Source organism: Plecotus auritus (genome assembly GCF_963455305.1).
Source record: "Plecotus auritus genome assembly, chromosome: 5".
NCBI lineage: Eukaryota > Metazoa > Chordata > Mammalia > Chiroptera > Vespertilionidae > Plecotus > Plecotus auritus.
Genome location: NC_137776.1, coordinates 109975801 through 110047889, shown reverse-complemented (window position 1 = coordinate 110047889; position 72089 = coordinate 109975801). Strand labels below are relative to the sequence as shown.

General features: G+C 44.2%; 1 protein-coding gene, 1 long non-coding RNA gene and 1 pseudogene across 3 annotated transcripts in view; 2 read left to right on the top strand and 1 right to left on the bottom strand.

Annotated features, from left to right (window-relative positions):
• Nucleotides 1-21124: 21124 nt before the first annotated feature.
• LOC308248169 lies at nt 21125-62231 on the top strand. Its single transcript, XR_013960608.1, has 3 exons — nt 21125-21721; nt 25017-25155; nt 61133-62231. It is a non-coding gene; the product is annotated as an uncharacterized lncRNA (long non-coding RNA).
• Nucleotides 46094-46566, bottom strand: LOC308248990 (transmembrane protein 88-like; annotated as a pseudogene). Its single transcript has one exon. The product of its transcript is annotated as a transmembrane protein 88-like (transcript).
• A 7319-nt stretch (nt 62232-69550) lies between the features above and the next one.
• Nucleotides 69551-72089, top strand: part of LOC308248290 (NUT family member 2G-like) — a gene marked incomplete at both ends in the record, with an annotated part of 4590 nt that continues 2051 nt past the window's right edge. The window contains 2 exons of the mRNA XM_080668282.1: nt 69551-69566; nt 71546-72089. The exon at nt 71546-72089 is cut by the window's right edge and continues 174 nt beyond it. Of these exons, the coding sequence (XP_080524408.1) occupies nt 69551-69566; nt 71546-72089 (560 nt within the window). The remainder of the gene's footprint in view (nt 69567-71545) is intronic.

Here is a 72089-nt window from a genome sequence, read left to right as displayed (position 1 = left end):
ATACGAGTCCTTCCTGAGGAATCTTCTAGACTTGGGGTCAGGCCAAATCCAGCCCATCACTTTTTTTTTCTTTTACAATGCATTAGTGATACAAAAAATGCAAAACATCCATGAGTCCATCCTATATAATAAAAGGGTAATATGCAAATTGACCCTAATGGTGGAACAACCGGTCACTATGATGCACACTGACCACCAGGGGGCAGACGCTTAATGCAGGAGCTGCCCCCTGGTGGTCAGTGCGCTCCCACAGAGTGAGCTCCACTCAGCCACAAGCAGGGCTGAAGGCTGCAAGTACAGTGGCGGTGGCGGGAGCGTCTCCCACCTCCTCAGCAGTGCTAAGGATGTCCGACTGACAGCTTAAGCCCAATCCCCCAGGGAGCAGGCCTAAGCCAGTAGATGGACATCCCCCAAGAGGTCCCAGGCTACAAGAGGGCACAGGCCAGGCTGAGGGACCCCCCTGAGTGCACGAATTTTCATGCACCGGGCCTCTAGTATTACTATAAGTGGGGAATATGCGACAAATTTCTTATACAGAAGAATTCCAGATTAATTTAGGCAGATAGTCCTGTCTTTCCCCCTTAAGTGTGGGATACATTTAGTAATTGGCTTCTAGAAAGTAGAGAATGAAAGGGGATGGGGAGATGAGTAAGTTTAAAGTGGGGAAACCTGGCATACACACCCTTAGCCAGGTGATCAAGGTCAACATCATCAGTGATGTAATGTGCAGAGCATGAATCATGATAAGATGTGAGAAGGGCATTTCACCTCCATGGTCTTTCTCCCAAGACCCATAATACCAAGTTCAAACATGTTTATATGGGGCAAAAATGAACTTGGATTCATAGCTTGCATTATCTACAAAATAAACTCAAAATATATCATAGATCTAAATGTAAAATCTGAACTATAAAATTTCTAAGAGAAAATATGTGTGGCCTTGGGCTAGTCAGAGATTTGTTAGATGTGACACCAAAAGTACCTCCATAAAAGAACAAGCTGATAAGTAGGACAACATCAAAAGTAAAAACATAGGCTCTTCAAAAGACACTGTTAAAATTAAGGCAGCCACAGAGTAGGAGGGAATCTTTGCAAAGCATGTGTCTGATAAAGGACTTGTATGCAGACTATAGAAAGTCTCTCAAATATACATGTAACAATAAAAAAGAAAAATAGCCCACACTTTTAAACATGCAAAATATTTTATACACCACCAGAGATACAGAGTTGACCAGTAAGCACATGAAAAGATGCTAAGCATTATTAGTCAATAATGCAATGAAAAGTACAATAAGGTGTCACTGGACACCCTTTAAAATGGTAAAATGAAAAAGACTGTACCAAAAGTTGCTGAGGATGCAAAGAAACAGGAGTGCTCATACTCTGCTGGTGGAGATGTTAAGTGGAACAGCTGGAAAACAGTTTGGCAATACCTTAAAAAGTTAAACAGACAGCTACCACCTGATCCGGCCATTCCACCTGTAGGCATTTAAGATGAAAAAGGTAGATGGCCCTACAGAGATTTATACACAAGTGTTCATAGCAGCTCTATTTGGAATAGCCCAAAATTGGAAACCCAAATGCCCAGGGACAGGTAAATGGATAACTAAATAGTAGTATGTGCAAACGTAGAATGCTGTGCAGCCATAAAATGATGATCTATTGATACAGTTAGCAACAACAGGAATGAATCTCAGCCTAAGGGTGCTGAGTGGAAAAGCCAGGCCAAAAAATAAGTACAGACTGTATGATTCCATTTATGAAAAACTGTACAAAATGCAAAGTAATCGGTAGTGACAGAAAGCAGGTGTGTGGTTGTCTGGCCGTGGAGGAATCCCAAAGGGCCTGGAGGAGACGTCGGGAGATGGATACTGTCACTGTTTAATTGCGGTATTGGTTTCATGGGTGTCTACACATCAGAACTTACCGAAGTGTACACTGTAAGTATTGTATGTTAGCCCAGGCCAGGTAGCTCAGTTGGATAGAGTGTTATCCCAATAGCCAAGGTTGCAGGTTCAGTCACAAAACAGGGCACATACAAGAATCAACCAATAAGTACATAAATAAGTGGGACAACAAATCAATGTTTCTCTCTCAGGCTGAGGGCCCCCCCTGAGTGCACGAATTTCTCTCTCTCAAATCAAGCAATAAAAATAAATAAGTATTGTATGTTCATTTTACTCAATAACACTGTTAAAGAAAGTAAACTATATTTGCAAATGAAGAAAAAATGTTTTGGAAGAAGGAATGTTAAAAATGGTCACAGTGGTTTTCTCTGGGGAGGGGACTGAAATGGGCCCTTAAGTTCAAGGGGGACTAGAGTTGTAACTTATTACTTGGATTTTTATAACACAATGTGCCCACATATTAACTGTGCTATTTTTAAGTTAAAATAAATGGCTAGCTCATAACTGGGCTCTGGTGTTTGTTGACTCTGCATCTTCAGAGAACCTCTGAGCTTTGTTTTTATAATCTAATATATCTTTCAATGAATTGCTATTTATTTCTTATTTAAAAGGCTTTCCTGGAAAACAACAAGAAAGCCCACTGCATGGGAGAACATATTTGCCAATGATATCAACGATAAGGGTTTAATCTCCAACATTTACAGGGAACTCATGCAGCTTAACAAAAAGAAGATAAAAAACCCAATCAAAAAATGGGCAACTGATCTAAATAGACACTTTTTGAAAGAAGACAGAAGGAAGGCAAAGAGACATATGAAAACCTGCTCAAAGTCACTAATCATCAGAGAGATGCAAATCAAAACAACAATGCGGTACCATCCAACACCTGTCAGAATGGCTATCATCAGCAAATCAACAAACGACAAGTGCTGGCGAGGATGCGGAGAAAAGGGAACCCTCGTGCACTGCTGGTGGGAATGCAGACTGGTGCAGCCACTGTGGAGAACAGTATGGAGTTTCCTCAAAAAACTAAAAATGGAACTCCCATTTGACCCAGTGATCCCACTTCTAGGAATATATCCCAAGAAACTAGAAACACGAATCAGAAAGGATATATGCACCCCTATGTTCATAGCAGCACAATTCACCATAGCTAAGATTTGGAAACAGCCTAAGTGCCCATCAGCAGATGAGTGGATTAAAAAACTGTGGTACATCTACACAATGGAATACTACGCTGCGGTAAAAAAGAAGGAGTTCTTACCATTTGCAACAACATGGATGGAGATGGAGAGCATTATGCTAAGTGAAATAAGCCAGACAGAGAAAGATAAATATCACATGATCTCACTCATTTGTGGAATATAATGAACAACATAAACTGATGAACAAAAATAGATCCAGAGACAGAGAAACATCAATCAGAACATCAAACCTCAGGGAAGGTAGGGGAGGGTGGGGGTAAGGGGGAGAGATCAACCAAAGGACTTATATGCATGCATGTAAGCCTAATCAATGGACACAGACAACAGGGGGCTGGGGGCATGAATGGGAGGTGGGGGGTAATGGGGGAATAAGGACACATATGTAATACCTTAATAAAGAAATTTTAAAAATAAAAGGCTTTCCTGGAGAATTTCTGAAGGACTGAGTTTGGAAAAACCTGCTTTTTAACAGCTCTCTTACATTTCTTCTCCAGTTCTGTTAAAAGTAAAATACTATTTTTCTAGACTCTGACTAACACATGAACTTTTGGGCCACTGCCCATTCAGAGCACCACCTCTATTACCAGATGTTTGTCTTGCTGCTTTCCATATTTAAAGGTTTCAGAGGAGATTTAGCCATTATAGCTGCATTATTATTTTTTCAGCAATTAAAAATGTTGACAACCAGCGTTCACAAACTAATTTGAAGGCACAGAAATCTCAATTTAATTAAAGGGCTTCAGAAAGGTCTCTGCCTGTCACCTCCCCACACAGCACCACTGGTGTCCCTGAAGTCATCACCAGGGGTATTCTAACAGACAGCACCTCCTGGCCACCACCCAGGACTGTGAGTCGTGAAGAGACCCTGTTTGTAACATCAACCTCAGGCAAATGAGAAATGGTACTTCAGAAAGCACTGTGTCCGAACCACAGAGCAGAACGTTGAATTAAATAGAGGACCATCTAAATTCGTTTCCTCTGGCGCCATTTATTCAGCCCTCACTCAGGCACCTTTGGAGTCCCCTGGCCTTAGAGACACATGACATGCGGCTTGCTAACCAATAAAGAGCAGGTGAGGTGGCACTGGGAGCACACAGCAGCCCCAGGCAGGACAGCCCCATTTCCCCCCTCCCCCCTCCAGGGAGCAGGCTTTCAGAGCCACATTCCTTTGGGAAGCTGGGGAAGGCTCCACAGTAGGGGCTTGGCCTACAGATTCCTGGTAGAAAATACAGGGATGGGAATTCTGCATAAAGAAACAATGTCTGGAGGGGCTTCTGGCCTTTTGTTCTGGGGAGACCAAGTCATTCTTTGTCCCTGGACTGTAGGAGGGGAGAGAGTTGGGGGAGAAATAAAACCAAGAGGCAGTCTAATGCCAGATTTCAAAGAGCCCTCCCCCCAGGACAAATAGTGGGTGCTGTGTGCACTGTTTGCACCCACAAATATGCTGATGGACAGGGCTGCGGGACTCAGAGACCTGCCTTCTAATTTGGGGTCTTCTCTTGACCCTGGGGAAATCACTCGTCCCTGTACCTTGGTCCTGGCCTGGCTAGGGACCTTGCTCATGTAGGAGCTCTCCAAGCCCTCGGAGTTGGCGGTGAAGGAACCGGCTCGGCTCAGCGCGCCCCGGAGCAGGAGATGCACATCTTGGCTGAGGCTGTCTCTCAGTGACCAAGAAGAAATGGGGACCTCCGGTATCTGTCCCTCTCAGCTCCAGGGACCAGGCTTGTCTGGTGTAGCAAGGTCCCTGCCCGCCCCCGCCCCCCAAAACCCCCCATCCCAGCCCTTTCTCAGCCCTGACAGCAGCATTAGCCAGGAGGGCTCAGCCACACCCTCAGGAAGGCGGCACCCCAGTGGCCTTATCTAAAAGTCAGGCATATTGGATACACTGCACCTGTAGTCAAATTCTCCGCTTTCGTGTCCTGGGTATTAAACACACACAGTCATGTGACCACCACCACAGTGGATATTCAGAACCTCAGCCCCCAGCCCCGCCCGGCCCCACCCGTCTGTCTTCTTCCCTCTGGCTGAGCATGTCCCCGAATGTCCCGCTCACGCAGCCCTGGAGGTCTGGCTGCGCATCCAGGCTGTCCGCCCGTCATCCGCTCCGTTCTGTGGTTAAGGACATTGCCATTGCAGGCAGGCCACAGCGTTCACCCGACGACACTCGGGCTCCTCCGGTTCTGGCGGTTGTGAAACAGGCACGACTCCCAGGCTCGGCAGGTTTTGCTGGGGACTCGGTGCTGATCCTCCCGGTCACAAGCCTGGGAGAGGGCCGGCTGCGCGACCGAAGCGGGTCCCCGAGAAGCGGCTGCAATGTTGTTCTTCCCTCTTCCTCAGTCTCCACAGAGCAGCCTGGGCCGCGGTCCCCTCTCACCGCCTCGGCCCCTCCCAGCGCCCACCATTCGTTCTGTCCGCAATGGATGGCACGTGTAACAAAAGCGATCCTGCTTAAGCCAGCTCCTCTGTCTCCGTTCTATACCCCACCTTTCCCGGCTCCGCGCACGGGCTGCCGAGGGGTCCTCTTCCGTCACTGCGTGTCTCCTTTCTGTGTCTGCACGTCCACAGGCGGCCCCGGCACCCCGTCCTCCAGGCACCCCGTCCTCCAGGCACCCCGTCCTCCAGAACCCGGTCCTCCAGGCACCCGCGCGTCAGCCAAGGAGCGCAGCACCTCCCGGCCCCGATGGGGTGAGTGATGCGCCGCTGCACCTGGAGTCCGAGCTCACGGGGGACAGCGGCTCTGCTGGTCCCCAGGACTTTCCTTCTTGGTCGCAAGACTGCTGCTGCGGCTCCAAGACCGTGTCTTCACACCACCTCACTCCAGGCGGGAAGGAAGGGAGCGGGGACTTCCTTTTTATCAAATTTCCCCAGGAACCTTCCAGCAAAGTCCCCCTGACGCCTCGTGGGAGAGAACTGGGTCAGGCAGTCACGCTAGCCTTGGATGCTGGGGTGGTATCCGGTCGGGGAATGGCTCCGCTGTTATGGTCTTGTCCCCGCGGGGGGCCCCTCTCGGGAGGGGACACAGAACCCTGAGCACAGCCAGGCTGCTACCAAGCTCTAGGAGCAGGGGTGGGCAAACTTTTTGACTCGAGGGCCACAATGGGTTCTTAAACTGGACCGGAGGGCCGGAACAAAAGCATGGATGGAGTGTTTGTGTGAACTAATATAAATTCAAAGTAAAGGAGCGGAGGGGAGAGCAAGAGAACCGGATAGAACAGCCGGATCCGGCCCGGGGGCCATAGTTTGCCCACAGCTGCTAGGAGTCAGCAGCAAGCAGCTGCCACCCTCCCACAGTCCTGTCTGCTCCCCGTTGAGAGTAATCGTGTCATCTCTAAATGTTTCCCGCTTCCGTCTCTCCTGGTTTATAACCCCCTGGCTTGTTCGATCCATTACACTGCAAACCCAGGCCCCGATGGCTTTGCTTGCTCACAGTGAGCTGGAGGGAGGTGAGTACAGTTCGCTGACACCGGGGGATCATCATGGCTGCAAAGTGGCTCCCCAACCCCAAGTTTTGAGTCTTCCCTCAAGGCAAAAGGTGAAGGAAGTGTGGGGGAAATGCATTCATCTCTTTCATCAAGATAGCAAGTAAGTTTCCTGAAACTTCTCAGCACACTTCAATGCAACAGTCATTGGCCAACATCACGAGACAAGACCACCCCCAATGTCAGATAATCTGACTAGGAAAGTTGGGGTTCCTGGCTCCATCACGTAAGACAGCCAGGAAAGGAAGGGCCGGTGGGCCCACTGGACATTCGCACCCCTCTTTCTGACTTTCTTCTCCTTGGGACTGACAGCTGTCTGCGAGCAGGCACTTGCCTTTTCTGTATGCACAAAGTGTTGCCTGTCCCTCCGGAGCCTCGTGGTGAGTGAATGTGATGCTGTGGGAGGTCAAGGGCCGCAGAGTGGCTGTCGCTGTCAGGAATAACCAGCACCTCTTCAGCCCTCACGTGTCACAGCCCATCATGTGTCTCAGCTGACTGCTCAATCTGTGTTTGTGAATGGAGGCTGAGAGCACGTGGTTTTGTACTAATTTCTTCCTGTTATTAGCACATCAAGGAGCGTAAGGAAACTGTCCCTTTTTCCAGCAATAGGGCCCTCATCTACGAGGCAGCACAGCCTGTTAGGAGCTAAGGGGGAGTTGGATGGGATGTGCCATGTTTTCATGACCTGCAGCCATGGACACGTCATTTCACCCTGCCATGCCTCAGTTTCCCTGGCTCAGGCAAAAGCTAATTACTTGAGCCTCTTAGGGATGTGGAGATTAAATGAGAGAGAATGTGACAAGTGCTGGGCCTAGGTTCTCAATCGGTACTCCTCATTGAGACTAGGCGACCTGCCGAGGAACCCCAGGGCCAGGCCAGCTGCTGCAGTCACCCCCTTTATGAAAGGGGCTCCAAGACTAGAGGTGCTCAGAAGCACTGATTTCAACATATTTCGGCTGGCGAACAGGAGAGAGGCGGCAGTGCTCTGGGCTGTGGGCTGGAGGCTGGAGCCTCCGCTCCTCACTCGGTCCCCACCGGCTCTGAGAGCTGAAAGGAGTGGAGTGGGCATGGAGGTGGGCTGGACTCAGCTGTGTTTATCTGCTAAGAAGACAGCAAACTCTTGAAGAGCTGAAAAGAAAGTATTTTAGGCTTTGCAAGGCCATGTATGGTCTCTGTTACATATCTCCCTTGTGTTGTTATTTGTTTTTCTTTTCTTACAGTCCCTTCAAAACAAATAAAAAGCCATGTGTGGCTTGCAAGCTGTACCAACAGCAGCTGCGGGCTGGGTGTGGCTGGCTGGCCATAGTTGCCACCTTCCCCAGCATGTCTGGTGCCTTGGGCATCAGTGGGGCTTCCGTGTTTCTTCTATCCTCTGGGCAAAACCCTGCTGTGTCCCTTGGGGCCTGTGTCACATAGCCACATCCCGTCCTATACACATCCTGTGGCCGCCATGGATGCACTGAGTACTGCACTGTCCTGCTGTGTGTGTGTGTGTGTGTGTGTGTGTGTTAGTTGTTCACACCCCTGTGCTGTTCCTCTCCTGTTTTGCAAACAGTGCTTGGAGCTAATCTTGGGGTGCCAGCACTGCACCCATGTCAATGGGCAGTTGTGCTGTCCCGTGTATAGAAAGTTTGGGCCCTTCTACTACTGAGCCTGCAGACTTCTCACATTTTCCAGGCCACTTTGAGGCACTTTTGAGGCCCATGCTATTATGATCCTTTCCAGGTTAAACTTTTCTTCTGCTCCCTGTTGCTTCTAGGACAAAATGCAAAGCATTTTGTATGCCATGTAACACCTCCTTCAATATGTCTTACCCCAAACCCTGGTGCCCTACATGCCCTGGCCCCTCCCATGCCCCTACCCTGACCACACCTAAGTGTCTTCCCTCTGACATTCCTCAGTCTATTCCATACTTCCATGCCTCTGATTCTGTTTTATTCACTAATTTTTTCATTAGATTGCTTGTTCATTTATTTTGATTTTTAGATTCGATTGTTGATAGATATGTATTTGTTACCATTTTATTGTTCATATTTTTATTTCTTCTTCTTCTTCTTCTCCTCCTCTTCTCCTCCTTCTTCTTCTCCTTCTTCTTCTTCTTCTTCTTCTTCTTCTTCTTCTTCTTCTTCTTCTTCTTCTTCTTCTTCTTCTTCGTCATCAATAATACCCTTCAGCATTTCATATAATACTGATTTGGTGGTAATGAACTCCTTTAGCTTTTTATTGTCTGTGAAGCTCTTTATCTGACCCTCAATTCTAAAATGAGATAGAGTAACCTTGGTTGTAGGTCCTTACTATTCATCACTTTGAATATTTCTTGCCACTCGCTTCTGGCCTGCATAGTTTCTGTTGAGAAATCAGCTGACAGTCATATGGGTGCTCCCTTGTAGATAACTAACTGCTTTTCTCTTGCTGCTTTTAAGATTCTCTCTTTGTCTTTTGCCCTTGGCATTTTAATTATGATGTGTCCTGGTGTGGGCCTCTTTGGGTTCCTCTTGTTTGGGACTCTCTGTGCTTCTTGGACTTGTAAGTACATTTCTTTCACCAGGTAGGGGAAGTTTTCTGTCATTATTTCTTCAAATAGGTTTTCAATTTCTTTCTCTCATCTCCTTCTGGCACCTTCATAATGTGTATATTGGTACACTTGAAGTTGTCCTAGGAACTCCTTACACTTTCTTCATATTTTTGGATTCTTTTTTCTTTTTGCTCTTCTGATTGGGTGTTTTTTGTTTTCTCATATTCCAAATCGTTGACTTGATTCTCAGAATCCTTTTCTCTACTGTTGAATCCCTGCAAATTGTTCTTTATTTCAATTAATGTATGCTTAATTTCTGACTGGTTTTTTCTTGAAAGTCTCACTAAGTCCCTTGAAGCTCTCATGAAGATCTTTGAGTAACCTTACAACCATGGTTTTGAACTCTCTACCCAGTAGAGAGTTCCATTTTTTTCATTTGTGACATGTTTCTTTGTCTTTGCAGTTTGGCTGCTTCCCTGTTTTTGTTTCTATGTATTAGGTAGAGCTACTATGTCTCCTGGAATTGGTAAAGTAGCCTTGTGTAGTAGGTGTCCTGTAGGGCCCAGTGGCTCAACTTCCCTAGTCACCTGAGCTGGGCACTCTATATGCTCCCCTGTGTGAGCTGTGCACAGTCTTATAGTTGAACCTTGATTGCTGTTGGTGTCTCTGGGAGGAGTTGACCTCCAGGCCAATTGGCTGTGAGGACCAGCTGCAACTACAGTGGGAGAGCTACTGTGCAGGAGGCAAAGCCCAGCTGTGAAGCAAAGTAGGCTGGTGCTAGTGCTGAGTCTTGGGCCTTTTATTGATAGGTTTGGGGCATGCTATCACCAGCTGCAGCTTGTTTGAGAGGTTTTAGCAAAGTCTGAAGCCTGAGCCAGGACAGGCCATTCATATGGAAAAGCTGCTGCAAACACCTTGGGTGGGCTGCAAATTGGATGGGGCGGGATCTCAGGGAATCCCCAGGGTGAAGCGAACAGTGTGCTCCAGGCTGCTTGAGACTCAGCTATGGCTGCCAGTCAGACCTGTGACAGAGGTGGTCCCAGCACAGGAACAATGCACCTGTCTGGGAGGAAGCAGCCCCTGGGTTCTTGCCCTGTCAGACAGTCCAGTTCCTCCCTGTATGTGTCTGGGTCCCCCAGAGCTACCTGGTGCTGGAGCTCAAGGGTATTGAGTCCAAGTGCGCTGGCCCTTTAAAAGGAACACCTAGATCTCCAGCAGCCTCCATGTCACTCAACTACAATCCCTGTTAGTTTTTATAGCCCATAGTTGGGGGACTTCTCTTCCCAGCTTTGGGACCCTGGGCTGGGGGTCTGGTGTGGGGCTGGTACCCCTTGCTCCTCACGGGCATCCTCCACAGATAATCTCCCTCCCAATTAAAAAAAAACGCACCTGTGGATGTCGGACCAGCCGGTTCTGCACCTCCACCCCTCCTACCAGTCTCTATGTGCTTTCTCCTTTACTTTTCTAGTTGTAGGACTTCCATTAAGCCAGGTTTCAGGAAGTTCTGAATGATGGTTGTTCTGTATTTTAGTTGTAATTTTTATGTGGTTGTGGGAGGTGGCAAGTACAGGCGTTTACCTACGCTGCCACCTTCGTTCTGAGGAATACGAATTTTTTAAAAAAACAGAAGTGGCAAGCTGTGAAACAACTTCAAGTATCTCCCTGCTATGTGGGTAACTGGAGTCCCTGAAGGAAATGATAGGGTTTGGGGGGAAGGCAGAAAAAGTACAGTGGCACCTCGTTTCTCGAACTTAATTCATTCCAGAATGCTGTTCCAGAAGCAATTTGTTTAAAAACCGAATCATTTTTTCCCATTAGAAATAATGTAAGTTGAATTAATTCATTCCAGACTCCATAACCTTTCTTATTATATACAGTACATGTCTAATGTACTGTTTAATTTATAAATAAACACTTATTTTCTTAAATTTATCAAATCACCCTAGCCTTAAACAAATTTTTCATATATTACTGCCTGGGAAATGCTGTCACCAGCTAACTGCTTTTCATTTATCCAATCAACAATTTTTCTACCAATTTAATTGCCTGTGACTATTGTTTTGTGAGCATTTTCACACCCTTAGCAACATTAGCACTCTTGATGGCCTCTTTATGATTAAAATTGTGCTAATCATTGATTTTGCCAGCAACAAAAGCATTCTCTCCTTTGCTTGTTGCCTCAGAGACGCTTTTGGTCAGGCTGAGGCATCAGCATGAAAGGGTTGTCAGGTCGAAAGCTGAAATTTTGGTTGAATTTTTTTCTGTGAACAACTTGGTTGAGAACCAAATTGTTCGAGATGGGAGATGTTCAAGAACGAAGGCTTGACTGTATTTGAAGAAACAATGTCCAAAAAGTTTTCCAAACTTGATGAAAACTATATAAACTTACATCTAGCACCTCCAAACATAACCTAGACAGAAAGGAATTCTAGTATTCCACCCCCACCTGGTCCTCCTAGTCTCAGTACCAGGCATGATGATTGCTCAGGCATGGCAGTGCCCTCTTCCCTTCCCAGATGCATCCCCTCTGCGTACCTCCCAGGTCCCTAGTCCCCCACCCCATCTCTCCTGGCCATGCTCATCACCTCTGCCTGGACACTCCAGTGGCTTTCACATGGACTCCTCCTGCCCATTCTGCCCCACTAATAGCCAGAGTGTTTGTTCAATGTTTAAGTCATGCCATTCCCTTGCTCAAAATCCCCAGTTGGTGGGAAGTCCATTATTCTTCAAATAAATCCACCTCCTGGCCCCACCTGCCTTTTTGCCCTCCTTGCCCCCCACTCTCAGCTGGGCTCAATCTCTAGGCCTCATCACCCTCAGAAATGACATTTGCTTGACCATTACTCAGTGTTCTCCTCAGAGGTCAGATTCTCTGAGATGCTTTCCCAGACCACCTGAAACAAAGAGCTGCCTCCTCCTCAGCCCTCAGCCCTCAGCCACCACCAGGACCCTGGCTCTCTCTTCCTTTGTCTTTCTTTAAAGCACTTGCCAGTACCTGAGATTCTGTTTATGTTGATCATGTCTGTTTTTTTTGTTTGTTTATTTGTTTTTTGTTGTTTTATCCTCAAGAAGATTAGTCTAGTGCAGCCGTGGGCAATCTACGGCCCTTGGGCCGGGTCCGGCCCGTTCGGCTGTTCTATCCGGCCCACAGAGCCGAAAGAGCGGAGGGTTCTCTTGCTCTCCCCTCCGCTCCTTTACTTTGAATTTATATTAGTTCACACAAACACTCCATGCTTTTGTTCCGGCCCTCCGGTCCAGTTTAAGAACCCATTGTGGCCCTCGAGTCAAAAAGTTTGCCCACCCCTGGTCTAGTGGGTCAAACAAACCACCCTTGCATATACTGGGCAGGCAACTCATGGTGACAAATGCTAGAATGTTTTTGTGTATTGTGGACAATCGTGACATATCTGAGACCAGTGGAAGCCTGTGGAATGGAAGAGTCTCTCATTGCCTGAGGGGGAAGAGTTGTCAACAAAGGCAAGATCAGTTTGTCCAATGTCCCCTGTGTGCCTGGTCCAGTGCTGGCCACTGCATAGTCATCATCTCCATAGTTCTCTTCAGAACTCACCGCCCTTCCTTTCACAGACAGGAATATGAGATGCAAGACCTAGATGATGCCCAAGGTCTACCTGACCTCACTATCCAGGTGAAGACCTGATCACAGAGGTGATGCTGGAGTTGAGATTTAAGGATGAGCTGAGACCAACAAGTCGACCCATCAGGGAAGGGCGCTGAGGACTGTGGCCAGTCGAGAGAACAAGACCTCCTAGAAATACCACAATGGGTGTGTTGAGATTTCATTCCCCTCAAAATTATTCAGGTAATTCCTTCTAATTGGCTACTTTTTTCAAAAAAGATTTAGATTTGATTGTGATAGATTATGTCTGATTATGTTGATTGAAAACATGAGGGCTCTCCCTTTAGGGCCTTTCCCGTCCCCTCCTCTTCCCCAGAGGGGCAATGCTTTTGCCTTTCTCTCTCCTAAGCTCCAAAGTGCTTTCTTTTGCTTCTAACACTTGTTTCCTGAGCCTATGCAGCCCTACCAACTCATTTCTACCTCTGTTAACTTTCTAAATAAGCTTTCTTTTATAATTTGAAAAAAAAAATTCGGGGCTCTGCTTTTTTTTTTTTTTTAAGCCGTGCTTTTATTTTTTTAATATATTTTTATGGATTTCAGAGAGGAAGGGAGAGGGAAGAGAGACAGAAACATCAATGATGAGAGAGCATTATTGATGGGCTGCCTCCTGCATGCCCCACACTGGGATGGAGCCCACAGCCCGGACAAGTGCCTTTGACTGGAATGAACCCGGGACCCTTCAGTCCGCAGGCAACACGATGCTCTATCCATTGAGCCAAATTGGCTAGGTTAGGGGTTCCATTTTTGTACTTAATGAAATGTCCAGAGGTAGGGAGGCAGGGCTACTGGCTTGGTGGCTCTGGATGCTCTGCCCTCTTCTTCCAGCGGTGCTTATGTGCTGGGCAGCACATGGTCACGAGGAGGCTGCTCCACACGGGCATCCCCAGGTCCTGAAGGAAGGAAGGGGGCAGACAGAGGGCAAGGCCCAGAGGCATCTGCCTCTTTTTAAGCAGCTTCCCCAGAAGCCCCACCCAAGAGCTCCCACTTCTGTTTCTGTGGCACACCCACCACCCACCCCTAACTGCATGGGAAGCAGAAAACAGTGTTCTTAGCTGCCCACCATTGCTGGCCTGAGGAGTCAGGGTTCTTTGGGTAGGAAAGAGGTGAAAAGTGGGTAGTGGGCAGGCAACCAGTAGTGCCAGCCACACCTAAGGTGCCCCTGGTTCAGTGGAGCTGAGGAGGCTGAGGCAACACCATGAACCAGGTGCCTGGACCTGCCCTCTGCAGATCTTTCCTAAGGAGATGTTCACGCTGCCTCCACAGGACACAGACAAGCTCATGGGACCTCGCCACCAGCCCAGACACGTGGGCCATGATCGAGGCTATTGGAGACAGCCTCCTCAGTGGCATCAAACGCCGGTTGCCACTCTGAAAAGGCAGCTGGAGTGCGAGCAGGCCTCCAGGCTTGAGAAGTTATAGCCGGTGGCCCAGCAACTGGAAGCCCCCACAGCTCTCCCAGCAGAGGAGGGCGCTCCTGCAGCGTACCCGATGCATTCCTCCCTGAGCGAAGAGGCTCCAAGAGGGCAGCGTGTGCCTCAGGTCCCCCCAAAACACTTTCCATCAGGCACTGCTTGCTTTTTTAAAAAATTTAATTTTTTAATTAGAGTTGAGGTACAGTATAGTTTCAGGTGATCGATCAGGCACTACTTTCAAGAGCTCATTAAAAGAATGGGCATCACTGCCTTCCCCTGCTCTGCCCCATGCTGACCAAGTGCTGACCTGCTCTGCAGGGCTCCACGAGCAGCAGCCGAGCTGTGCCACGCAGGGCCATCTGTCCCAACAGGCACTGGAGGATATTGTGCAAGGCAGCACCGGGTTCTGTGCCAAAGTCAAATAAAGAGGCCAAGCTTCTCCAGAACCCATCTCATTCCTCCTCTCCTTCCTCCACCAGTGAGACCTCTGCACAGGGAAGTGAGATCGGGTCTAGGAAGCAGTCTATAACTTTTATCGTTTTGGCTGCAACGTTCAAGTTGCTAGATTTCATCTTTTAAAAAAGATTTTTCCACATTGTGGTATCTCTCTTGATAAGTGGTCTTATGTTGGTAATTGATCATCCAAAGCTTTTAAAAAACAAACAAAAAACAAACAGGAATCTGTTTAAGAATCACTTGTTTCTTGAGGCTCACATAGGCAGCCTTGAATGGTGGGGTACACCGGCTTGGCCGCTGGTGTGGGTGTGCAAGAGGTGAGTCCTTGGCACAACTAAGCAGAAAAGCTTTGTGCTCTGAAGACTTACAGTGCACTGTTAGCTCGATTGAGCTTCAGATGCTAGAAATCACAATAGTAATGGTTTCCCAGAAATGAAGCCCATGGCCATTCTCACTGGGGCTTTTCTTTTTCCCTCACAATAACAACAATGATTTGTTGTTTGCTTAGGGAAAGGGTTAACTGGGGAACACAGGCTTGAGCCTGACAAAATCAAACAAATGCAAAGGGAAAGCTCATTCTGTGAGCCTAAGCCTTGCACAACATGCTCCCCTTGAGTGGTTATTTTAGAGAAATCCCATGAGACCATCACCCCTGCACAGCTCTCTCCCTCCCTCCCCCCGCCCAGAAAGGATGTCTGGCGCCAGCAGGACAAAGGACAAGGCCATAAAACTATGACAGGGGCACCACGGTCCTGATAGCTGGGTCAAGCCGAAGCAGCTCTCCCTGGGCGCATAAAAAGCCTGCTCCCTCCCCAATTCACCGCTGACTCTTCTGGAGTCAGACCACTGGCACCCAGGTACCTGGAATAAATTATTACTTTGATTACACTGGGCCTTGAGTTTGTTCTGTGTGACCCTAGCCCAACCCCAAACCTTTCACTTAGTATACACTGTTTATGTTAATGAGTTAATTCCATTCTAAAATAATTGAGGGAGGTAAGAATTATTATCTCCACTTGATAGAAGGGAACTCCTGGTCTGAGAATTTAAATGTAACCTTGTGTAGCCCAAAATTACACAGACATTGAAAGAGTAGACTTAATGCAAATCCAAGTCCATCTGGCTGGAGGCCTGGCTTCTCCAGCCTCTACCCCAAAATACTGACCTGCAAATATTACCTTAAAGGACCCTGCTGTTCTTCAGGAAGGAGCTCGCTCTTCTTAATTCCAGCCACCAGTTTTTAGTAAACATTGACCATAAAGTTCAGTCCAGGCTATGGAATCCAATTGGTATGCAATTAGTAGAATTGCATGCGATGCTTCACATAAATGACATTATGGGAATTTCAGTCCCCTTTGGAGGGAAACAATGGGGTCCTCACTGCACAGATGAAAGAACTGAGAAGATTAGTGGTTTGTCTAAAATCACAGCAGCATGGATTCTGAATGTCATTCTCAAGTCCCTCCTCCCAGCTACCTTGTTTTCAGTGGTGACTGGTTGCAGTTGACACAAGCTCTGCCCTGCTCAGCTGGGAAAGAAGGAAAGGGACTGTTGAAAAGCACCGGGGAGAGGATAGGGTGGCCTTGGAGGTGACAGGGTCCAAACTTAGTTACTGTCAGAAGCACCCTTCTCTCTTTTGTCTATTTCTCTGTGATTGTTTTGCTTTTTCCCTGAAGAATGCCCTCTTCTCTACTGTCATTACAGCTTCTAGTCTGAAGCTAAGGGGTCCTTTTCTCCTAGTTTCTGAAAGGACTCTGCTTAGCCTACGTCAGAACCACTGCCCAAGCCCGCAACGAGGAGGCCGCGAGGACACAAACTCAGATGACCATGGGAGTCAGGCTCTTAACAAAAATGAAGCCGGCTGGAGGATAGGGAGGCTGTGACAATCAGCAGATGCCATGCTGTGCATAAAGAAAACATTGTCCTGTTGGAACATAGGCTGAGTGTAGCCAGAGATTCCAGGATTTTTTTTTTTTTTTTAAGAAAAGCAAGAAACCCAGATTATTAAAATATTAAATGTCTTAATTCTTTTGAAAGTTGTCAGCTAATTAAAAATAGACTTACAGCATCGCAAGGACATAACAAAGCACTTCTGTGAGCCAGATGGGAACTCCAGGCCATCACCAGTTTGCAGCCTCGGTGGTGTGTAGGGATGTGTGCTTTTTCTGGGACCTCCCTCAGAGTGAGACCTCAGGAGCCCCTGCCCAGACACCATCATCCTGACTTACCCATCCATGCTCTGCTCTAAGGCGTGGTGGGCACCCAGGATTATGGGCAGGGAGTCTGAGCTGTGAAGAACGGGGAGCCTGTGGGCAAACTGCTCACCTGGGGCAAAGTGCTGACTGCAGGGAGCAGCCTTGCAAAGAGCTCCAATCTCACCTGGTAGGTAGGGGGTTGTCAGGAGTGTGTTTGCTTTATTTGATTTATTTGGGCTTCAGGAAAACAAAGGTGGAGGGAGGGTTTTGTCCTGAGGATACCTGCAGAGAGGTGTGGACAGAAAGTGTGGTCTGAGATGGCACGGCCTCAGGGACACTGGGTCTCTGGGGTCCTTTGGAGCTTGGCTACTCTTGGAACCTCAGCAGAGCAGTTTGGCGTCTTCTCAGGGTTCAGCATCTCCTTCCCTTCCTGGCCTAGCTAGCTGGTATTCCCTCTGCTTTTTCACTTTCTGCTGGTCACCACCTTCAAGAGTGGACGCCTGCTTGCTGTCCTCTTCACCTGTTTGTATCCTTGGAGCTCGGCCTCTCTACAAACTGCCCTAGTCTCTTGGCTTTTAATTCCACACTTCTTTCAAAATATGTTTATTGAATATCAGAGCCCTGTTCTAGGAGATGGAGACATGGCTGTGAAAACGCAGACAAGGTTCTTGCTTTCTTGGTGGGCAAACAATAAAACAAGCAAGATGGATTCAGAGAGTGTTAAAATGCTGAGGGTGTTATAAAAATAGAGTGGTGAGATAGGAATGGGGGTTGGTTGGCTGGATGGTCAGGAAAGGTCTTCCTGAGCCGGCTAAGTTTAAATGCCATCTGAATGAACAGGACCAGCCAGCCAAGATGGGGACTAACATTCCAGGAGGCTTGAGCAGTGAGTGTTTGGAGCTGTGCCCCCACAAGCATGGGGAGTGGAGGGGAAGATTGAGGGCAGGTTTCTGGATAGGCTTGGACTTGAATCTAAGGATTACCATGGGCTGGCTTGCCTGGGCAGCAGTTTGCCCCCTCAGTCAGGAGCAGGGATTCAAATTCATGCTCTTCCTGCCTCTTGCTATCACTATAAATAATGATCAGTAATGACACCAGGTCTGCACATCACTCAGCAGTTCCAAATCACTTCCCTACTATGATCTCATTGAACACAGGGTCTGCCCCAGAGTGCATCTGGGAAACAGGAGCTGGGATTTTCAGCTCTATTCCATGTTTGCTCTATTACAAAAGCAGTGTGCTCTTTCCACAGAATGCTCTCTTCATCTCCTAAGAACCCACATGCAGAAGGAGAGCACACTGTGTGGGCATGCCTGACTGATCAGGCTAGCTTCCTGTGGAAGTATTCCTAAATTTTGGGGCTTAAATTGTATCTGGACAAACAATGGGTCTGTGCTGCCTGTCACTATCTGAGCCAATGAAGCAGAGACTGAGTTGAATCATATATGAGCGTTTATTCCAATACTGACCTGCCGGCAGTATTAGAGAGCAGCAGGTCAGCCACAGGAATCTGCTCTGCACCCCATCATAAGCCAGTTGCTTAAATAGTAAAAGCACAAAGGAAAAGTAGGCAAAAGGGCAGTTTATAGATATGCAAAAGGACTCAGGATCTTCAAAGGGCTTAGTGATATGCAAGGGCTGGGATTACAGGGGAAATAGCCAAAGGGAGTGCCAGGTGGGCAGTTAACAGGTGAGCAGGCTGGAGGTCTGCAAAGGCCTGCAGGTGTACAAAAAGGGCTGGGGATCTTCAAAGGGCTGTCGATTCTGGTTTCTGCAGCAAAGTTGTTAATCTTTCCATGATAACAGGCAGCTCCAAATGGGAAGGAAGGGCTGCATCTCCAGGTCAGCTCCAGTCAGGGTAGAATGTGCCTTCTTTAATCAGACTAAAACAATCATGGTACACAGAGCATGATTCATATTTCTCACAATACTAGCTGGTTCCCCAAATTCTATTGCTGCCCCCTTTCAAAATGAGATTAAGTCATGTCTATCTCACTTAAAGTACAAGCATCAGTGGATGACAGCAGGGGACTGGGATTCCCGTCCATGTGTCTTTCTACCACACCCCATCCCACCCAGGCAGCTGGAAATCAGAAAGGGGGAGAGAAAGGGCAAACCCTCCCCTTGGAGGGCAGAACCCAGAAACCCAATCCATTCTCCTGCTCACATCTCAGCAGCCAGAACTTAGCCACATAGCTACATCGGAGGGCACTCCAGTTCTGCTGTCACCTAAAAACTGGGTTTCTATTTACTACAGAAAAGGAAGGCAATGGATATTGGGGAATGTGAACCCTGAGGGGAAAAATAAAGGACACCTGCTAAAAAGGGCTCCTGGGGGCTAACTGGGCTCAAATTAAAAACAAACAAACCAGAGCCTAGCAGCCATTTCTGCACAAGGGTCTCTTACACAAACCATACTTTACGGAGAGCCTCTGTGCTAAACTGCCTGCTTGCACTGTGTTTCTGCTAGCAGAGCCAGTCCTTATAAAGGGTTCCTGGAATCCCATTTCAACCAATAGTATTGAGGCTTTCCCCGTCCAATGGGAGCTGTGCAGCTCTGACCAATCAGAGCAACTCTATTCTGACCAATCAGAAAAGCTCTATTCTGACCAATCAAGACAGTGCCTTTTGGACCAATGAAACTGTGAGGATTTGATGTCCTCATTTGCATGAGGATAGACCAATCAGGAATCAGGGGTGGGGGCTTCTGTCCATATAAGACAGTTCCCCTGCAGCTGGAGGAGCGCACTTTCCACCAGAGCTTGGAAACAGAGTTTAGCTGGTAGAGCTGAGCCACCCAAAACTGCTTGCTAGAGCGGTTCCACAGCCATGCAATTTTACTGTAGCACTTCTGTGCTGTTCCATAGCAGTGCTGTATTCACAGCCATACTGTATCACTTTTGAGCTGTTTGCACCAGATCAAGTTTTCCTGTCTCCCAAATTTCTTCTTCCTGTTGACATTGAATTGGTGGCAACAATTGGTTGACAGGAACAACTATCTCTGGCATAGCTTTTGTATTTATAAATTTTTTTTATTATGAAAGCAATACATACTTGCTAAGAACCCAGAAATGTGTAAAGGCAAATATCGTAATTCTATAGCTAACTATTGTTTAAGATTTATGGGGTCATGTCATACACATTACTTTGTAACCTTATTTCTCAAATAACAATATAACCCTGATAATCTTCCCATATTGACAACTATAGGTTTACAACACCATCATAGTTTTTCAGGGTATGTTTGATGATTTGTCATAAACTGGAAGATAGCTGTGATTTGCATTTACTTGCTTACGAGGATCAACATCTTTTCGTATTTATTGGCCATTTTTATTTTATGAATTGCCAGTTTATATCCTTTGTCTATACCCTTTTCCTACTCATTTGAAAAAAATGTATATATTTAAGTATTAGCAAATACTCATGTAGTGCTTATACGCACTAAGCACTATTCTAAGTACTTACAATATTTAATCCTTACAACAATTCTATAAGGTGTTTGGTATAATCCATTATTATGAGAACCCGAGGCACAGGAAGAATAAGCAATTTGCCAAATCCTATATAATAAAAACCTAATAGGCTAAGTGTCCAGTCGTCCATTCAACCAATCAAAGTGTAATATGCTAATGATATGCTTAGGCCGCTCAACTGCTGGCTATGATGTGCACCAGGCTTCTAGTGTTGTATAGTTGTGTAGTGCGGAAAAGGCAGAACTGGGGTTCAAACTCAGCAGTCTGGTTTCAGATCTTTGCTCTTAACTACTAGACGTTTTCATTCATATTTTGTCTGTAATAGACTTTACAAAGTTGTTTTTCCCATTTGTCTGTCTTTTAAAGTTAAAAGCCCTCCTTATATCTCCCCCACCTTTCAGGCTAGGCTCCTTTTCTTTTAGTTTCTTGTTCACGTCAGCCCACAAAGTAACTCTGCACCCTAACTCCTCTGGCATTTATTGCAAGTAGTAATACAAGTGAGATCATAAATGTAAATGCAACGGGTACACTCTAAGTGCCGTCAAAAACGTGTTACCCATGAGGATGCTAATGCTTTTACTCTTAAAAATCTTGTGCACAAAGTTATAGTGAGTTAGTGAAAACAGGGAGCCCAAGTGGGGGCGGGGGTCCCCAGACACAGACCTACCCAGCGCTCTCCGCTCTCTGGGGCTCTAGTTTGGGAAACTCCTAATGGGCACACAGGAACTATGCTTTAGGTTAATTGAAAATTTATGTATTTCTTAATTCCAGAGAGAAAAAGAGAGAGGAGGAAAGAGGAGGGAGAATCATCCATTTGTTCTTCCACTCGATTGATTCTGAAAATAGGAAAAAGATTGCCTTTAAAAGAAGCACCAAAACCTGAGGCAGTCGGCTAAAACGCCAAGCTCACCTACAGCTGGGTAAACTGTGGGGCGGCCCTCGTGGGGAGCCCCAGCGCTGCCGCCCAGCGCGCTCTCGGCCGCCACGTGACGGCATCGGCCACCACGTGACGGCACCGTCCGTCACGCTCGGGGGTGGGGAGAGAAACATTGCCCACCACTCACCCGGCAGTTCAATAGGAAACCGGTAGCGGACAGGGTGGGCGGGCTCGCGCGCCCTACCCGCGGTGACCGCCCAGCACAGGGCGGGCCCAGCCACCGCCCTCCAGTGGGGTCCGGGCGCCCGTTTCCGCCCAGGCGAAAGGGCGAGGCGAACGTCAATCAGCCAGTCCAGCCAATGGGCTCGCGCGCTGCGCTCGGGTCCGCGCCCGCCTCGGCCTCCCGGCGCCCGCGCTGCTTTCCCTCAGGCCGCCGAGGCCCTCCGCCCGCGCTTCCATTCGTGTCCTCGCGTACTGCTCCCGGTGGATGGCGGCGGGAACGAAGGCCGGGCCGACTCCGCGAAGGGAAGCTGCAGGCGGTGGCCTTTTCTGCGAGCCCGAGGTCAGCAGGGTAAACGGACGGCGCGCGTGGGCCCGTCGCCATTTTTCTACGCTCGACTCCCTGGGGCGGTGGGAGAAAGGGAGCGTTGGGGCCGACCGGAAGAGGCCTGGGGGCTGGGGCGGGCGGGCGGGCTGGCCGGCCTCGAGGGAGACCGCGGGTGGCTGTGGTGCCAGCGGGGGATGGGCGCCGCGTGGCGCGGCCGGCTGGCCACAGCCCCCTCCGCTTCCCGCCCAGCGCCTCACGGACGGGGGGAGGGGTCATTCTTCACATTCTTCAATCCTCCCTTCCCCCCCGCTGCAATCTAGCTTGGGGGGAAGTCCGGCCCCCGGTCGTCGCCCATTGGCCGGCGCCTCCTCCCGCTGTAGCGTGACTGGCTACTGGAGTCGCCAGGTCCCCCAACGTCATTTCCGCCATCAAGTTTGTGGGCCGGGGAGACCTTGGCCTTGGGGGCTGGGATGCGGGAGGGAAGGTAGGAAGTGTGGGGGCCCGGATGCGAGCATGCGGGCCGGCTGTCCCTGCCCTGGCTCCCTTCTCCTATTCCACTCGGGCGAGCGCAGCCTCAGTCCCGAAGCAGCTGTGCAGCCGGGGCCGCCGTCCTTGGCGGGGGAGAGGGTCGGGCGGGAGTAAATGGGATCACGGGGGAGGTTTGTGCCTGGCTACCTGGGCCACCGCCAGCGGCCCAGCCCTGAGTCGTGGCTGCACTCCTGGAAGCAGGCTGGCTGGTACACGTCCCCGGCGGCTCCGATGCGAGGAATATGTAACCTTTATGTCCTTGGCCAGCAATGGTCTTCTGTCCAACTTTTACAGTAGGGCCTGGACCCATGCCTTCTGTGTCAGAGATGAGGGTGTGTTTTAATAAACTTATTTACGAGAGGGTTGGCAAACGAGAAGGAAGCATTGGGCACAGTGAGTGTTAAATTCTTGAAGTAATTAGGAGACTGGATGAGTTTACTTTTTTAAATTTTACTGATAAGTACTGTGTTCTTGGCACTGAATTCCTAAGTTAAAACCTCATTTAGCAGTCCCCTGCATTTATTTATATTGACCTGGAAATCTTGGAATAGTAAATTATGTATTTTAGGGCACGATTGTTTATATCCAGGTTTTTTGCTGTATGGCTGTCAGGTTCAGGGAATATGTATAATTAAGGAAGTAAATAACAGTACTTGTAAACTTGTAAGTTATTTTGAGTGGTTTTGTCAGCGTATTTATACACAATTGCTTAAAGTACTATTTTTAAACTTTTGAGCTTTTTGATTGTAGACAAGTGTCTTGACCCCTTTTAAATTCAGTTACGATTAAATAGCATTTTAAAACGTGTCACTAGTGTACAGACAATTATAGTTTATGTGGGAAATGAACCCTTTTTGGATAGTTATTTTGCAGTCACAGCTAGAGGGTATTTTCCTCTTCACAAAATTGAAACTCTGTTGAATTTGGAAGATTCGGCAATTTTGCAAGTGTAGTAAAGAGAAAGTTTGTAAATCACTTAGTTCAGACTTAATAGAAAGAAATAAAGACCAATGTTTCAAACTGTAGATCCCAATTCATTGAATCATTAAATCAAATTAGTGCGTGGTGATCAGAATTTTTAAAAAATATAAAATATTTGTTGATTCAGCTGTAGACGTGTATTTCTGCAAAATATCTTTTTCTGACAGCGTCAAAAAAGTCTGAGAAACAGTTGTTCTAAAGGGTGTTTTTCTCCATAGAACTGGTCTTCAAGGAGTTCTGTTTATATTTATATTTGGTGGAGTATGTTTATATTTCCCTCACGTTAGTTTTCAGGAATGGGGGAAATTTGCCATCGGTGACCAGCATAGCATGCTTTTGTAATCACTTAATATTTTAATAGTCTGAGAAGCTTTTATTTAGATAGTAAAGGATGTTTTCCACCCCAGAATATTAATTGCCAATTACTATTTTCCATGGCTAGATGAGAATCCAGAGCCCCAGTTCTAGTAATGAGTTGTCAGCACTGCCTCGTGTGACCTCACTGGCGTAAAGGAGGTAAAGGAGGTCTAGTCAACTGCGTGCTCTTTGCCTGTGTGGGTGTTCTAATTAAGAGTGGACTTCATTAAATAACCAGATAAATGAGAACCACCACTTTTTTTTTTTTTTTTTTTAATACTAAGTCTTTCAAATCTAGAGTGTATTTGGCAATTCAGCACATCTCACTTTGGGCTAGTTGCATTTCCAGGTGCTCAATAGTTAATGGGGCTAATGGCTACTGAACAGACTGGGCATGCTCCTCAAAAATTAACTTTTTCCAGATGGGTATGTGCAGTTTCGTATTAGTAAAAAATGTTCCCTTCACAACCACTTTTCAAATATGAGGAGATTTTTAAAGAGATTTTAGAGGACCTTTTAAAATGGCAGATGTTAATGATTTTGATTTGGTAGTATTTTGTTCTATTGGTCATCTTCTCTTGCTTTGTGACAGTGTTAGGAAGCTACTCTTGTGAGCTTTCCCTACCCCCTTTTATTTGGTCAATTATGTGGTTGCTTAATGAATAGGAAAGAAATTTTTCTTAGTGAATTCACTCTTGTCCAGTGTAAACTATTAGTTATATGCTAAGGATATAGTTAATTATAGTAAACTGGAATCTAGATTTAATAACTAGAAACCAATTTTTTTTTTTTGCTTTTGGTTATGTGTAGATAATACAGTGATTTTTCAACCTGGGGACATATTGGTATAATGAAGGATTAAGAAATAATGGCATATAAATAAGGACCATTAAGCAGAACAAGTCAGCCAAGTGGAATTGTCTTCTTACCTGAAATATTTGCCTCTGTTACAGGGTTTGTAGCAGAGTTTACTTAGGAATACAGGGGTAACAATGCACTTGTTTTAGCAGGGAAATTGACCCCAAATTAACAAATTGCATTTGAAAATTTAACAAAGGAATACTTGGAGTTCACTTGATATTAGTTACCTTTTTTAAAAAATTCAGGATTTAGATAATTTCATCTAATCAAGAGCATCTTATGTTTTAGCAGGGAAATTGACCCCAAATTAACAATTTGCATTTGAAAATTTAACAAAGGAATACTTGGAGTTCACTTGATATTAGTTACCTTTTTTTAAAAATTCAGGATTTAGATAATTTCATCTAATCAAGAGCATCTTATGTACCTGCTCTGAGAAAGAAAATGGTCCTTTTGCCAAGGATGGCCTAGTATTTGGCTGTTTAAAATTTTGGTGCAATGTTTGTGTAGGATATAAAACAGGGATCTTACATTAGAATTAGGTTAACTTTATTTATATCTAAAAACATCTTGTCAATTTCAGGAGCGATCCATTGCTAAAAATACTACAGATGCTCTGTCCAATGAATCAGAATACTGTCGGAGAGTTTGATGAATGATAATGTCATATTCAGCCAGCTTCATCAGCTAATTGCATTAATATTGAACCTGAGTATTTGAAAGTAAGTAGCCATTCTAATTTTGATTTGTATTAATAATCAAGTCAAACTGAATGATGATTCTGAAGGAAATAGTTCTTGTTACTTGTATGGAAGTTTGGCAAAAATGAAATGTATACAACCATAAGATGGCACGTGAATAAAGGTTTTTAAAAATAAAGCTTTCTGAGCTACTTTGTTTATGAGTATGTAAATTAATGTAAAGCAAGCATGTCAAACTCAAAGGCTAACACAGGCCAAATAAACAAGGTTTAAGTTTACGTGGACTGCAAAAAAACAAAAGCTTCAGTTTTCATAAAAACGTAGGTTTATTTCGATAGAGACATGCTGAATACAAAGGGCTGAAATAAATGAGTAATTGTTAACATAAAATAATAGAATCTTTTAATAAAAATTTAATATTTTTTCTCCAACATTAACTTATCAGACACTGAATAACTGCACAAATTAATAAGCCTAACGCAAATAAACCTATTTTTTTTGTTCTCCAAAAGCGAAATATTTCCTATTGCACACACCAAACAAGTCAGTACAAGACTAATGACATGGCAATTGGCTGCTAAAATATTTGCTGTTAGTATTAGTGGAGAGAAGTGGTGGGCCTGTGCATAAGGGAAATGAATGCAACACTTACAGTAATCAGTCATAAGCGAATGTTGTAGTTTATTAATAATTATGTATAACAGGATATTGTAAAAATTAAGTTATGAAATTTTTATTAAAATGTTTCTTACATACCGTTATATTGGCTGGACCGCAAAAATATTTGTTGTGGGCTGCAAGTCTGACATACTTGATGTAAAGGGTGGGCAGCTCAGACTTCTGGAAGGACATTTTAGCTCAGAAGCTTAAGCTCTTAATAGGTATTCAGTATTTGGAAAATAGAGTATGCCTGCTTCTGGACTAAGTGAATTTAGCATGTTTTAAGAATTTAGAATCTAGTTTGCTTATAATGCCACCTTTGGTGCTTGCTTTGGCAGCACATGTACTAAAATTGGATACAGAGAATATTAGCATGGTCCCTGTGCAAGTATGGCACAAATTCAAGAAGCATTCCATAAAAAAACAACCCCCCAAAAAACCCACCTTTGGTAAATGCAAATTTTACTTTATCAATATGTAGCCTTCAGAATGTGATTTTAGGATCATGACACTTAACCTTCTTTTGGTCAAGACTTATTTGCAAATGTGATAAAAGCTATGGATTCTTGTAGAAAACCTGTACTGTATGAACAGTTTTGGGGGCTTACTGAGGCCCCTTAAGGATGTAAGTTAAGAACCCTAACTTTTAAAGTGTTGACTATACAAGTATGTTAAACATTATGATATATACTTCATTTACTAAAATGTAGGTGATTTTAAAATGTGAATATTGCCCTGGCTGGTGTGGCTCCATTGGAGCATTGTCCTGTGTAGTACATCAAAAGGTTGCAGGTTTCACTCCCAGTCAGGCCACATACCCAAGGTGCATGTTCAATCCCCGGTTGGGATGCTTACAGGAGGCGATTGAGCTAAGTTTCTCTCTCACATTGATGTTTCTCCCTCTCCCTTCCTCTCTAAAATAAAAATTTGAAAAAATGTGAATGTTATGAGTAAGTTAGTTGTGAACCTTACTTGATAGTTACTACAAAAAGTTCATTCATAATTTGTAAGTAGATTTCCTTCTTCGCAGCACTTTTTTTTGTTGATTTCTCTCCCCCTTTTAAATTAAAGAAATTTTATCAATTACAGTTGTCATTCAGTATTATTTTATACTAGAGGTCCAATGCATGAAATTGGTGTAAGGGCCTCAGCCCTCGCAGCCCTGGCTTCGTCTGGAAGGATGTCCGGAAAGTCGTTCAGCCGTCTGGTCTAATTAGCATAATATGCTTTTATTATTATAGGTTCGGTTCAGGTGTATATTATAGTGATTAGAAATTTATATAATTAAAGAAATGACCCTTCCCCATAAATCCTAGTACCCATCTGACACCGTACAGTTATTATTACAGTATTACTAAATGGGGATCGAGCCCACAACACAGGCATGTGTCCTGACCCAGGAATCTGAACTGTGACCTCTTGGTTACCACTGAGCCACACCAGAAGGGCAAAGGTCAGTATTTTTGGCGGTCTCACATATATCTGAGAAGGTAAAATTGTCTTAGTTTCTCAAACTGATTTAACTTATGAAGAAGAATAATTAACCGTTTGTTGAATACTTCTGGATTATTAAGGTGCTTTGCATGTGTTCCCAATCCCCAAAGCAACCCCATGAGGTCTGGCTGCTATAGTTTCCCATTTGGAGATGAGAGAACTAATTCAGTAACTTGCACAAGAAAGCAGCCACTAAGTAGCTGCTTGACCCCAATGCTATTACCCTTAGCTCCTTTCTTGTATTGCTTTGTTAGGCTGAAATCTGTTTCTTATATATTTTGTCCAAGTTGAATTATGATTTTTAGTCAATCAAATTATATATATAATATATAAATATATACACTGAGTGACCAGAGTATTATGATCTCTGAATGCATAATAATCTGGCCACTCAGTGTATATCCTATATAATAAAAGGCTAATAAGCAAATTGTCCCCTCCACCAGGAGTTTGACCAGCAGGCAGGCTGGCCAACCGCCCATGTCCCCTCCCCCTGGCCAGGCTGGCCGGACCCAACCCATGCATGAATTCATGCACTGGGCCTCTAATACATATACGTAAATACACTGGCCAGATTATTATGCATTCAGAGATCATAATAATCTGGCCGCTCAGTGTGTGTGTGTGGAGAGAGAGAGAGAGAGAGAGAGAGAGAGAGAGAGAGAGAGAGAGGGAGAGAGAGAAGGCGGGGGGGGGGGGGAGAGGGAGGAAGAAACCACTTATTTATGCATTCATTCATTGGTTGATTTCTTGTATGTGCCCTGAGCGGGGATTCAGCCACAACCTTGGTGTATTGGTAAGACGCTCCAATCAACCGAGATACCCAGCCAGGGACAATCTTAATTTTTAATGGGGAGGGGCAAGCTACAGATTGAGGTACTATGAATAAGGATAGAAAATGGCTATAAAAGTATGTTACTTATTTAAAAAGAATTATCTGAAAGGTAAAATTCAGATAAGTTTGGCTTAATAGCATCTTGTCTAAGAATGTTTGCAGCTACAGGATATTGAGAATCCATCCACTAGTAATTGGCATTGTACTTGGTGCTTTTTGTATTTTATTTCCTCTTAACAGCTCTATAAGATTTGTCTGATTTTTAAATATATATAAATTAAAATAACAAAGCCCCAGAGATGATCTGAAGACATGGTAAATAAGCCAAGCTCCAAGCAGCTCTCTGATTCTGCTGTACACTTTATAGAGGGGGAAAATATCTCAAGAATGAAAAATGCACTAGCTAATTACCCAACTCCTTTCTCGTTCCCAGTAGCCAAGAAATACATGGTTGTGATCAGTATACATGTTAGCGTTTTTACTTTATTTCTTAATGAGTATTTCCATGGATCCTGATCATCCATAAATAGTAGTATTAGGATTGTGTTCTGTGGTTCTTAAAGCTTGCTTAATTAACAGTGCCTCCTGTCAGCTGTTAGATATTAGTTTCACAAATTTGCTCTAATCAAATGTTTTCTTAAAAACTGCAGGCTGCCCTAACTGGTTTGGCTCAGTGGATAGAGCGTTGGCCTGCGGACTGAAAGGTCCCAGGTTCGATTCCGGTCAAGGGCATGTACCTTGGTTGTGGGCACATCCACAGTAGGAGGTGTGCAGGAGGCAGCTGATCGATGTTTCTCTCTCATCAATGTTTCTAACTCTCTATCCCTCTCCCTTACTCTCTGTAAAAAAATTATAAAATATATTTTTTAAAAAACAAAAACTGCAGGCTGAGAACCATCAGTGGATCACAAAATCAATTTATTGTATATAATAAAATATAAGAGTAAGGATTAGTGATGATTTTTTAACAGAATTAATGTTTTATTGTATTAGTATATATTTATAGACATGTACTACTTAGAAATAGAAAAGACTTTCCTTGCTGTGGATTGTGGAAAGGTAGAAACCACTGCTCTAATGAATAGTGATGCTGCATAATATCTTCCTCTTGCTCCTCACCCATCAACACCCAACTTTTGGATTATATTTATATGTATTTCTCCCAAATGGAAGATCATTTTAATAGCCCTTGGTAGGTAAATTGCCAGATTGCTTACTACTAATATGGTACCTATTTGTATTGCTGGGTCAAGAAAAATAGTATAAAGTAAAGCATGTCACACTTGCCAAGATTGAAAAATGACTACCTCTTAGATTCTACATTTAATTTTAGATACCTACATTTGCTGAGGATTCAAACTTTTTAAATGAGAAAATTGGTCAGGGTTGAGAGCTAGGATAGGGGTACCAGCTAGTTTTACTGTTGGCTGAAAGAACTGTGTTGGTTTAGAATACAACCCATATACTAGAATAAGAAAGGCTTGATTTTTTTAGGGACAGTTGTCTACATGTTCTTACCTTGAGTCATCTGGTCTTATAGAATAGAAATTGGCTCAAGTATAGTAAGTTTGGAGATCCAATGATATCTCCTATAATTTGGGCAACTTATTAAATTTAGCACCAGTTTCTACCTATGTAAAATAGAGATGATGACTATTAAATAAGATGGCACACGTGAAGGACTTGTCATGGGCCCTTTTGTATGTTGGATGCCTGTTAAGTTTTTCCCCTTACGGATTATTTAGAGTATTAATGTTTCAGCTAGGAAAGCTGAGGGGCTTAGAAAGGCCAAATTACAGTGATTTGAACCTTTGTTTTTATTGACTCCAAATGAGTATTGTTGCTATGAATATTCCTGAATAAATTCTTATGCTTAATTCTCTTGGGAGTATGCCTATGAGTGGAATTTCTTGGTCATGTGGTAAAACTATTTGACTTTTTTATGAAGTCTAAAACACCTGCACCATTTTATATTTCTGCCAGCAGGATATGAGGGATCTGTTTTCACCACCTACTCGCCGATACTTAACTTGCCTTTTTGCCTATGTTTTTAATTGTAGCCATGCTAGTGGGTCTGAAAGTGGTATCCCATTGTGGTTTGGTTTTTGTTTCTCTGATGACTAATAAATGATGTTGAGTGTCCTATTTACTCAGTGGCCATGTGTGCTTGTGAGCCATATTTCTAAAGAAATGTCTATTCAGATTCTTTGCCCTTCTTTTAAAATAGGTTATTTGTCATAAGTTAGTCTTATGTATGGTGTGAGGTAGTATTCCAAATTCATTCTTTTGCATGTGGGTATTCAGTTGTCCCAGCACTATTTGTTGAAAAAACTTATTTTCCCCATTCAGTTGTCTTGGCGCCCTTGTTGAAAATCAATTAACCCAGAGTATGGAGTTTATTTCTGGACTTTGAATTTTGTTGCATTGAATTGAAAACCATGAGTATTTTTGATTACAGGTTTTGGTTACTAAGTTACTACTTAGTAACTCTCTTTGATATTAAATTTAGTGCATACCTTATAAAGTAAGTAATCTACAGTCAGTTCTTAAATATAAAGTCTATAAATTGAAGACTAATCTAATATGGTTTAGATTAATTTGGGTATTACTATTTTTATTACAAAACCAAACTGATCATATTGCTTTAGTTCAGAGATTATTGTAGCAAGATATTAAATATCTTGGTCCCTAACTTTGATCCTCAAAGCACCCTTGGTGGCATGGAAAACATGAGTTAGGCTAGTTTAAAAATTAGGATCTCTCTTGGCCGTTGTGGCTCTGTGGTTGAGCATCCACCCATAAACCAAGAGATCGTGGTTTGATTCCTGGTCAGGGCACATGCCCCGTTTGCAGGCTCAATCCCCAATAGGCACTGCAGGAGGCAGCAGATCAGTGATTCAGCATTGATGTTTCTATCTCTCTCCCTCCCTTCCTCTCTCTGAAATCAATAAAAACATATTAAAAAAGAACTTAATGCCCTAGCTGGTTTGGTTCATTGGAAATAGCGTCAGCCTGCGGACCGAAGGCTCCTGGGTTCGATTTGGTCAAGGGCCCGTAGCTTAGTTGCAGGCTCCTCCCTGGCCTGGGCCTTGGTCGGGGCTCATGCAGGAGGCAACCTATTGATGTGTTTCTCTGACATTGATGTTTCTCTCTGTCTTTCCCTGTGTCTTCCACTTTCCCTAAAAATCAATGGAAAAATATCCTCGGGTGAGGATTAACAAAAATAAAAAACAAACCTGAAAAAAAAGAACTTAAGGATTAGGCTCTCTTTATGTGTATATTTTTATTTCCCTTTGTTCATTATGTGTTTAATCGTGGAGTACACATGAAGTATAGGACTTCTGGGTTTTGAAGTCATTAGATTTTGTTAGAGCGGTTCTTGTATTCCTTTATAATGGGTGTGTGTGTGTGTGTGTGTGTGTGTGTGTGTGTGTGTGTGTGTGTTTCTTTTAGGTAGGATAAGTGATTTTATGAAATTTTTGTTTCTAGCAAATACAGTAAGATCACAAGTTGGTAATAATCAAGTGATGTAAAAATGTGATTTCTGGATCTTGTAAATATATTGTATTAGGAGTGGATTTAGATAACCAAGCATTTAAAATGATATTAACCAATCCCTGGCTGGGTAGGTGAGTTGGTTAGCGTATCGTTCAGATATGCCAAGGTTGCAGATTCAATCCCCGGTCAGGGCACATACAAAAAGCAGCCAATGAATGCATAAGTAAGTGGGACAACAAATCGATATTTCTTTCTTGAAAAGAAAAAATAATATTAACTGAATTCAGGAACTTAAAGTAATACATAGATCATACATAGCTACAATTTAAATTGCTGATTTGTGCAAGGTTTTTTTGTTAATCTTATATTCAAATTAAGTGAAAGAAAGTGATCTAATACTTCTTTTCTGCCCTCCTTTAATCACACAGGAGAACCAGGATTACTGAGTAGAAAGCCTTCCTGCGGTGCTCCACTTTTCATCAGTCACCCTGGATGTTCTCTTCACTGTGGGATGAGGTAGTAGGTTGTATAGTTTTAGGGTCACACCCACCACTGGGAGATAACTATACAATCTACTGTCTTTCCTAATGTGATAGAAAAGTCTGCATCCTTGCGGCGTCATAGGAAGTTGAAAGCTAATTGTACAGTATATTTAAGTTTAACTTGTGTAAAATTGCTGTAGTGCACCATTTCTTTATAGCGTACACGTTGCTTATTCTTTTAGAGACTACAAACTTTAGCCAGTAGACTGTATAGAGGGAGATACTTTTGCTTATTTCTGTATATCAGAATAACTGCTTTATTTAGATTGATGCTGGCAATTTTATGTTGCTTTTTATTTTGAAAAAGATTGTGCTCTCCATTCCAGAAGAAAAGATTGCTCTGTCAGAGTGAGGTAGTAGATTGTATAGTTGTAGGGTAGTTATTTTACCCTGTTCAGGAGATAACTATACAATCTATTGCCTTCCCTGCGGAGTAGACTTGCTGCATTGTTTTATGTAGATGATATTGAAACTGAAAAAAATTAATTTTGACAGTGTTTTGTATTTATAGTTTTTTTATGCCAATTACTAATTTTCTCTGTTTGGGTATAGTGTACCTATTTATCACATGTGTATTTCAGAAATTTGAAACTAATCAAAAATCTGAAAGTTGTGGAGAAAATTTCAGGCAATCTTAATAGGAGAGCAGACCTATCCAAAGGAATTATGAATAGGCTTGTCACCCTACATCCTGTTTTACATGTCTGTGGGAGGTCCTGGGTGATAAGGGTAAATACAGAATCGAAAGGCACTGTTTGAGCTAAAATGGAGTTACGTTGTTTATGATTCATTCTCCCTGGTTTGGGGTGGCCTTGGGCAATGTTGTTAACCACTGCTTCATTGGTGTGATGATTTGGATGGCTTCATCTCTCCAGCCTGGAGGAGGAGAGTTGGGTTCTATTCCCTGGTAAGTCACAAAGACCTGAGCTTTGCCCCCCAAATCTGAAGTGGTCCTTTATTCAACAACGGGGGTGGTCCCCTGATCCCCTGAAGCTGTCACATGGGGAAATACATAGAGTATTGTTTTAAAGAAAATGTGAGGGTAATGCTAGAAAGGGCTACTTGATTTTTAACACCCATAAAGGGTCACGTTTTAGCTTTTTTCCAATGGCCAAACTATGTTTCCTTGGGCTTTTAAAATCAAGCAAGGCTAAAAGCTCCCTGTTTTAAGTACTTGCTGTTTTTATTTTTGTTTTCAGAGAAGAAAAAGGAAAATGTGGAGGTAAGCGAGAGGCCACCTCTTCCCAAATATTTACATTTATCCTAAATCTTGGGGTCTAAGACAGCAATTTTCAACTGGTGTGCTGCAAGAATTTTTAAAACATGCAACATCTGACTATTTAGTCAGGGCACTGACTTCTTTTCCCCTAGATTGTCAAATAAAAAAAAAATTGACAACAGCCAAACTACCTCTTTTTTCTTGTGCCGCAGAATTTTAGTAACTAATTTATGTGTGCCATGAGGTGAAAGGGTTGACCATTGCTGATCTAAGATGACAGTGCAGTGCCATTCCCAGCAGGAACTTCGAATGAGAGAAAACATCGAATTCTCTCTTTGATGGGTCCAACCCAGGAGATTTATCTGGGCCAAATTAATGCTTTTTGTTTCATCCCTAGCATAGATGGGCAATTGCATGGTGCAGAATTGTGGATATATTGTGTTTTTTTTTGTTTTGTTATAAATTGAGGGGATGGGAAACCAAAAGGTGCCAAAGAAAAGTGGGAAAGTTTGAGAAGTTCTCTTAGACTTAAATCTTGACACCTGCTTGTGTGGCAAGTACAGTCATGAAGTTTTGTACTTTTCTGGCACGTGCTGCCTCCACTGTGGCTATCATCTTCACTCTGCCTTTGGAAATTCATCCTTATCTTAAAACTAAGGTCTGAAGAAAAATAAATTTCAATCTTTTATTAAATTACATAAGGACCCATTTCATATACCTACTAGGCAAAGCCCAGTAAGTGAATCAAATTATGGAGAACTGCTATATTTTGTAAAAGCATTTAAAAGTATCTTTGTGGAGCCGAAACCGGTTTAGCTCAGTGGATAGAGCGTCAGCCTGCGGACTGAAAGGTCCCAGGTTCGATTCTGGTCAAGGGCACACGTACCTTGGTTGCAGGCACATCCCCAGTAGGAGGTGTGCAGGAGGCAGCTGATAGATGTTTCTCTCTCATCGATGTTTCTAACTCTCTATCCCTCTCCTTTCCTCTTTGTAAAATATCAATAAAATATATTTTTTAAAAAAAGTATCTTTGTGGAAAGTGTGATAGTCTCTAAAAGCTTGTTTTTGATAGCAACAAAAAGGTGATCATAATTCGCTTCTGTTTATTATAATTAAAAGATTAAAAACACAGAATAACGGTTCAAGGGCTGGCTGTAACCTAGGAAACGTGGCATCTAAAGAGGACTGGCAGTAAGTTAAATTGTTCCAGTTGGCTACAGGCAGGATTTATACATAGTGTCACCTAATTTTTCACCTTATCAAGAGGTAAGTTTTATGAAATTTGATATTTAAATTTTGGTAATACATTAAATATTTTTAAAAATTGGTGGCTCCAACAATATAAGGTGGATTAGATATTAGGCTTCTGGTTTGCATTCCTCTGATGTAATTGAATTTTTGTTTCTTTGTAACAAGAGGTTTGATTTTAAGCATATGAGATCATATGACCGACCAGTAACATTTTTAAAGCATCAATGAAAGTTCTAATTGGTTTAACTTTGGGGGTAAAAAACGAAAGCCTAATTTAACAGGTGATTTTGAAGTGCCTCTGCCAAGTAGAAGACGGGGAAGAAAAAAAAGGGGGTTTCCTAGGAAGAGGTAGTAGGTTGCATAGTTTTAGGGCAGGGATTTTGCCCACAAGGAGGTAACTATACGACCTGCTGCCTTTCTTAGGGCCTTATTATTCCACGGTAATGTGTTTCCTTGCCACCTTGTTTTGGTTTAAACGGAGTTCTTTCTGTAGGTTTTCTTACAAATTAAAATATTGCAGGGAATACCAAAGGAAACAAAGCCTGCTTTCAGAATGGTATCAACATCAATTAGTAAAAGCCAACTAATGAGAAGTTAAGACTTCTGAAGTATACCTAGCTGCTTATTTGTCTCACTTTGGGGTCGCTGGAATATTTTGGAAAGCATTCGCTTTTTTGTTTGGGGCAAGTTCCCTTCCCAGATGTTTCCCCCTAGTCTATTACACCTAAAAAAAAAGACATTTGATAAAACTATTGAAATATTTGTTCCTTACACTATATTTGTAAATATTTATCTTGCTAATAAGTTCCTGGGTTTGTCTTCTGATCTTAAAATTTGGCACAGTTCTTAGGGTGGTGGTGTGTATTATGGAAATGTATCATTGCATTGAGTGAGTGTTACGGTATGTAATTCTGTGATTGAATCTGCTAATGTGTGTAACGGTTGGACAGTGGAGTTGCTATAATTTGTTAAACACCTTTTCAATAAAAATATTTAAAACTTTTTTATTGTTTCACCTCCAACCTTGCAGAATTAGACACATTCTTTTATTTGTAAGTATTTAGACTTCTATTATGATGCTTATATACTTGATTTCATTTTTTAAACATCTAAAAGAAAATGATTTCTTATTTTTATTCTCAGTGATTTGTTGATTGTACTGTCACTTTCAGATGCATATTAAGTTAAATTTGAGCCATAGCCAACTCTTCCATTTTTATAAACACTTGTATGCCTTTGTACACACAATTGCATATGCTGAGGATACCCTACTTTCTTTAATTCTCATTCTTTGAGTCTGCACACGCAGGCTACCTTGCAAAAACTTAAAAGTACTTACCCTGGGGTATGTGTGCCCATTAGCATCCCAGGACAGATTCAATTTATTTCAAACTAATTTGAACAGTAATATTTTAAAGGCAGAAAAGGTTGAGGAAATTCAGTGAAGTTTCCTGTCTTGTCCCCCGCCTCAGAGAACGTTCCCGTGGAAGGTTGAGATGGGTTCTAGGCATGTTCACCTCTGACCCATGGCAGCTTTAAATTTCCTCTATAAATTGAGATAGTTGGGTGTGGCTTCAAGACATTTTTGTACACTGCAGTCCTTTAAAATCAAAGATTTTAAAATAAAAATTTCAATTGCTAAGGCAAAATTCATCAGTTTCATGTGCACTGAAAATGCAAGAAAATGAAACTGGCTGTAGTAGGATTAAGGAACTTTAAATCAGATTTTGTCTTACTTATAAAAATGTTCTAATTTTCTCTAATTTTTCTTATTAAAGTTTTTGGACCATACCAGCCAGCTTTTATTCTAACCGCCGCCCCCCCACCCCCATTTCATTGAACTAGTCAGGTTGTTCCTTGCTCCGTCCCATTTTGTGTTTCCTAGTTTCCCTCCCACTTGGGCTCTTACTGAGAGGAGGCTTGAGGGATCCTCTGGGAAGTGGACATAATTCCTTCAGCAATGTTTGGTGGTTGAATGGCCTACCCAAAGAAAGCATCTATAATCTGACTCCCTGGGATTCTGAAATCTGGCTTGAAACCCATAACTTAAAACTTTAGTTTGAGTTAAAAGCTATTTTTTCCTTAAGTGGAAAAAAGTGTTGGGGTGGAGTAATTATATCAACTATTAATATTAGAACTATAGGTTAGGCAAATTAGTGTTTCAAAGGAATGTGAAGGCTACCCAATGTTAGTATGGAAGCATGACCAATAATTGTCCTAGGTTCTTTGTAGCTATTATACCATATCTAGTACATAGTTTCCATTTTCAAGGTGACCTCTTTGTGTCAACATTACTATTTGGCTGTCACATCACCCTCTTTTTATATATATATACTAGAGGCCCGGTGCACAAAATTTGTGCATGGGTAGGGTCCCTAGGCCTGGCTGGCGATCAGGGCCAATTGGGGCCTTCTGGCTACTGGCCAGGGCTTGCCTTCATTCTGCACCACCCCCTGGTGGTCAGCACACGTCATAGCGAGTGATCAAACTCCTGAGGGGACACTTTGCATATTAGCCTTTTACATATATATATATAGATATTTTATTGATTTCAGAGAGGGAGAGAAACATCAGTGATCAGAGAGAATTATTGACTGGCTGCTTCCTGCATGCCCCAACCTGGGGGTTGAGACTGCAACCCAAGCATGTGCCCTGACCAGGAATTGAATCATGACCTCCTGGTTCATAAATAGGTCTACACTCAATCACTGAGCCACTGGCAAACCGTTTTAAAGAATTTTCTTAGCAAGGCCACCTGATGACTCCTTTGTCTCAACAGTTGGTATGATCTTTCACACACTAGCTGGAAGGAAAGCTGGAAAGTGTCTTAGGCCAATTGCCAGGCTGAACAGAATCAACTTTACTAGTAAGAAAGAGAAGGGGAAGTGCACAGGGATTACAGCACCAGGCTTTAGGAGAAAAGGCATGAAGATTTTGATAGGTTCTGTTCTACCCCTGCCACTAATTCCTGGGCTGCCTCAGTTGGGCAGGACCCTTCCCAACCCCTCTGGGCTTGGTGAGAAATTCTCAGTTGAGACAAGAGGTTCAGTCAAAAGGTTGTATGGGACTTGACCCAGCAGAGAGCTGACAGGACATTTATAATGTATATTGCCTCTGGCACAGACTGGTACATAATTGGAACTGATGGAGCATTTTTCCCCTTAAACTATTGTTTAGAACAGCTTTAGGTTCACAGCAGAAAGTACATAGTTCACATATACCCTGTATCTAGCCCCCACCCCCAACTTTCCCACTCTGGACCACCTGATGACAGTGGTACATTTTAAAGTATTTTTTGTTTTATCCTTTGAAGTTCTTTCACCATTACAATTAGGCTAAGAGATGTATTGTCCCATGGAAGGAAGGACAACTCAGCAGCAATGACCAAAGGACAATTTCTTGGTTTTGAGTGCCAACGTTGACTGGAAAATTAGTGGCAGAAGCAGGTACTTAAAATTTTTTGGAATTTTGCATAAACTTGTCAAGAGCCAAACCTGGAGGACTGAAGAGAGTTGCATTAGACCAGCAGAGTAGAAGAAATGCACGATGAGCATTCTCTACTGAAGACTTACACCAGCAAGCAGTGATAGGGAAAGAACCCTGTAGACTTCCCTGAGTGCTGGAGACGTGGTCCCTGTGCTCTTGAGCTCTGGGATGGGCATAGTGGAACTCCCTGGGTGGGTGGGGACTGGGGGGCCCAGGGACAGAGGGTGTTGGGTTTGGAAAGACCACAAACCTAGTGAAGCCTGTGTACAGCATGGTACCTCAGCAGTGAGGCCTGGAGGCATGCTGTGGCTACTGACAGGGAGGTGTTGGGAAAACACTGGAAGAGCCTCCCAAAAGACTTCCTGCTAGGGAACCATGATTTCATTGAGGTATGGAGTCTTAGGTAAGGTGCCCTGGCTCTTGGTCAGGGGTCCTCAAAACTACGGCCCGTGGGCCACATGCGGCCCACCGAGGACATCTATCTGGCCCGCCGGGTGCCGCTGCCTGTCCTGCTTAGCAGCCGACTCGTCCCGGGCCCGCAGTGCGCATAGGAATTTGTTCATAGTTTTTTTTTTTTTTAAACTATAGTCCGGCCCTCCAACGGTCTGAGGGACAGTGAACTGGCCCCCTGTTTAAAAAGTTTGAGGGCCCCTGGACCAGATCAGACCAATGAGATGTTATGGAGTGGAGGGGGAGGGGTTTCAGAAGAAGGTTCAGGAGGAGAAACAGCCTTATGCTGCCTTTTGCTGCTTTGAATTTGGTTGTGTGATGACCAGAGCTACTGCAGCCATTTTGTGACCAGAAGATGAACTACCCCACAGTGAGAGGGTGTGCTACTTGCAAAGAAAAGCTCCCCTCACTAGATTCCATATAGCTCAGGGAAAGCTCCCAAAGTGTGCTGAAGTGTGAGGGAGCAGTGAAGGTGTGGAGGCTGTCCGCTAGGAAGGAGCCCTGTGGTTGGGATAAGAACCATAGGGACTGGTTCTCTGGCATATGGAGGCTGTGGTAGGACCCTGAACATGAGCATGCATGTGGTGGGGACATTTGTGAAACCTGGATCTTAGAAGTCAGCCAGCAAGGACCAAGCTCAGACGACGTGTGAACCAGACATTTAGCTGGTGCTGTGTTAGCCTTTGGAAACTTAGATCACTCTCATGAAGGAAAAGGGTAGGTGGAAAACCCTAAATTTGATAGGCTACTAAAACTGCTTTAAATCAAAACAGTTATCTAAAATGGATGAGATTTCAGTTTTCTGCCATTAACAGAAATGTGGCTCAAGATACTCAGAAATTAAAAAAAAAATTTTTAAGTTACATTTCTGTGCAACTGCAAATTTTGAACCTCTGCAGTTGCCCTAATCAACTTACTATTTATAGGTAGAGGGCTTATTTGATGGTTTGCAATGAAATACTGATATAGAAACATTCTTAAAGCAAACTATATAGTGGATCTATTTCTCACAGGTAATGTAGACTAAGTTTCTTAACTCATTTTATACACCTAGGTATGTTATTCAGAGTACTTAATATCAGCCTGTTTCACAAAACAGGCTCTCGATAAATTTGGTATGTGTATACAGTTCTTGCTTTTTGTGGTACCTTGTTGATAGAAATGTATGAAATTGTTTCCTTCCTTTGCCTTGCCTGGTAGAGAAACATGCAAAGTGAGAACAAGGTTCCAGTGTGAATGTACTGGGCAAAGCAAAAACTGCCTACATATATATGGACCCTTTGTTTCTTAAAGTGTGCCCAGCTCTCTTCCATGCCTTCTCCCCTCCTCACCCCCCCTCCCCCCACTACCACCACCATTAGTCTAGAACCCATTGGTCACAGGTCCTGATGGGGAACTAAGTCCTATAGGTTGCATCATCATCCAGCCCATTGTTAGCTGCGTAGGAAGCCAAATACTAAATCCTGAGGTGTGTTTTAACCAAGTCTGAGTGACCATCAGAGGTAGGGTACTAATCAAAATAAGAGATGATTGAGAGAATCTGAAAAGATACACAATATTTGAGGTCTTGCAACTTCCTAGATTGTAAATGAGAAGTCTTATGATGATTTTATAAATCATCCCCCAATGGGGACAGTGTGGTGAATGGCAGAGCAGAAGATGTCTGGATAATGGAAAAATATATTCTAGTTACTGGGAAAACTCCATTGAAAAAGAATATCTGGTTGATATGGAGTTATTTTGTGATTGAAGGAATGGTGACCTAGTCCCTAAGAGAATCATGCAATATGCAATCCTTTGAACATAGCTTCTTTCACTCAGCTTTTTTAAAGTTCATATATGTTATATATGAATGGTTTGTTCTCTTAATGCTGAATAGTATTCTATGGATATATCACATTATTTCACTGGCTGATGGGCATCTGGATTGTTTCTATATTTGGCTTGATAATGCTATAAACATCTGCATATACATTTTTCTGTGGATATCTGTTTTCATGTCTCTAGGAAAAATACCTGGAGTGGAATTCCTGGGTTGTATGGTATGCTGATGTTTAACCTTCTAAGGCAGCGAATTTCAACTGGTGTGCCATAGCAGGCACACGAGTGTGCCTCAAGAATTTTTAAAACATGTAACAGCTGACTATTTAGTTCAAAAAACTACACAGTAATTCACACAAATGGGTTTTTAAATGATTCTTCTCACTCAAAACTATGATCTCCATCAAATTACACAGAAATATTATCAAAATGTTTTATCAACATGACCAGCCATTACCTTCACTGCATGCCTCAGAGCGCCAGGCTGGTTTTTGGTCACCTACATGGAATGGGAGATGTGAGTAGTCCCCATTTTGCAGTGTGCAGGTGGACACAGTCCTGCTTCCCTAGGATTTTGCTTCTTCAGGTATAAAATTGCAGGGGTGGCCTAGATGGCCTGTAAGATACCTTTCAAATAATAGAATCTAAGTCAGCTTGAGACCCCATCTTGAGGAGACACTTAGGATGGCAAAAGAAATGGATGAAAGTCAAACCCAGGTGCTGGAAGGGAAGTTTGCAAATCCAAAGTTCAGTGGACTTTTGATAACATCTAATTTTAGGAAGTGCCACAGTACCAGGCCTGTGATGATGAGGCTTCTTCACCCCTCCAGTAGAGGGTGCACTCTTGCAAGCAGCTTTGGTAGCCAGTTGCTTCTGCAGTGTTTTACCACTAGTTGATTTTGGGGCAGTCAACTTTGTATGAGCCAGGTATAGACACCTTGCTGGAAGCCAATTCCAACATGTCATAATTACAAGAGTTTCATCAAAAGGTTGATGAAACTTGGGGGCTCAACAAGGGCTGAGTCACATATGTAATTAACTGTTGGAATGGGTGGAAACCTAAATAGGATGATTGTTTACTGCCAGACAGCTCAGGGCATCTTTTTTTTTTTTCATATAATTGATTTTTTACAGAGAGGAAGGGAGAGGGATAGAGAGATAGAAACATCGATGGGAGAGAAACATCAATTAGCTGCCTCTTGCACACCTTCTACTAGGATGTGCCCACAACCAAGGTACATGCCCTTGACCGGAATTGAACCTGGGACCTTTCAGTCCACAGGCCAATGCTCTATCCACTGAGCCAAACCGGTTAGGTCAGCTCAGGGCATCTTAATCTACATGTTATTGCCTCCTGTTGGCCAAACACCTGAACAGCTGTAGGCTATTCCCTAATCTGACAATGCTTCTGTAAACCCTACCCTTTGAAGTGTATTATCTCCACCTTGCCTTAGGACAAATTGTGTTAATAAAAAGCAGGGGTCCTGAGACAAGGGGAACGAAGGAGTAAGAACAAAGAACAACTAAGAACTTAGAACTTTAGCTCCTTTAGCTGAAGCTCCTCTGACCCCCCAATGCCTTTCAAAATTATCTTTTGTCTTTGGACTCTTAATCTACGCACAACCTTTCTCCAGATTGCTGAACCCTTTGTAATGCTGGGACAAGAACCCCGGCATTAATGGTGCCCAACGTGGGGCTTCCTGAACCCTGGCAGCACCAACATTAACACGTCTTTACTTACCCCCTTCTCTTTCAGTTGGAGCTCTGCAAGCTAGAGGCAGCACAGGCATTAGAGAGTGATAGCTGTGCCATGGCACAGCTGTGAACACCTAGGTCTAGTAGTGTTTATTTTTTTTTAAATAAATCTTTATTCAGATTATTACAATTATTTCTCCTTTTTCCCCCCATAGCTCCCCTCCACCCATTTCCCACCCCACCTTCTGCCCTTACCTCCCCCCCACTGTCCTCATCCATAGGTGTATGATTTTTGTCCATTCTCTTCACGAACCCCCCATACCCCTTTCCCCCTGAGAATTATCAGTCCACTCCCTTTCTATGCCCCTGATTCTATTATATTCACCAGATTATTCTGTTCCTCAGGTTTTTAATTCACTTGATTTTTAGGTTCGCTTGTTGATAGATATGTATTTGTTGTTCATAATTTTTCTCTTTACTTTTTTCTTCTTCCTCTTCTTTAAGAATACCTTTCAGAATTTCATATAATACTGGTTTGGTGGTGATGAACTCCTTCAGCTTTTTCTTATCTGTGAAGCTCTTTATCTGCCCTTCAATTCTGAATGATAGCTTTGCTGGGTAGAGTAATCTTGGTTGTAGGTTCTTGCTATTCATCACATTGAAAATTTCTTGCCACTCCCGTCTGGCCTGCATAGTTTCTGTTGAGAAGTCAGCTGACAGTCGTATGGGTGCTCCCTTGTAGGTAATCAACTGTTTTTCTCTTGCTGCTTTTAATATTCTCTCTTTGTCTTTTGCTCTTGGCATTTTAATTATGATGTGTCTTGGTGTGGTCCTCTTTGGATTCCTTTTGTTTGGGGTTCTGTGGGCTTCCTGGACTAGTAAGTCTATTTCTTTCACCAGGTGGGGGAAGTTTTCGGTGATTATTTCTTCTGGCACCCCCATAATTCTGATGTTGGTACGCTTGAAGTTGTCCCAGAGTCTTCTTACATTATCTTCAACTTTTTGGATTTTTTTTTTTGCTTTTTGCTTTTTCGGTTGAGTGTTTTTTGCTTCTTTGTATTTCAATTCTTTGACTTGATTCTTGTGTTCCTCTATTCTGTTTCTGGGTCTCTGTATAATATTTTTTATTTCAGTCAGTGTATGTTTAATTTCTAGTTGGTCCTTTTTCATATCTTTGAGGGTCTCATTATATTTATCGGCCTTTTCTAGGATATTCTTAAACTTTTTTTTTTTTAAATATATTTTATTGATATTTTACAGAGAGGAAGGGAGAGGGATAGAGAGCTAGAAACATCGATGAGAGAGAAACATCGATCAGCTGCCTCCTGCACACCCCCCACCGGGGATGTGCCCGCAACCAAGGTACATGCCCTTGACCGGAATCGAACCCGGGACCCTTCAGTCCGCAGGCCGACGCTCTTTCCACTGAGCCAAACCGGTTTCGGCTAGGATATTCTTAAAAAGTCTTATAACCGTGGTTTTGAATTCTATATCCAGTCGTTTGTTTTCCTCCATTTCTTTCGTTTGTGATCTGATTCTTTGACCCCGCATTTTCACTGATTCCCTGAGTTGGTAAGGTAGATATTTGTGCTAGGTTTCCAATAAGGCCCAGTGGGTCTGCTTCCCCAGTTAACCTGAGGTGGACACTCTTGGTGCACCCCTTTGTGGACTGTGTGTACAGCCTTGTTGTAATTAAGTCTTTATTGTTGTTGGTATCACTGGGAAGAATTGACCTCCAGGCCAGTTGGCTGTAAGGATCAGCTGTGTCTATGCTGGGAGAAGTTCGGTGCTGGAGACAGCCTTATAGGATTAGACTTGCCAAATTGCAATAGCCTCTGTGCTCAGCTTGGATGGGGTGGAGTCTCAGTCTTGGCTTCCTGTCAGCCTTGCCCTTGCGCGCATGTGCGCTTTCAGTCCTCCGCCTTCCCCAGCTCGAGTCTCCGCCTGAGAGTCCAGACTCCCCCCACAAGAGCGTGGGTCCCCAGGGGCTCGCCTGGAACTGGGGTTCACTGCAGTCAGAACTGGGGCTCAGTGCAGTCAGAATCCTCTGACTCTCTTCCACTAGGGAAAGCCTGTGGCAACTTCCGCAGCCTTTGTGCGCACTGGCGCGCGCGCGCGTGCGCACTTTCAGTCCTCCGCCTTCCCCGGCTCCCGAGTCTCCGCCTGAGAGTCCAGACTCCCCCCACAAGAGCGTGGGTCCCCAGGGGCTCGCCTGGAACTGGGGTTCACTGCAGTCAGAACTGGGGCTCAGTGCAGTCAGGATCCTCTGACTCCCTTCCACTAGGGAAAGCCTGTGGCAACCTCCGCAGCCTTTGTGCGCACTGGCCCACGCGCGCCTTCAGACTTCTGCCTTTCCCAGCTCGAGTCTCCGCCCGGGAGTCCAGACTCCCCCCGTAAGAGCGTGGGTCCCCAGGGGTTCGCCCAGAACTGGGGTTCAGTGCAGTCAGAACTGGGGTTCAGTGAGGTCAGAGGCTTCCTTCCCCCTTCCGCCAGAGAAAGTCAGCCAGGCTCTCAGCCGCCCTTCCTCTCTGCGCGCACAAAGCCCCTTTGCCGTACCTCCAATTCTCTGTGAGCTTTTCTTTTTCCTTCTAGTTGTAGAATTTTCACTCGGCCAGCTTTCCTGTGGTTCTGGATGGTGTCCGTTCTGTCTTTTAGTTGTAGTTTTGAAATTGTTGTGCGAGGCAGCAGTTTAGGTGTTTTGCCTATGCCGCCATCTTGGTTTCCCTCCCTAGTAGTGTTTAAATGTATTCTTATGGGTTATCTATAATAATAAAAGCATAATATGCAAATTGACTGAACAGCTGAACAGCGGAATGACAGTCCGGACGACCTTCCAGACGAAGCCGTGGCTGCGAGGGCCAAGGCAGCCTGGGCTGCGAAGGCCTACTCTTGCACGAATTTCATGCATCAGGCCTCTAGTTTTTAAATATAAAGGATCATGTCATTTGTTAATAGAGATAGCTAGCTTTACTACTTCTTTTCCAATTTTCACGACTTTTACTTCTTTTTCTTGTCTAAAAGCTCTGGCTAGAAGCCCCAGTATAATGCTGAATAACAGTGGTGTTAGCAAGCAACATAATGCTTTCAGTATTTTACAGTTTAGTATGATGGTAACTGTCAATATTTCATAAATGCCTTTGTCATGTTGAGGAACTTCTATTTCTAGGTTTCTGAGTTTTTTTAAATTATTATACAAGGGTATATTTTTTAAATTAATATAAAAGGGTATTGTATTCAGGTATTTTGTGAAATTGTTTTCCTACATCAGTTGAGATGATTCTGAGTTTTCCCCCCATGTATGCATAACCCATGGACCCAGACAATAGGCTAGTGAAGGCCTGGGGTGAGGGGCAGGGGTGGGCGAGAAGAAGTTAATGGGAAAAAGGGGGACATATGTAATATTTTCAACAATAAAGATTTAATATGAAAAGATGTGACTTTTATCTTTTGGTAAAGATGTGACAAAAATTATCAGTAAATAGTGCTAATAACATCTCAAAAAGCAATGCAAAAGTTTATAAAAAGAAAAATGCAAATTTTATTTGTGGTTTTTTTCATTTCTTTTTCTGAAGTTATTTGTTAGTATACAGGAAGGCAATCCATTTTTTTCCAGTTCATTAGTTCTTTATTAACGTGTGATCACTCCTTCCCCTTCAATCGCACCCATCAGCCCATAAATACTAGAGGAGCTGCACTGGAAAATGAGGGTACCAGTGAGGTTCAGTTGTCCTATTCACAAGATGGGGGGTGGGGTGGGGTGGGGAGTATATGTGCAGGGTCCAGCCCAGATATTCAGGATTCATATATGGGTGGTAAAAAGAAAGTGTTTTCTGGAACGGCAAATTTTCACCAACATTGGGTCCACAGATGCTGCAGTTCACCAAGGGGATGCTAGGACTGGCTTAGGCAGGGATGGGGCAGGATAGTTCGGAAGACCCCCAGGCTTCAAGTCCTTGGACGTATTGAAAAGGAGGGCATTCGTTGGGGTTGTTCTTGATTCAAGGGTCCTCAAACCCATAGCTTTCCTGATGTGGGAACAGCCTGGGACCCTGGTGAGGCCTGGATTTGCCACAGTTGCGGAGAGTGCCGGCACCGATAAAGGGCTCAGCTGTAGGGCACGAGGCTGTCGGCTAGATGGAGGCACAGGCAGAGGCCATGGTAGCTGGCCAGGGCAAGGATGAGCAGCAGCATGAGTAGCAGGAACCCAGTGACCAGCAGGGCCATGAAGCCCAGGTGCCACAGGTGCATGGTGCAAGGGGATGCCTGGGAGCACAGAAACTGGGAGTGGCAGAGGAAGCCAAGCCTAGCATGGTGACTGCAGGTAGCAGGATGGTCCCCAGCACCAGCAAGAGGAGATTGAAGGCAGCCACCAGCAGATTCTGAACGGTGACCAGCATAGCACAAGCCCAGCAGTCCAGGGGGTCCCGGGGCTCTGGGCCGCTGTTGGGAACCGGTCTCTGCACCATGAGGACATCTGCCATGGCCTGCCTGGTTTGAGGCAATCAATTTTTGCACATTGACTTTATATCCTGCAACTTGACTGTATTTGTTTATTGTTTCTAATAGTTTTTTGGTGGAGTATTTAGGATTTTCTATATACAGAATCATGTCATCCACAAAAAGTGACAGTTTTGACTTCTTCCTTCATTATTTGGATGCCTTTTCTTTCTTTCTCTTGCCTTATTGCTCTGGCTAGGACTTCTAGCACTACGTGGAATAAGAGTGGTGTGAGTAGACATCCTTGTCTTGTTCCAGATCTTAAAGGAAAAGCTTTCAGTTTTTAGCCATTGAGTATGATATTGGCTGAGGGTTTATCATATACTAGAGGGCTGGTGCACGAAAATTCGTGCCCTCGGGGGAGGGGGGTGTTCCCTCAGCCCAGCCTGCACCCTCTCGCAGTCCAGGAGCCCTCGGGGGATGTCCAACTGACAGCTTTGAAGAAGCTGCTATGGTGTGAGAGGGGCTATCGAGAGGACCCCATTTATGGCAAGGAATGAAAGGGGCCTCTAAGAGCTGAGAGCAATCCACTGCTGACAGCTAGAACACAAGAACCTCAGTTTATGGCTGCAAGGAAATGAATCCTTCCAATAAGCTGAGGGAGCTTGAAAGCCAATGTTTCCACAGTCAACACTCTGATGAGAGTGCAACCTGGCCAACACTGGATTTCAGTCTGGCAACAAAAATGCTTAGGAAATAAATATGTATTGTTTTAAGCTGCTAAATTTGTGGTAATTTATGTTGCAGAATTCTCTATGTTAAATAAAAAGTAGTTTACAAAATTATGATCTTATTTAAAATTTTACTTTTTTAAAGATATTGTTGAGAGTATTACAGATGCCCCCTCTTAACCACCCGCCCCCCTTCACTGCCCCCATCTACCTGGATCCTGCACCACACCCCAGGACTTCAACACCCTATTATCTGTGTCCATGGGTAATGCATATCTATAATAATAAAAGTGTAATATGCTAATTAGACCAGAAGTCCTTCTGTCCTTCTGGATGAAGCAAGGGCTGTGAGGGAAGCCCGGGTCCTGGGTACCTGCCAGCAGCTGGAGGGAAGCCCAGGTCCTGGGTGCCTGCTGGCGGCTGTAAGAAAGGAAGGCCTACTCTTGTACAAATTTCATGCATTGGGCCTCTAGTATACATGTAAGTTCTTTGGCTAATTTCTACCCATCCTCCAACCCCCTTCACTCTGAGATTTGTCAGTCAGTTCCATGTTTCCATGCCTCTGGTTCTATTTTTTTTTTTTAAGATTCAATTGTTGATAGATATGTATTTATTGCCATTTTATTGTTCATATTTTTAATTTTTCTTCTTCTTCTTAAAGACCCTTCAACATCTCATGTAACACTGGTTTGGTGGTGATGAAGTCCTTTAGCTTTTTCTTGTCTGTAAAGCTCTTTATATAACATTCAATTCTAACTGATACCTTTCCTGTGTAGGCTAGTCTTGGTTGTAGGTCCTTGCTTTTCATCACTTTGAATATTTCTTGCCACTCCCTCCTGGCCTGCAAAGTTTCTGTTGAGAAATCAGCTGACAGTTGTATGGGCACTCCCTTGTAGGTAACTAACTGCTTTTAGGATTCTTTGTCTTTAAATTTTGCCGTTTAATTATAATGTGTCTTGGTGTGGGCAACTTTGGGCACTTCTTGTTTGGGACTCTGCAATTCCTGGACTTATAAATATATTTCTTTCACCAGTTAGGGGAAGTTTTCTGTCACTATTTTTTCAAATAGGTTTTCAATTTCTTGCTCCCTCTCTTCTCCTTCCATCATCCCCATGATGCAAATGTTGGTATGCTTGAAGTTGTCCCACAGGCTCCTTACACTATCTTCATATTTCTTTGTTTTGAGTTTTAAAGATATAGTTTATTGATTTTAGAGAGGAAAGGAGGGGAATAGAGAGATAAAAACATCAATGAAAGAGACATCAATTGTCTGCCTCCTGCATGCCCCTACTGGACATTGAGCCTGCAAACCAGGCATGTGCCCTAACTGGGAATCGAACTGGGGACATCTTGGTTCATAGGTCGACACTCAACCACTGAGCAACACCGGCTGGACTATCTTCATATTTTTGGATTCTGTTTTTCTTTTAGCTGTTCTGACTGGGTGTTTTTGCTTCTTCATATTCCAAATCACTGATTTGATTCTTGGCATCCTCTACTGTACTGTTGATTCCCTGTAAATTACTCTTCATTTCAGTTAGTGTATCCTTAATTTCTGACTGGTCCTTTTTTATGTCATTGATGTTTTTACTAAGTTCCTTAAAGTTCTAAGTTCCTTAAAAGTACTCCCTAAATTCCTTGAAGTTCTCATTAAGTTCTTTGAGCATCCTTATAACCATTGTTTTAAACTCTGTATCTATCTGGTAGTTTGCTTCCTTCTATTTCATTTAGTTCATTTTCTTGAGATTTCTTCTGTATTTTCATTTGCATCATGTTTCTTTGTCTCTGCATTTTGGCTGCTTACCTGTGTTGGTTTCTATGTATTAGGTAGGACTACTATGTCTCTTGGAATTGGTAGAGTAGCCTTGTGTAGTAGGTGTCCTGTAGGGCCCAGTGGCTCAGCCTCCCCAGTCACCTGAGCTGGGCATTCTGGGTGTTCCCCTATGTGGGCTGTGTGCACTGTCTTGTTGTAGTTGAACTTTGATTGCTGTTGGCGTTACTGGGAGGAATCGACTCCCAGGCAAATCAGCTGTGAGGACCAGCTGCAACTACAGTTGAAGAACTGCTATGCAGGAGATGCCCCTATGGAGCAAGACTTGCTTCAGTGGGGCTTTGGTGCTCACCAAGTCCACCCTTTGAGTGTGTCACTGGTGGATGTAGTAAGGTTGTAATCTGGCATGGTCTGAACCTGACAAATGAGGTGCACTGGCTCTGAGGCCTCCCAGGGGGCGCAATGTCAGCCACTGCCTGGGGCCACCTGGCATGAGCTACAGAGTGACCTGCAGATGGCTGCTACTTACGTTGGTCTTGGAGGTTTCCAGGAGAGGCCAAGCTATGAACCTTGGCAGGGTCTAGGGCCACTTACTGAGTCGTATGGAAGCTGAGGCCAGCTGCTGCTTGTTTGAGAGATTTTAGGAAAGTCTGAAGTCTAAGCCAGGACAGTCATATGGAAAACCCACTGCAAACAGTTTGGGTGGGGCTACAAATTGGTGGGGCAGGGTCTCAGGGTATCACCAGGGAGGTGGGGTGAATAGTGTGGGCCAGGTTGGTGGAAGCTCAGATATGGCTCCTGTCTGTTGGTTCTGTTGTGGGGGAGGTCCCTGACGAGGAACAATGACCTCTGCCAGCACTTTTGTCTGGGAGAAAGCTGGCCCCTACCTCTGGCCCTCCTACCAGTCTCAATGTGGCTTCTTTAATTCTCTAGTTATAGGGCTTCCATTCAGCCAGATTTCAGGTGGTTCTGAATGATGGTTAATCTGTGGCTTAGTTGTAATTTTGTTATCTAAAATTACACTTATGTATAAATATTCATAAAAATGTCTTGGACAATATAAACCACTATGTGTATTCCTCATACTTGTTTGCCTTTCTTGAAATTTATTTTTCAATGAACATGTATCATATAATTGAAGATAAATATATTCCCATTTTTATCTAAATATAGTTAATATACAATATTACTTTAGTTTTGGGTACATACCATAGTTATTCAACATTGGTATACCCAGGGATGAGATCATCACAATAAGTCTAGTAACCATATGGCACCATACAAGGTTACTGTGATATTACTGACTATATTTCCTACACTGTACCTTATTTTACCATAACTTAATAACTGGAAAGGTGTTCCTCTTATTCCCCTTAATTCCACCCCCCTTGCCCCTACCCTCTTCCCCTCTGCCAACCATCAGTTTGTTCTCCATGTCTATGAGTCTGTTTTTTTTGTTTTGTTTTGTTATTATTTATCTTATAGATTCCACATGTAAGTGAAATTATCTGGTACTTGTCCTTCTTCATATGACTTATTTTACTTAGCATAATACTCTTCTAGGTCCATCCATGTTGTCACAATGGCAAGATTTCACTTCATGGAGTAATATTCCATTGCATATCCATCTATTGATGAACATTTAGGTTGCTTCCAAATCTTGGCTATTGTAAATGATGTTGCAATGAACATAAGTGTGCAAATATCTTTCTAAATTAATGTTTTAGTTTTCTTCTGGTAGATACCCAGAAGAGAAATTGCTGGGTCATATGGTAGTTCTATTTTTAAACTTTTTAAGGAACCTCTATATTGGCTTCCATAATGGCTGTACCAGTTTGTAATCCCAACAGTGCATGAGGTTCCCTTTTCTACAAATCCTTGCCAACATTTGTTTATTGTCCTTTTGAAACTAGCCAATCTGATAGGTGTGAGGTGATATCTCACTGTGGTTTTGATTCACATTTCCCTGATTATTAGTGGTGTTGAGCATCTTTTCATGTGTCTCTTGGCCATCTGCATGTTTTCTTTGGAAAAATGTCTACTCAGATGCTCTATCCATTTTTTTAATTAGATTGTTTATATTTTTTATATTGAGTTGTATGAGTTCCTTATGTATTTTGGATATTAACCCCTTATTGGATATGTCATTTTCAAATATTTTCTCCCATTCAGCAAGTCATCTTTTAGTTTTGTTGATGGTTTCCTTCACTGTGCAAATTCTTTTTAATTTGTTGCAATCCCATATGTTTATTTTTGCTTTTGTTGCCCTTGCTTTAGGACACATATCCAAAATGATATTTCTAAGACAAATGTCAAAAGAGTTTACTACCTATGTTTTCTTCTAGGAGTTTTCTGATTTCTAGTCTTAAATCTAAGTCTTTAACCCAGTATTGAAATAAAAGTTCAGGGTATGATTGATTATCCCAATAGTACTTACCTCAGATATTAATAAGAAAACCATTAATGTCCATTAAATTTCTTTAGTCACTTAGGTAAGTGTATGTAGGCCCTTGAGCCTAATAGTACCCAGGGCACAGTGTTTGGGGTTAAAGTACACTTAATCCATTACTTTCTGTGTAGTTGGTTAGAAGGTGAAGCAAGTTTACCAGTAGCTTGAACCAGAACAAACAAGTTGGAGCCACATGACCTTACAGTAGGATATTTTCAGTGACTTGAAATACTGCTGTGCTGTGTATTATTTTGGAACAACCACTGATTTTGTGGTTCCTCTACTGCATGACAACAGCTATGGGGGTGGGGGTGTTTTTCTTTTATTCTTATCTCTTCTTATTCTCAATCTAAAGGATTTATGGGAATGTTCTATCAAACATTGGTTTATAAATCATGATGAACTGTGTTTTCCAAGCAATAACCCTATCAGGAGAATATAAACTCAGATATTTCTCTGGAGGTAATCTTTTTATTTTTCAATTATAGTTGACATTCAATATTTGTTAGTTTCAAGTGTAGCATATAGTAGTTAGACACTTATGTAGCATATGAAGTGAACCTCCCATAAGTCTAGTAATCCCGACACTGTAAATAGTTTTTACAATATTACTTATTCCTTTACTATATTCCTTATGCTGTACTTTTTATCCCTGTGACTATTTTGTACTTTTTTTCAAATATATTTTTATTGGTTTCAGAGGGGAAAGGAGGAAAAGAGATAGAAACATCAATGATGAGAGAGAATCATTGATCGGTTGCCTCCTGCATACCCCACACTGGAGATCAAGCCCACAGCCCAGGCATGTGCCCTGACCAGCAATTGAACCGTGACCTCTTGGTTCCTTGGTTGATGCTCAACCACTGAGTCATGCTTGCCAGGCCAATTTGTACTTCTTAATCCCTTCACCTTTTTCATTTAGCTCCCTAGCCCCACAGCCACCTGGCAAACATCAGTTTGTTCTCTGTATCTATAAGTTTTTTGTTTGTTTATTTTGTTTTCTGAATTCCACATTTAAGTAAAATCATATGGTATTTGACTTTCTCTAACTTATTTCATTTTGCATAATACCATCTAGGTCCATCCATGTTGTCACAAATAGTAAGATTTCATTCTTTCTCATGGCTGGGTAATATTCCATAATATATTTGTATGCCCTCTTTATCCAAATCCTGCTCCATGGCATCAACCCCTGTACAACAGTGTGTCTGCTATAGTCACAGACATTCCTCACAGCTAATCAGCCTGAGAGCCAATACCTCCACTTGACATACAATCAAGGCTCACCTGCAACAAGATGGCACACACAATCCACAAAGAGAAACTCCTGGAGTACCTGGCACAGGTGACCTGGAAGACTGCACCACTGGGCCCAACAGAACACCTACACCATAAGGCCACTTTACCAAGATCAGGAGATGGAACAGATCTACCAAATACATAGAAACACACACAGAGAAGCAGCTGAAATGAGGAAACAAAGAAACATGTCCCAAATGAAAACAAAAAACAGGAAAAAAATCCATAGAAAGAACTCAACAAAACAGAGGCAAACAAGTAAAAACAACTACTTACCTGCAACAGAGCTCCCATAATCATCCAATTCCTTAGCAGAAACTTTGCAAGGTAGAAGGGACTGGCACCAAATATTCAAAGTGATGAAAAGCAAGGGCCTATAATCAAGATTACTCTACTCAGCAGGGCTATCATTTAGAATAGAAGGAGAGATATTAGCTTTTCAGAAAAGAAAAAGCAGGAGTTAATCACCACCCAACAGTATTACAATAAATGTTAAAAAGACTCAAGAAATAGAATGTGTAGGTGTTGGTGTGGGTGTGGGTGTGGTTGGAGGTGGAGGTGGAGGTGAACATATGAATAATAAAATGGCAATAACTACGTACCTATCAATAATTACCTTAAATGTAAATGGGTTAAATGCTCCAATCAAAAGACACAGGATGCTAAGTGGTAAGACAGCAAGACCCATACATTTGCTGCTTACAAGAGACCTCCTTCAGATCTAAAGTAAAGGGATGGAAAATGATATTTCATGCAAATGGAAATTTTAAAAAACTGGGATCACAATACTTATATCACACAAAATACACTTTAAATCAAAGGCCATAACAAGAAACCAGAAGGACCCAGCAATTCCACTTCTCAGTATTTATTCAAAGAAACACAAAACACTAATTCTAAAAGATATATGCACCTCTATGTCCATTGCAGCATTATTTACAACTAGAGGCCCGGTGCACAAATTCATGCACCAGTGGGGTCCCTCAGGCTGGCCTGTGGAATCGGGCAAAAACCAGCTCTCCAACATCCCCCATGGGGTCCCAGATTGCGAGAGGGTGAAGGCTAGGCCGAGACCCCACCAGTGCACGATTGGGGCCAGGGAGGGACGTGGGAGGTTGGCCAGATGGAGAGGGACCGTGGGAGGACTCCAGGGCACGTCCGGCCCATCTTGCTCAGTCCCAATCAGCCGGACCCCAGAAGCAAGCTAACCTAATGGTCAGAGCGTCTGCCCCCTGGTGGTCAGTGTACATCATAGCTACTGGTCGAATGTCTTTCCCCTGGTGGTCAGTGCACGTCACAGGGAGCCGTTGAGTGGCCTTAGCATATCATTAGCATATTACGCTTAGATTGGTTGAACAGCCGACTGGACCCTTAGCTTATTAGGCTTTTATTATATAGGATAGCCAAGACATGGAAGAAACCTAAGTATCCATCAATAAATGAATGGATAAAGAAGGTGTGGTACTGCAAACAATGAAATTTTACTCAACCAAAAGAGAGAATGAAATCTTGCCATTTTCAACAACATAGGTAGAACCAGAGGGCACTATGCTAAGTCAAATAGGTCAGATGGAGAAGGACAAGTACCATGTGATTTCATTGACATGTGGAATGTAAAGAGCAAAATTAACCAACAAACAAAACAGGAATAAATTCATAGGAATATTTTGATGGTTGTCAAATTGAAGGGACGTTGGAGGGATGACTGAAAAAGTAGAAGGGATTAATATCTACAAATTGCCAACTATAAAAACAGCCACAGGGATATACTAGTAAAGTCAATATTATTGTAAGAACTATTTATGGTGTCAAATAGGTACTAGACTTATCGAGGTAATCAATTTGTAAGTTATATAAATGTTTCATCACCATGTTGCACACCTGAAACTAATAGACTTGTATGGCAACTGTAATAAAACATTTTCTTAAATTATTTTTTTAAAAAGAACAGAAGATTCCCTCTGTCCATGGAGAGACAGGGGAATGCTACACTCCAAAAAAATATCAGCCCCAGAAAAACCACCTCTGTCCAAGCCCAGCCATTCTAGCATTTTGCATTAATTGCACCTGGTGGGGGATTTTCAGTGCTGATTCAAGATACAAAGGTACTCCTGTTCCTACCCATAAAATTCAGAGCTGTGCCTTCCCATTTCAGAACCAAAGCAAAAAAAAAATGTTCAACAAATAACCCCCAAAAAATCTACCTTGTATACATTATACTGCATGTTTATTTAAATATTTAACACTTTAATATATAAAACTAGGCCTGGATCCATTCTGGCAACAACCCACAATATGATCATGCTGGAGGCTAAAACCAACAGTAGTTAGCATATAAATGCAAAAAGACCCATTGGAAGGCCAATGGACTTTGATATTCAGCAGGGCTGAAAATCAGCATAATATTGTCCTGCTGTGAGCTCACTGGCTGAAGGCAATTCCCTAACCTGAAATCCTTTCACTGTTTACCAAACTTTACCTTTGATATGCCTGTATGCATTCCTAAAGGGCAAATGTGTATTCAAGTGAATAAAAGCTGACAGGTCCAGGGTTTCAGTGAGCTTCTCCACTAGAGAGAGGTTTTCGCCTGCCCCCGACCCCCAATGCCTTCTAAATTCATATTTCATGTCTAGTGTTTTCATTTGTGCACAGCCCCTTCTTCAGATCCTGAACCCTAGCTGTAAATGGATGCAGCTTCTGATGCCCGAATAGGGATCTGGAGAAGAAGATTCGCCTGAGTGAAAAACGAAGAAAAAAGGAAATTAACTGGAAAGATGGGGGAGTGCACCATGCACAAAGCCCATACCAGCTTTGGAGTCATGAACCATAAATGGATGAGGAACGTATTTTATTTCAGCCAGGTTACAATGGGGAAGAATTTGAGTAAAAGGCAAAAACATCATTGTAAATTTTTAGCTTGCATGCTCAAGGATAAAGGAATTAAGGTGTCAGAAGGTATAGTCTCTTAAATCAGGTTCAAGGAAAACGAGTGCCCTTGTCATCTTTAACTAGGTGGGCTCTTGTTCCAACTGCATTATGCCCACTTTGTATTGGGGATCAAAAGTTTGTAACACCTAAGGCCCCGGATCCTCCGCCTCTAATGTGGGAAGGCTCAATAGCTAGAGAAAATGGGGCTAACAGTCCTTTTACAAAAGGACTCCTTAATGCTTTGTCTGAAAATTACCATATGATGCTTTGGGACAGGCAGATTTTAGCTAAAATAACTTTAGAGGCCAGTCAATGCTATGGAGAGCAGAATATGATAAGATCTGTGAACAACAGGCTGAGATCGAGGCTGCATTCAGGGTGTAAGTCCCAGGCAATGTAAAACATCTGAAAGATCCATGAAAAGAACTCTGATTTATTAATTCTTGTCTATGTGTTATTGGCGCTTGTATGTTGATTGTTTTATGTCTTTGTCGTTTGGTTTAATTTGTTTATTGTTAGTCTATTAAGCATGCCTTTAATTTAACTTAATTTAATTTAATTTAATAGAAAAGAAACAGTAGATGACCAAGTGATTACTAAATTTCCCCAGAGCAAACAATGTGGGGGTAGGGAGAAAGAATATGAGCGGTACACAGGGCCAATAATACAGGTTCTAGGAAAATTCCCTAGACAAAGGGAGGTAACTAAAAAAGGCCCCAGCCCATTAATTACTAGGTCTCTTGGTGATCCTGTAAAATGGCTGCCCACTCTTGGGAGTGCTATTAAAAGTCTCATTTTCACCATGTTTTTATTTCCCAATCCATCATTTGAAATTTGGATAGATGAGACATTTCTCACAATTTAGGGATGCGCCTGGGATTTCTATACCCATGAAGAGAAAAAGGCTAGCTTAAGAGAAGGCGTGCCCTGCCCAACTTTGGGTGGTCTCTTGGCCTGAGCCCCATCTCTTCAAGGATGCTATAGAACAGTGGTTGGCAAACTCATTAGTCAACAGAGCCAAATATCAACAGTAAAACGATTGAAATTTCTTTTGAGAGCTGAAAACCGACTTCTGCGCATGGGCCATGAAGTTTCAATTGCACTGTACGTGCGCACCTGCACGTGGTATTTTGTGGAAGAGCCACACTCAAGGGGCCAAAGAGCCACATGTGGCTCGTGAGCCACGGTTTGCCGACCACTGCTATAGAATAAACTCAAGACTGTTTTTCTTTAGTAAAAGGCGAAAGATTTATGCGATCTGAAGAGAAACCAGAGTATAAGACTGTTTTTCTTTAAAAGTTGGCAAAGATGACACAAGGAAAATATACAGGCTGGGTTTGGGAAACAAAATTAGTGTTTCCATAATAAAGGGTCATTCTTGAATAATAATGGACTGCATTCCAACATTGCCTCACAAGTCCAGGGGGTACTCCTGTTTTTATAAAATAAAATAAAGTAAAATAAAATAAGATAGGTTAACATTAAAGCCACTGAAAGTAAGTTATCTCTGTTACAGAATTTGCCAAAGAAAATGCCTTGGATAATAATAATTGGCTTTAAAATATTGAAGTTGTTAAAACATAAATAAATAGATGTAACTAAAATGAAGGATTTGTAATAAAGCTTTTCATTAATAATTATAAATATATTAATAATGAAAGTCCAGTCACTCAAGAGGAGACTGACTGCACTCTCAGTTGCCCTTCTCCCTGTAAAAGCAGAGAAGCCGCAGCAGTCACCTTAGATCAGGGGTCCTCAAACTACGGCCCGCGGGCCACATGCGACCCGCCGAGGACATTTATCCGGCCCGCCAGGTGCCGCTGCCTGTCCTGCTTAGCAGCCAACTCATCCCGGGCCCGCAGTGCGCATAGGAATTTGTTCATAGTTTTTATTTTAAACTATAGTCCAGCCCTCCAACAGTCTGAGGGACAGTGATCTGGCCCTCTTTTTAAAAAGTTTGAGGACCCCTGCAGATGTTATCTCTAAGGAAGAATGTGGCAGTTTTAAATCCAAATGGCTAGAGGCCTGTTCCCTCCTCCCCCTGACATAGTTTTCTAAAGTCTTTGGTAACAAAACTTTAGAACATTGCTGAATTAAATAATAAAAATTATTAAATATCTAGGTATTTTAAAATGAAAAAATACTGAAATATTAATCTGTTTGTCTGATATGAAAACTCTAGAGCAGGGGTGGGCAAACTTTTTGACTCGAGGGCCACAATGGGTTCTTAAACTGGACCGGAGGGCCGGAACAAAAGCATGGATGGAGTGTTTGTGTGAACTAATATAAATTCAAAGTAAAGGAGCGGAGGGGAGAGCAAGAGAACCCTCCGCTCTCTCGGCTCCGCGGGCTGGATAGAACAGCTGAACGGGCCGGATCCAGCCCGCGGGCCGTAGTTTGCCCACGGCTGCTCTAGAGGATAGATTTGAATCTATTAATTAAATATGTCTTGTATTTTATTTGAAATATATCCTTACTAGTAAAAATATATTACTAATCTGAAAATGCTAAGTATTTAACTTACAACCTAAAATTTGAGGCTTCTAAGAGTTAGAAGTTCAAATTAAGTTGGGAGAAATTATATGGTTGTAATAACAAAATGCATAAAGTATAGAAATTCATTTTTGAGAAAAATAATTCTTATATTTTCTCTGGACAAATTAGTAGTTCAAAATATACTGTAGTCCTTATGTATACTATGTGTGGTATACATATTTCAACCTAGGATATACTATTTTATTGGCCTCATTAAAAAGAGAATTCTATGGTCTGATCCAAATTTTTAATATTAAAACCGGTTTAAATTTAATTGATATCTTTTAGAATAACTACAAAAAGTGTATAATATAATCTTTGGGTTATGTATATTTGATAGTCTTTCCAAGTTAAATTTCAAGACTTTAACCGAGAGATAGCTTTGGGACATTTTAAGGGCCCTAGAATGATTCAAGGATTTATTCTCTCTTCTTAAAAGAAATATTTTTGAACTAAATTAGGCCAATCTAATATACTTGAAATCATGTGGGAAGCTTTATTAAATAAACATTAATAACTGTATTCTATTTATATACATGTATTTTAAATGTTATAAAGGTTTCAACCTCTAAGCTTAGCAGGACAAGGTTTCTGAATACTTCATTAGCTTTTCACAATATAATCAAGGTCTCATATAAACTCAGTTACATAAGAAGCCAATATTTTATGAGCAATGGTTCTAGTAAAGTCCAAAGTAAAATTTGCATACATATGCAAATGGGCACTAGCCAAAAAGAATGCTGTTTAAAAGTAAAATTTACGCTTAATAAAAAGGAGAAATTTTAAAATCTCTTCCACTACTATTTACAAAGTAAACTAAAAGTTATTATTCAAGCATTAAATCTCACCATTAATGAGACACCGTAAGTAAAAAGAGTTCCTTTTACTTGAAATGTATGCATTGCAGTGTTGGCCAGCATACCTCTCTCCTACTGGTTTTTCTGAAAAGCAACCAAGTTTGTTGCTCTGTTTAAAAGAAAGTAAAAGTTTTTAAAAGAAACTCCTTATATGTGGCTTAGAGATTGCTCTGGGAAAAAATACAGAGGGAGATGCTCTTGAAATATCTAGGAACTGTAATTAAAAACCAATGTATTAGGCCTCAAAAGGTAGAAATATGAAAAGATTGCCTTAAAACCTTAAATGATTTTCAAAAACTATTAGAGGACTTTAATTGGTTAAGACCTTATCTAAAAATCTCTACAGGAGAAATGACAAATTTATTCAATACACTTAGGGGTGACTCTAATCTTTCCTCGCCCCGAACATTAACAGATGAAGGTAGGAAGAATTGAGCAGGTGATCTGTAGAGAGTGTCTGGGAAGGCACATGAGCATTTCTTTAATTATTGTCAGCTGAATCCAGAGGCGTTGGCAGAGCCACATCCTGGAGACGTACCATGCCAGAGGCAGGTACGTTGTCGGCCTGACCCTTAGCTCAGGTGCCAGGGGGTGGGTTTCATTATCTAAGTTCAGCCAGGCACAAGGAAAGGACACAATTATCTGGGCTTAGCTAGGTGACTATTACAAAGAAGCCATAAGAATGAAAAATTACAGCTTGATCTTTAACCATGGCTATAGCTTTATCTTTAACCATGATTTCACATAATTTCCTTTGTTTTAAACTTTAAACTTCCTGGAATCATGCTGTATATAATAAACGCGCTGCACCGGCTCTGGGTCACTGTCTCTCCATCAGAGGGCCAGCTGTCCCACCCGGTCCCGGCTTTTCCCCTCTGTCTCTTTCATTTTCTCAATCCCCAGCCGCCCCTACTCAAGACTACTGTCTGCTCTCTAGCCGCGCTGGACGTGGTAAAGAGAGATATACTTTATAGCAATCTCCCCAACCCAAATAGCATAGGTACAGCCTGAATTGCCTTTATTAGGACAGATTAATCCTACTGCAAATAGTCCTACTGGAGTCATCTTATAAAATAAAAACTCTCCTACTATTATTGAGTGGGTCCACCTAGGGCATGAATTCTCTAAAACTGTGGTTACATATATAGAACTCATGGCTCAGTTAATATCTCAACTCAGAAAGCACTGCAGGCAGCTTAGAGGAGAAGAACCCCAATGCATCTATCTTCCCCTCACTGGGAAGCAATTAGAAAAGTTATTTCAGACTGACTTGAATTGGCAAATTGAACTAAGTTAGATATTCAGGGGAACTTAGTTTTCACCTACAAAAAAAAACACACACACACAAAAATAACAAATTATTACAATTTTTATATTACACCCCTACTATTATACCAAAAAATACTAGGCAGGAACCTATTCCTGAAGCATTAACTGTTTTTACTGATGGTTCATCTAATGATAAAGCTGCTTATCATGCAATGAATTCAGACCGAGTCATCCAGACCAGTCATACTTCTGTGCAAATAATTAAATTGGAAGCTATCAAGGCTGCACTATAGAATTTCCAAAAGCCTCTTAATATTATTTCTGATTCTGCCTATGCTGCTGGCCTGGTAAATAGAATTGAGACTGCTCAATTAAAATGGCTCAGTGACCAAAGTCTATTTATACTATTTAAGCAGGTGTCATTTCCAGCAATTTTGTAAAAAGTGGAAAATTCAGCACATTACAGGAATACCATTCAATTCCCAAGGACAGGCAATTATAGAACGCCAACATCAGCGGCTAAATTCCCAACTTGAAAAACAAAAAGGGGAATAGGGGAGAAACCTCCTGTTAATAAACTACACCAAGCCTTAATTACTTTAAATTTTTTCACTTGTAATGCTGATGGCAAGACACCCATGGAATTACACTGGTGTCAGAATAAGCCAAAGGAAAATTGTCTGGTTAAATGGAAAGATCCCATGTCTGGCTTATGGAAGGGCCCCAACCCCTTGTTAACCTTTGGTTGAGGATATGCTTGTGTATTTCCAGAAAACTCCTCCAAGCCCATGTGGATTCCTGCAAGGCCTCAACCTGTACCTATGGCTGCAGACAATCGACTACTCCGGCCACAGATAGCAGTAGCCTCAAGCAACACGCTGAAGATAAGGAATGGAAGGAGTATGAGAAAGAGGAGAAACAGTCCAGAGATGACCTGGGGGATGGTGAAGAAGCCTTGCCATGCTAGCAGTCATCAGTTCTACAATGTTGCAGGTTGTCCTGGACAAAGCCAAAGAAGGTCAGACCTGCAATGTCATTGCCCATTGTTTGTCCACCATCCAGAACTTGAATATCATTGCTGTCCTGTCACAGGGGACAGTAATTGGGAAGGGGAACTCAAAGAACTGATGGTCCAGAAAGGAGACTACTACAAACTAATTCCTTAAATGCCTGACAGCAATTTAAAAGGACATGAAAGAACTCAATCTTTTTCATTGGTTCTCCCTACATTTGCTTTTTCATTCTTGTTCTTACATGTTTATTTCTAGTTTGCAGATGCAAATGAAGTCTTAAAAGGACTTGAGCCCTGCAGATGGCATACACTTTCTAGATTTATTAAGAAAACAAAAAGGGGGAAATGCCTGAGGATAAAACCAACAGTAGCTAGCATATAAATGCAAAAAGACCCATTGGAAGGCCAATGGACTTTGATATTCAGCAGGGCTGAAAATCAGCATAATATTGTCCTGCTGTGAGCTCACTTGCTGAAGGCAATTCCCTAACCTGAAATCCTTTCACTGTTTACCAAACTTTACCTTTGATATGCCTGTATGCATTCCTAAAGGGCAAATGTGTATTCAAGTGAATAAAAGCTGACAGGTCCAGGGTTTCAGTGAGCTTCTCCACTAGAGAAAGGTTTCCGCCTGGCCCCCAATGCCTTCTAAATTCATATTTGATGTCTAGTGTTTTCATTTGTGCGTGGCCTCTTCTTCAGATCCTGAACCCTAGACCAGCTCTGTCCAAGCCCAGCCATTCTAGCATTTTCCATTTAATTGCACCTGGTGGGGGATTTTCAGTGCTGATTCGAGATACCAAGGTACTCCTGTACCTCACCCATAAAACTCAGAGCTGTGCCTTCCCATTTCAGAACCAAAGCAAAAAAAAAAAAAAAAAAAAAAAAAAATTCAACAAACAACCCCAAGAACATCTACCTTTTAACTAGTATACATTATACTGCATGTTTATTTAAATACTAGAGACCCAGTGCACAGATTCGTGCACTGGTGGGGTCCCTTTGCCTGGCCTGTGCCCTCTCGCAATCTGGTATCCCTCAGGGGATGTTGGAGGCCGGGTGCAGGCCAGGCCAACGGACCCCACTGGTGTACGAATTCACTCACCCCCTTCCCTCTGAGATTCATCAGTCTGTTCCATGTTTCCATGCCTGTATGTTGAGTATCTGCCCCCTGGTGGTCAGTGCACATCATAGCTACCGGTCGAACAGTCGAACAGTCACTTAGGCTTTTATATGTATAGATATAACATTTTAAAATATAAAACTAGGCCTGGCTCCATTCTGGCAACAACCCACAATATGATCAGTACAACACAATGTCATTTTATTGGGGCTAGGTTATGAAGAGGGCAGTGAGAGCTACTATGAATCTGCTTATACTCACACAAGCAGTTATTGGGACATTCAAGCAAGTGAGGGGTACATTCTGTTGGCAGGAGGATTCACCATGGGAGAGAAAAGACCAGAAGGAGACTCAACATAAGGAAGGAAGACCCAATAAATTCTTGGGAGGGATTAAGAGAGGCAGGAGGCAGCTGTGGGGTCAGCTGTGGTTATACTCTACGTGTGGTTCCCTCTGGTGCTTTGCAGATCAACATGGAATAGAGAAAAGAGGGTCATGTCATCCTATCTGTGAAACATGAGGCTGACATGAGATTCATCTCAGTGCTAGAATCATCCTGAGCCTTCAGAAAACAAAGAAGAGCATGTCTAAAGCGTTCGGAAATGTCAGAGTCATATATGTCCTCAAAGTGGGACTCCCCTGTTTCTCCATGTGTCAGGCCCTAGCCATCCTCAGGGACAAAGCCTCTTCATCTCCATCCCTGTCACATCACTGACCTCTAAAGTACTTATCCACAAGGATTGAGCTTTCCATGGAGATAAGTGGGTTAAGAACTAGTGACATCACTGACCAGCCTGATACGCAACACAACTCACCACCTGGATCCCATGTGAAAGTTGTCCTTGCCCACCCACCTTATCCCAGAAGAGTCAGTAACACCAGTACCTGCCGAGCTGATTCTTAGGGAGTTTGCCAACAGTAACACTTCACCATTTGACCTCCTGTCCAGGAAGCTCTCCCATCTTTCTGACTGCAGCCTATCAGGCCAGTAGTACACCTGTGAAGGTTCTGTTCTGCACGGCTATCTGTCTACCAGGTCCACCCATCTAGGGGCCCCAATGCCAGGACCATACAAATGCTAAAGAATAAAGAAATGTCCACCTGCCTAAAGGACAGACACCCCCAATCCATCCGTAGGAAGAGGGGCCAGAAATCACCAACACCTATGGGAGTCTTTGGCCCTAAAGAATGGACCAACCTGATTAAGAGCAATGCAATGATTCAGAATGACCAGGGTCTATGCACACATAGGAGGGCCCACAGCCCCAGATGCCTCAGTTGCAATTCACGTAGAGCCTCCCATGCATATGTCCACTGATACCTGAATATTCCTGCTTCATACACACATACACACACACACACACACTAGTGGGGTGCTGGTGAATGCTGACCACTCTCAGGAGGATGCGGGAAAGACTTCATTTGTGGTGAGTACCTGGTAAATATTCCCAGCATGACTAATTTCAAGGTACCCACCTGATGAACAGAGCCCCAGAGAGATATGCACCATTAACTATCTCAAGTTAGTATGAGCCAGTTCCAGTGCACCCCAGCCCCTGTCATATAATTATGTGCGTACAATGCACTTACACCCTGAGTAGGAACCACCACTCCCACCCAGATATATAAACAAATTAATTTACATATATGAACACACATGTACATTTCTACCCGCACTCTCCCTGAATATACAGATAGACCACCTCTTAGTACTTAAATTGTTACCAATTAAACTCTAATCATCCTGAATATTCACATTATATACCTACAATTATATACACACACACAACATGGGCCTGTATACAAACATGGACAACCAACATACCACCCAGATATAAACACTGAATACTGAATACTTCAGACTCTCTAAAAATACCAAGTACACAACTGTCTTGTGTGTCACCCAAATAAAGATCCATATGCAACCCCACAACCCTAAAATGCACATACTCCACGATTCCTGAACACACACACACACACACACACACACACACAACCTGGACAGTATCTTTGTTTGCAAACATGCAAAGTGAACTCTCACATTCCCTAGAATACACAGCCCATCCATAAGCTCCAGGAACTCAAATACATACACAGTCACAAAAAACCTCTACTTATCAAATACATGTAAGTCCACCTCACACACACTGAGAGGACACATACAAGCAACACCACCAAATTCTGCAAGCATTACATTCTGGAACAGATGCAAAGAGGACCCTAAGCCTCCTGACACACTCACAAATCCCAAATACACAGATCTCAAACCACTCATGAATATCCACCCCACACACTCAGATAGATACATGCAAAACACAAAAGCACTGATAATCCCTTAACTCTCACTAATGTGCATACACAATTCTCACACACCTATGGAAACATACACACACACGCAAATATTCCCAATCCCTGAATATATAGACCTCTCAAACACTATACATTATGCCACCTCTCCAGAATACAACCTCATCACCTCTCCTCTGCAATATGTAACAAAAGCACACTATACACATTTTTTTCTCTAGCATCACTCTGAATATACAGACCACTGCTTGCTAACTACTACCAAATACATGTAGAAACACTTTAGTATTCTCCAAAGAAAAACCCTTGAACAAACTGATAATTCAAGCACCTGGTGATAGATATAAGCACATACCAGTAGACATGGGCAAGACATGCAGAAATATCTCCAGCAAACCACATATGAAACAACTTTCAAATTCCAAATTACCCCTAGCTAATGAGTTAGCTCTCACATCCACAAATACTAACAAATAACCTTATCACACACCTCGGATACATAGGTACAATCCTCCCACTCCCCGTATAAGCACAGAAACCCCTCTCTCCATCAAATACACACATACTCGGTACCCAAGATATGTAAGCCTTAGAGCCCCCTACTGAAAAATACAAACACGTAGTTCCAGCAAATATCCTTCCCAGTGGCCATGGCCCTGGAATACACACGTAAACTCCACACACACACACACTCTCCACAAGCCCCAAATAGACCCACAAACACCCAGTACACTGCAAATATGCAAACCCATCTCCCTATACTTATGTCCCAAATACACTTCATGCCACGCTACCTGCTTATACATAACCCCACACTCCCAAATTCCCACGCAGAATTAACTCTTCCATCTTGCAGAATACAACCACACATATACCACACCAAATCGTACAAACACTACTGCACACCCGCATATACAAGACCTACCAGTCCTAAAAACAGTCACAGTCCTGCTCTCTGCACATTGTAACAGGCGTAGATCACAAAAAGAAATACACATACATTACAACATGCCCCGAAAACACAACGATCCGTCTACATTCCCCAAATACAAAACACAGATCATACACTCAAGCTAATGAACGCCTGCACTTGTCCTAACATTGCCCTATGCATATGCAAATAATCCTTCCAAATCGGCCAGTAGAAAAAAAAACACCCCGAATTCAAAGGGGGAAAAACAAAACGGGTAACATTTCAGCAAACACCAAATTACAAACCTGTAACCACCAACTCCTTGAGTATTCATGCACTACATCTCAACACCCTCCAAACACAGCACTCAACCCTACACATTCACAAAAACACAGGCATGACCTCCCATGATCACAGACATCCACAGACAAAGCGAGCGCACACATTTGAATACACACCTCAGATTCCCGCCACCGAGTGAAGACGCACAGACCTCAGGCCTGCCCGCCATCCCAGGTTTCACACACCCCAGGCCTGCCCGCCACCCCAGGCTTCACACACCCTAGGCCTGCCCGCCATCCCAGGTTTCACACACCGCAGGCCTGCCCGCCACCCCAGGCTTCACAGACCCCAGGCCTGCCCGCCATCCCAGGCTTCACACACCCCAGGCCTGCCCTCCATCCCAGGCTTCACAGACCCCAGGCCTGCCCGCCATCCCAGGCTTCACACACCCCAGGCCTGCCCGCCATCCCAGGCTTCACACACCCCAGGCCTGCCCGCCATCCCAGGCTTCACACACCGCAGGCCTGCCCGCCATCCCAGGCTTCACACACCCCAGGCCTGCCCTCCATCCCAGGCTTCACACACCCCAGGCCTGCCCGCCATCCCAGGCTTCACACACCCCAGGCCTGCCCGCCATCCCAGGCTTCACACACCCCAGGCCTCCCCGCCATCCCAGGCTTCACACACCCCAGGCCTGCCCGCCATCCCAGGCTTCACACACCCCAGGCCTGCCTGCCATCCCAGGCTTCACACACCCCAGGCCTCCCCGCCATCCCAGGCTTCACACACCCCAGGCCTGCCCGCCATCCCAGGCTTCACACACCCCAGGCCTGCCCGCCATCCCAGGCTTCACACACCCCAGGCTTCACAGACCCCAGGCCTGCCCGCCATCCCAGGCTTCACACACCCCAGGCCTGCCCGCCATCCCAGGCTTCACACACCCCAGGCCTGCCCGCCATCCCAGGCTTCACACACCCCAGGCCTGCCTGCCATCCCAGGCTTCACACACCCCAGGCCTCCCCGCCATCCCAGGCTTCACACACCCCAGGCCTGCCCGCCATCCCAGGCTTCACACACCCCAGGCCTGCCTGCCATCCCAGGCTTCACACACCCCAGGCCTCCCCGCCATCCCAGGCTTCACACACCCCAGGCCTGCCCGCCATCCCAGGCTTCACACACCCCAGGCCTGCCCGCCATCCCAGGCTTCACACACCCCAGGCTTCACAGACCCCAGGCCTGCCCGCCATCCCAGGCTTCACACACCCCAGGCTTCACACACCCCAGGCCTGCCCGCCATCCCAGGCTTCACAGACGCCAGGCCTGCCCGCCATCCCAGGCTTCGGGGCAGAGGCATTACTGTTAGTCAGCAAGGCCGCTCCCCTCATTGGCGGAGTGCGGGGTGAAGGAAACCGCTGGCTGAGAGGCTCCATTGGGAAGGCAGGCCTCGTGAACTCTGGGGAAGTGGGGAGGCTTCGCCCTGGCCACTCATTTTCAATGAGGCGCGCAGCTTCTTGCTGATCCGGAGGACGCTTTGAAATTGGGAAGAACTGCCGGGAGCTGCGTATTCAGAAAGCGGGGACACAGAACAAGTGGGACAGCTCACAGGCATTATTGGACCCTGTGGAGGCCCCGCATCACTGACCGCCCCGCCCCAACACAGCCAGTTAGTATCCATTCCCCGGGGAAACACCACCGGAAGTGAGCGGTGTGGGGGCGTGAACACAGACGGGGCAGGGGGCGGGGGAGAAGGGGGTGGGACGAATAGCCTACGTGGTGAACAGCAGAGAAGAGGGGGGACACCTGAGGAATGAAGAGGCCGCGCGCCCCTTACCTCCCTGTTTACTTAACGGACTCCGGAGGCCGCCATGCCCGGCCCCACGAGCAGCCTGGGCTGCAGTTAGGGACCCTCCCTGCCGTTAGTGCATGCGCGCCTATGGGAGCCAACCGCCGCAATGGACACTGGGAGCAGTTGCAGGACAGAGGCCCGCCCCCAGTGGGCGTGCTCGTGCGTCCTGGCACGAGGCACCCTGGGAAGAGGCCCAGGCTGTCCCTGCAGCAGGGGAAGGAGGTGGAGGGAGGGGGAGCCCTGGGAAGCCTCCTGCAGGTCCTCCTCCTCAGGACCTCCCAGCGCATGTACAGTGAACACTTGCGATTTTAAAGCTGCAAACGTGCAGTCCATGCACTTAGCTGCGCCCTTGGGACAGAGTTGGGAGAGGCGGGCCTGAAGCACTTTCCTCAGAGGGGCAAGTGCCTTCATGCCCTTGGACTGCATTTCCGTGGTTTCTGAAGAGTAGCCCTTCCTCCTAGAAGTCTGGGCGTTCCATTGCGCAATTCTGGCCAAGAATTTTAGACCTGGGACACACTCTAAGAGACACTTGCCCCTGACCCCGTTCCTCCTGTATTTATTCAGTACGTGGAGGTTTTTCAATAAATGTTGCTGCACAGATGTTTCCTTTGCAAGGTTGTTGTTCAAACATTGATCAAAACGTGGCTGTCTGGGCCAGTTTCCGTTGACATGGCAGGTAGCATGGGAACAATGTCACCCTGCCCGCCCTCCATTTTTGTATTATATTGCAGAATTTCAGTTGTCAATAAAACATATTTATAGTAGCAGAATCAATGTACTTGAGTTTGTCATACTTTCCAAAGAAACTGAAATAATCTGATCCTCTTTCTGGTCATTTGCAAGAGGGGAAAGAGGCAGGAGAAAGACGCATCACTGCATTTTCCAATTTGCACAATTTGTGAACTATGCAAAGGCATTACTTGTTTAAAACATTACATTAAAATCACTCAAAAGGTAAAAGATTAGACATTGAACAACATAATACTCTGAGAAACAAAAAGTGGTGATTTCTGGTCTTGCCCTGTGGCTGCAGGGCCTTGCCCTGATGGACTGGAGCAAAGGGGATGGATTGTAAGCCTGGGCCGGCTGCATCTGCAGGGCTCCCAGCACTGGGCGGAACTTGGGGCCACAGGACTGCTTCCTAAGGAAAGATGTGCACACAACAACTGAGCACGCTGCTTCTGTGGGGTCAATCCTAATTTCAAACACTGGGATCCGTGAGCCATAAGTTCCCATTATTTCTTCAGGCCGTATGTTCTGAATTTTGTTCAGAAAGTGTAGCCTGCGTTGAAGTAAACCAAGACCAGATAGGAAGCAGGTTGAGGGACCCAGAACTAGGGTGATGGATCAAGAACTGAAATAAAGGGCACATCAATGACTGGGTGCCTAGAACTTACCTTGGGGAAGGTCATTACTGTTAGTGTGTCTTTAAATTTGTGACTTTAAATTTGAAAGGAACTGCTGGTTCTTGCCTACCTATCAGAGCCCTCCATAGAATGTCCCCCCCCACCCCCCAGCCCACCGGTCCTCTGCCCCTCCCCCGCTGCAGAATGCCTGGAGTCCTACATTCTACTGTTTAAATCCAAACCTTCCCTCCACTGGATGCTGAGCAGCTGTTGGAGCAGGTCACTCTCTGGATCCTCGACTTGACTTTTCTCATTGTGGAGGCTACTAGGCAGCGGTAGTCAGTGAATGAGTCTGCGAGGATGGCTTCAGTAGGAGGTAAGCCTATAGATTGGAGGGGGGATGTTTTAAACACTGAGCTGTCCCTCAAAACTTGGGATTGAAATGTGACACTGGGGAAACACGGTTTGACTGAAGTAGGGGAGGGAGAGAGCACTGGGCCTCCAATGACCTGTCACCCGGGGAGGCTGGGAGCCAGTGGGAACCTGTGACAGCACTGGTCAGGAGGGCGCCTCAGAGGGGGGTCAGGGTGGCTCAGGGACATGCCTGGGTGTGGAGAAAGGACGGCAGCAGGCACGTGGGTTCTTCCCAGAGGGGAGACAAGCCACTTCCATGTGTGTGCGGGGAGTAGTGGGCGATGTCGTGGGGGTGGCACAGGGTGGTCTCAGGAAAGCCCAGTCCTGTGTGCTGTTCTTCGGGCACCTGGAGCTGGCCCCGCAGCATCTTTCTAAGGGATTTGAACTGAGTACACTAGAGCGAATGGGGGCAGTGGGAGGGTGGTCTGAGCCAGAAAGCTGTCCAGTGGGGCTGTCTGTGGCCAAGTCCACAATGAAATGTCCTCCCGAGGGTGGGCTGGAAGGTCCTCCACCTGCTGCTTTTCAGAGCTTCTCCCCTGCTTCCAGCCCAGAGCTCACTCCTCCTCAGCCCAGGGAGCCGCTTGTTGGCTGGGATTCCCCACGGGCAGGGTGGCCCGGAACCTTCCACCAAGATAGGGCCCGGTTCCCTGAGCTGTCCCGAATTGTTCCCTGTGCCACCCAGGTCTTCACACGACTTCCTCTTGTGGACCATCCCATGTCGCACCCTCTGCCCTGCCCTTTACCTTTGAGATGAGGGTTTTGCTCACAGTCCACGTCCCTGCTTCAGGGACAGAAAACAGATGTGGAACGTGGGTGGTGTTCCGCGGAACGTCTGCGAAGGCGGATTCCTTTTTAAAGGGGGAGCGGAGTGCACAGGGGCAGGAGGACCATGGTCTGTGTCAGTAGTAAACGTCCAAGGCCGCCTGTCCTGAGTAATGAGGGGCAGGCGGTGTGCAGCGTGCTCTCCTGGACGAGGTCTGCTCCAGTTCCTCTGAGCGGGGATGTGTTCAGACAACTGTGTCCCACTGTCACCGCTCACACCTGCTTCCTACTGTGCCTTCACTTTCCACTGTTGGGAGCTGGAAGGGGAAGGACCTCACCCAGTCTGCAGTCCCATGACCCATCTAACAGGACAGCAGCTATGGAAGTTTCTGGAAACCCCTACCGCCAGCCCCATTCTGTGGCCCTCCTCTAACTCTCTGCAGCCATTGCTGGCTGTGAAATGACAGAGCTTGGGAGGGTGGCCATCAGTCTGAGCGCTGGGGCCGAGTGGCAGGACCTGGCCCGTGTTAAGTGTTCACTGTTGGTTCTGACACACATGTGCATGCTGGGCGGTGTGTTGAAGGGTTAGATCAGGGTTCCTGTGCCTTCTTGTGGAGAGACATTACTCAAGTGTTTCTGTGTTGTTGTGCAAGCCCAGGACAGAAAGGGGGTGATTTGTATTGAGGAAGAGGAAGACTGAGGAGCAGATGGGCCCTAATATGTTAGACACGGCCTGTTCTCAGAGGCCCTTTGGGTGCCTAGAACTTACCTCGGAGATGTAAGTTCCAAGGTCACCACCGCTAGTGTGTCTGCCTGGGGTCGATGCCCCAGAGCAGACCTCTGCCCAGGGCCATGCCTCTGAGGCTGGCAGGGTCGGTGCCAGGGAATCCTTAGGGAGGCTCTCAGGGTCAGCGCTGGCTGGGGCTGTGGCTTCTCACAGACAGTGGTCAGGGAGCCTTGGCGAATGGGGGTAAGCTCTCCAGTGGAATAATTCCCAGCTGGAGGTCAGAGTGTGACAATGACCTGAGGACATTTGCCACCTCTGCAGTTTGCCCATCCAAATGGCCCTCCCCTGGTGAGACCACTGCCCTGATTCCCCAGTGGCTAAAGGGGCCCAGAGCGCCTCAGGGCTGTTTGCTGGTCCTCCTCCTCCATTCACCCTTTCCTTTGTCTCAACAGCATCTGCAGCGCTGGGAGCGGATGTGACCCTGAAGCCCGGTGCCTCCATGACTCCTTTCATGGCCCAGCCCTTTCCCCTGCCCTCTACTGGCCCTGCACACCGGCCCCCTGGGGAGCAGCACCAGCCGCCCCTCAGGACCCCATCATTCCCTCCTGGCCGCCCCCTGGTGCTGCCGGCTTGGCCCAGGACACCTCTGGTGGCAGGAGATGCTGGTCAAGGCCCCGTTGGGACTGGGGCTTACAACATCATGGACCAGGTCAGGTCAGAAGGGGGACGACCACAGCCCTCCCAGACTCAGACCATTGTCCTGACTCAGGCCTCCCTCTACGGGAGTGCTCCAGGTGCCCCCTGTGGGGGTGCTGTGTGTCCTGCACCCCTCTTCTTGGAAGCCACTGCAGTGGAGACGATTATGCCTGCCTTGGCTTTTGGGGGCACCCAGGCTGGCAATGGAGGCTGGTGTCCCAGCCTTCCTCCTCAAGCTCCACCGCCAGCTGCCCAGCTGATCCCCATTGTCCCCCGAGTGGACCCTGGAACACGGCCACA